The 67,887-nt window shown below is 33.4% G+C and overlaps 4 protein-coding genes and 1 long non-coding RNA gene across 14 annotated transcripts; 3 read left to right on the top strand and 2 right to left on the bottom strand.

The window, feature by feature from the left end:
• Positions 1-7,184: 7,184 nt before the first annotated feature.
• Positions 7,185-8,427, bottom strand: LOC105349204 (ankyrin repeat and SOCS box protein 3). The gene is made up of 3 exons (XM_066083397.1): positions 8,419-8,427; positions 8,022-8,227; positions 7,185-7,695 (listed from the first exon to the last, which is right to left on the bottom strand). Exons 1-3 carry the CDS (start codon positions 8,425-8,427, stop codon positions 7,185-7,187), a joined length of 726 nt encoding a protein of 241 aa, XP_065939469.1.
• An 18-nt stretch (positions 8,428-8,445) lies between these two features.
• Positions 8,446-23,092, top strand: LOC105349203 (isocitrate dehydrogenase [NAD] subunit gamma, mitochondrial). Of its 9 annotated transcripts, XR_010713290.1 has the most exons (16): positions 8,446-8,573; positions 10,852-10,917; positions 12,007-12,095; positions 12,766-12,881; positions 13,112-13,169; positions 13,373-13,505; positions 13,889-14,022; positions 14,420-14,522; positions 14,712-14,858; positions 15,305-15,399; positions 15,904-15,964; positions 16,480-16,568; positions 18,345-18,395; positions 20,368-20,395; positions 21,464-21,484; positions 22,764-23,092. XR_010713290.1 is itself a non-coding variant. In XM_066082597.1 (15 exons), exons 1-13 carry the CDS (start codon positions 8,466-8,468, stop codon positions 18,382-18,384), a joined length of 1,239 nt encoding a protein of 412 aa, XP_065938669.1. In that variant the 5' UTR covers positions 8,446-8,465; the 3' UTR covers positions 18,385-18,395; positions 20,368-20,395; positions 22,764-23,092. The 9 variants fall into 9 exon arrangements, 8 of the variants coding, with proteins under 8 accessions (XP_065938669.1, XP_065938668.1, XP_065938671.1 ...); XM_066082597.1 differs by lacking the exon at positions 21,464-21,484; XM_066082599.1 differs by lacking the exon at positions 18,345-18,395 and having other exon boundaries at positions 8,447-8,573.
• Positions 23,093-24,761: 1,669 nt separating this feature from the next.
• Positions 24,762-27,989, top strand: LOC105349206 (uncharacterized). 2 transcript variants are annotated; one of them, XM_011458907.4, is made up of 2 exons: positions 24,762-25,137; positions 26,482-27,989. In XM_011458907.4, exon 2 carries the CDS (start codon positions 26,495-26,497, stop codon positions 27,842-27,844), a length of 1,350 nt encoding a protein of 449 aa, XP_011457209.3. In that variant the 5' UTR covers positions 24,762-25,137; positions 26,482-26,494; the 3' UTR covers positions 27,845-27,989. The 2 variants fall into 2 exon arrangements, with proteins under 2 accessions (XP_011457209.3, XP_011457210.3); XM_011458908.4 differs by lacking the exon at positions 24,762-25,137 and adding an exon at positions 25,886-26,343.
• Positions 27,990-34,596: 6,607 nt separating this feature from the next.
• LOC105330300 (tripartite motif-containing protein 5-like) lies at positions 34,597-38,754 on the bottom strand. The gene is made up of 2 exons (XM_011431913.4): positions 38,638-38,754; positions 34,597-36,615 (listed from the first exon to the last, which is right to left on the bottom strand). The coding sequence occupies exons 1-2, from the start codon at positions 38,638-38,640 to the stop codon at positions 34,882-34,884; spliced, it is 1,737 nt and encodes a 578-aa protein (XP_011430215.3). The 5' UTR covers positions 38,641-38,754; the 3' UTR covers positions 34,597-34,881.
• A 23,510-nt stretch (positions 38,755-62,264) lies between these two features.
• On the top strand, positions 62,265-65,523 carry LOC117682037 (uncharacterized). The gene is made up of 2 exons (XR_010713289.1): positions 62,265-62,649; positions 63,116-65,523. It is a non-coding gene; the product is annotated as an uncharacterized lncRNA (long non-coding RNA).
• The last annotated feature ends 2,364 nt before the right edge of the window (positions 65,524-67,887 follow it).

Genomic DNA, 67,887 nt, shown 5'->3' with positions numbered 1-67,887 from the left:
TTTAAAAAAAAATTCATTTGTTTGGATTTACTTAAGGAAAATACAATTCTTGCGCAATTTATTCCGGGGATTACTTTTTTGGGGCCAGTTTTCAGAGAGAAATACTTCTCTATCGAGTTTTTTTAGGGGAATATCTATTTACTATCCACTATTATACATTGGCATGTAGTCATGAATACAACAAGTACTAGTAACATACAAAAAAACACCACTCCATTTAGCATATCAGTTTCTAGTATGTTGGAGGTTTTCCTTTTCTAAAATCAAATACACTGAATTGTTAAATCTCATGATGTAAGCTTTTTTTGCATATGACATTTAGCATATGACATGCATCCTAAATGCTAATTTTAATGTCATGAGCTCAGTTTCCAAATACACCAATTTCAGAGGAATTTCTTATCAAACAATATAGACTACATGCATTGCAAAGATTTTATTAAAAAAAAATTGAAATAGACGACTGTTGTCGACACTGTTTTTTGATAGGAAAATAACCCCTAAAACAAGTAATTTTAAGAATATTTTCTGTTTAAAGTTTAGAAATTTATTAAGTTTATTTCCAGACCTTCATAGCTTATGTTTTCCATGATTGGTTACATTCATATGTTTAGTTCATTTAAAGGTATATTCAATTTTTATAAAAAAAAAAATTCTCAGGAAATAATAAAAGTGCCTTCTACTTCAGGATATTACCTACGCATTTTGATACCACCTCCCGATTGTGCATGAAAAATAATAAATCATTGCGAACACATGTCGCACGTTTTTACAGTTCCTAGTAAGATTGATCAAAAGTAAAAACTTTGATTGCTTTGTGGGAGATAAATACAACGTCCTCTCATGGTTAAAACACACACCGTCCTCTCATGGCTCACACACCGTCCTCTCATGGCTAACACACCGTCCTCCCAAGTTAACACAACGTCCTCTCAAGGCTAACACAACGTCCTCTCAAAGCTAACACACCGTCCTCTCAAGTTAACACAACGTCCTCTCAAGGCTAACACAGCGTCCTCTCAAGTTAACACACCGTCCTCTCAAGTTAACACAACGTACTCTCACGAAACCGGAACGTCCTCTAAAGCATAGTGAAAATACCATGCTTTAATTACCTAAATACTGCATACTGCAACCTCCCATCGTGTAACTAGAGCCATATCTTATTAAAGTACCGAATCTTGAAACAATAGCTCAATTAAAAAGTATGGTCCTCGGAGGAAGGTGGGGTGTCATAGTCCTCGAATGGTCGGTAATGCATGTATGTGTGTGTGTGTGTGTGTGTGTGTGTGTGTGTGTGTGTGTGTGTGTGTGTGTGTGTGTGCACTTGTATGTGTCAACATTTTAAAAGCTGGTATTTGTATCAAGTCATATGCTCTGCATTATGTACTCTTACGTATTTTACGTATCTTATCTTTTTAATTCCGTGTATTTTGTCGTCTTGGATTTCTCGTGTTAATATTTAGAAATGAAATCTATGTGACCAAATTTTGGGCGGAGCGTAAATGTATTTATTGCAGATCGAATGGGACTATTATCGCCGTAACGCGTTTGAATTAAAAAATCTGCAATTTTCAGTATAGTTTTATTGTTACATAAGTAAGTTTAAGTTTATTTTTTTTCACCAATTTTTTCATATCCATTGCATATTCTAACTGCTAACAAAAATTGACGTAATCTCGAACACGATATAATAACATCTCACCAAATGTTTCTTTTTTATGCATGACTTTTCTGGCTATCTTTGCATGCGAGCAGAACCCATGCATAATACATATGGCAGTGAGCAGTTGGCAGCAAGCTGTGAACAGTGACAATAAGCAGTTGCAGTGGCGTAGCTTTCATTTAGTTCAATTCAGTTTATTTCACTCAACACCATATAATGGTACAAGAGGTACATAAGAAGAACAAACATATTTACATATATACAATATAGTTGTAAAGTTCAAGAAAGTAAGTGGTGTGAACGAACAGTATGATTAATGTTATGTGATATAATCGACTGAAGCATTGAAGCACGGAAGGATTTGCTTCCACATTGTTTTGTAAAAAAAAAAAAAAAAAGGCAAATAAAAAAATTAAGTATTCAAATTATTATAAATATTGAACCTAAATAAATAGATATAAATAAGAGTACCTTTGAGTACCTTTTAGCCGCATACAACGTTGTCGTATCTTCTCTAGAAGATCTCGAACAACAGGGCGATGGCTAGGTCTTACGCTTGTTCAGTTACAAAGTTTGATTTTATTGTTTCGCTTGTCGCTTTGTTTTATCCTAACATTTTCAAATGTTTGGAAATGTTTGCATGTATGCCCGTAACTTCAGCAACCGCAGAACGCTGTTTCAGCGTCATGCGTCGCTTGCAGGCATACCTCAGGTCAATAATGACGGGACAAAGAATGTCGTCTTTAGCAACTATACACATTTACAGGCATTAACCAGTCAATGTAGCAGCTGTTATCTCAGATTTTGCTGAGAAAAGCAAATTTAAGACGACTTGCCTTTTTTTCAATAAATAAAAAAAAATTATTAGTTGCTCTTCTGATATTTGTATATTATTATTATTTGCATACAATTCCATAACCTGAGTGATAGGTTGACAATGATTATGAATAGATTATCGAGAATTAACTGAATTTTAAAGTTTAAATATATAATTATTTTTTGTATTGTAAGAGTATTTTTGTAGACAAAAATGTTATAAACCAGTAGGAGAGAAAACACAAGACTTATTAGATAAAAATTAAATTAATCACATCATAAATTAGACACAACTTTTTCTTATTTATAGTTAATTTTATGATGGTGATGAAGTAAGCATTTTTAAACAACATAAAAACAGGGGTTATATTGATGAAACTCCTCTTTCTGGATACTCAAATTTAAGTGTCTGAAATGCTAAAAACTCGCCAGCTTCCGGGGGCTTCGCCCCCTGAGCCCCCACACGGGCTTCCCCCCTGGACCCGTTGGGCGGCCCCCAAACCCTTTCCTTAATTTGCTTCCACATTAAACAAATTTAAGCTACGCCCCTGGGTTGGCAGTAAATCATTGCCAACTATTTGCTGCCAGCTGCTTACTGCCGAAATGCACTTCCATATGTGTTAAAGCTATACACGCTATACTTGGCGTCGATTTTGAATGACAGTGAAAACGCATGTGTTTGTCTACTTATAAAATTTCCCTTTATTCTGTCAATTACAATGGTGAATTCCTTCTCGTTACAAAGATATAGATTTTTAAGGTACTTCACTACACCGAGACTTATACTTTTTAAGACACTACGTCACAAGGTGGCGATTTAAATGTTTTGTTAAACTGTTTGTATCAATCGATTCAGATGTATATCGTCATAGCTCAGTGGTTAAAGTATCAGGCTTGTGAACCGCAGGTAATGAGTTCGAATCCACCTGGGGCTTTTGTTTATGTTTACTGAATGACATTTTTGAAAATATCATTTTTTATCTAAAATTGTACATTTTCTCGCCTCTTTGATATATATAATTCTTATCCATCATTCTTTCTATCATAATCAAGTAAATTTCTGCTGATTTGAGGAACTATTTCAAGGTGTAGTGAGGTACCTTAATTGTTAATTTTCCTGCCAGGAAAGTATTACCTTTTCATGAATATTGATGAAGGAAGAGCTAAACCGACCTCATTGCGCATGTCCGCATGAAATCAGGTTGCCGTTATTGTTTGCCTAATTAGATATCCGACTTGATTTTTAATATGCTTAACAGTTGTTAGTTTGAAATACATACATGTACAATAAATAAAATACGTTTGCCACTCACGATACCCTTACTTTTGCACTAACACTTACAGTTTCTAAAAATAGCACATAGGGGAAATACATTGGTCTACGTCATTATTTCTTAAGGAAGTATTCATATATATACTCATAGAATCGTATTTTTTGTACATTGTATTTTGGACAAATTTATGCTTTACTGAAAATGTCCTTTCCTTTGTAAAAATATTACAATTATGAAGATGTTGACCCTACACAAAGTTTTGCCTGATAGACTAAATTTAGCTGTCGATATCACGTGGTATATTGATATTCATTAGGAGGCATTACTTTCCTGGCAGGAAAATAAATATTTTTTATTGTTTAATATTTGATGTTTTTTTTTTTACGTGATCGAATGAACATATTGTAATTAACAGCATAAAGGTAACTTTTTTAAAGTAATCAAACACATACATTTCCCCGTTATTCAAAATTGACGCAAATTATAGCGTGTATAGCTTTAAAATGTTATGTAAGTAACTAACGCGGTAACAGTTTAGCAGTTGGTAGTCCATCTTCGCTAGCCAAGGGTTTACGATCCGCTCTTTAGAGGAGAGGAACGGATCGTAAACCCTTGGATAGCAAAGATATTGACAGTCGTATATGCATGGAATCCCATTAAAAAGATAGACGTATAAAAATTCAATTCATAATTACTTACTGAAATAACCGAACAACTGAAATATCTTATTAAGTTTTCATGACCGTCATTTATCTGTACCCTTTTTGTACTCTTTTGATGATTTCATTTAATTGTTTATGTAAATTGGAATTTCTACAATATAGAAATCATATTTGTTAAGATCGTCTTTGACATTTCACAAAATCAGACGTGAGAAAAGGTTTTTCTATAATCTAACAGCCGTCGCATATCTGATTGTACAATCCATTTGAGAGGTTGAATTTAAGCAATGCAAATAAGGCTTTAACCAATAAAATGCTTTCTTTGGAAATAATTAAGAAAACATATCATTTTTTAAAGCAATATGCTATATATACACCCTGCCTATAAATTCCATTGTGTAAATTTGTAGCGAACTTTTGTTATTAATTAACTTAATTGTTATATAAGGAACCCATTAGAAATAAGCTTTTTAACAAGGCTTTTATGGGCTATCCTTTGGTAAAAATTATCATTTGTATGTCATGTAATCTACATGTATATAATAATAATTGAACAAATTGATTCTTTTGACGTTACATATTGCTGAGATAATGTCTGTTTCTCTATTTGTTATATTTCATATATCTGTAATCATAGCATTCTGCGATATATTTACCTGAATAAAATTTCATAATTTTTAAGTTGGAGGGCATGGTTAATAGCTTAAAGATATTGGATCAAAATTGGCCATTGTTACTTGGGTGAGCAATGGACATGATACATCATAATTGTGACTTACACAACATGTAATACAGCTTTGCTCACTTAACAGATTCTGACCCGAAGCATGCTTAAGATCTAGAAAATTTTCTAGTTGGGGGGGGGGGGGATCCAAGACTAGGAATAATTTTGTTTGCCAGGTATGGGTTGGTGGGATTAAAGTCCTATTTTGAAGGGGATCCAGATGCCCCTGAACCCATCCCCTCTCCCAGATACCCCCTTCCAAAAGCCCTGATAATTCTTGGCCTTGGAATACACAACTAGAAGAAGTTATGTTACATTGACTACAGACTAGTCAGTAGAAGAGTGGGTATGTTACCATGTAAACCAATGAGACAGGGTTTCTCTAGTACCTAAATAAAAACAATTAATATTACAGAATTCTTAACATCATGTTTAATTACCAGTAGAGGAATTTGATATTTCCAAACATTTTAAAGGTAAACAGCCAAACAATTACATGTAATAACAAATAAGGTTAATTAACACATATTGTGTAACAATATGGTTAGAATCTTAAAAACATATGTAATGACTAATGTTCACTGTCAATAACATAAAAATAACAAACAAATCAAAATGTATGTACTGATGGGGCCAAAATAGAAAACAAAATTAGAAATTAGTTTCTCGGGCACTTCCACATATAACGCTCAAAATCCTACATTTACCTCTTTAATCAATGTTACTGACATATTGAAGAAAGAGAATAACACATTTTTTATTTGAAGCTCGTTAAGCCAAATAAAATAACTGATTTGTTTCTCAGGCATTGCCATATTAATGAAATGCTTCACCAAAGATTTAATTCTACCTATTGAAAAGGGGCAAAGAAAATAAATTGCTTTTTTTCAATTTTAATATATATGTATAATACCATATTACCCTTCATAAATTTTGCAATGAAACAAAATACCTGCCTGCGTCTTTATATTTTTGAATTTTTTTCGCCTGACAAAATAAAGAATAATATTTAGGCCAGACAGGTTCCAATTGAAAAGAATAAAGTTTAACCCCTGCCTGTTGCATTTTTGGCTCCGAGAAACTAAAATTCATTACTTCTGGCCAACTTCAGTATCACACTTGAAAGCTCTATGGTAAATCGTACATGTATGATAACGTTATAACAATGGAAATTTTTAGGAAATAAACTAGCATTCAATCCTATTATAGGAAAAAAAATATGAAAACTGAAAAGAATACAATTTATGCTCTCAAAATGAATACCTACGTCAATCAATACATGGTACTGTATTCAAAAGGCACATCTTCAAATTAAAACAAGATTGTAAAAATCATAAAATTTAAAAAATTTTTGCAATGAAATAAAAATTGAAATCAATGTTCATTACAATTAGCATAAACTAATTTAGAACAAGTCTGATGTTTCATTCATCAAAGTATCAATTCCTAAAAAAGACCCAAGCATCTAACTAAATGTATCACAATTGATCTCTTAACAAATACACATTTTAATTAATTTCACACATGATACATTAATTACAATACATCAATTTTTTTTATCTAAATGCTGTAGATTCATTATTTTACCCGAGTACTTAATTCCGCGATTCAACGGTTTTCCATAAAATCGCGATTGCTGAAATTTTATCATAGTTTCATGTAGTTTACATATGTCTGAAAATAAAAAGCGAGATTTTAAAATTCACGAGACGGGCTTCTCGCGATTTTACGCGGATATTAATTCCTCGCGTTTAATTAGGAATTTACAGTAAGTGATTTTTCTAACCAAGTATTGACTTTTTTTTTATGCTTAGTTTCTTGCAAACTAATTTGTAAAAAAGAAAAAAAGCACCCCCCCCCCCAATCCTGTATCCAGCACATCCCCATGATACTTTAACATCATAATTCCCAAAAGCTGGCATATTTCAACCAAAAAATACCTTTCACACTACATGTATATGTAGCTTGCTTGCAAATTAATTTGAAAAAAAAGCCTGCACATTCTCATATGCCTTCACTTGGACAGCAGTATCAAAAAACTGTCAGTATATGAAGTCATTGTTTACCCATTCCATCAACAGTTTTGGTAAGGGAAGACTTGTGGCAGCTTCAGTGAGCCGTTTACCCAGAATCCTCCGCATCTTGAACCGACACGCTTCCTTGAGTGTCGGGGGATTGGCACATTTATAATGAAGCAGTTCCAGCAGTAATGGTGCTGTCTCTTCAAGTCTGACGTTAGAAACCTCTTTAAAGCTTTGGTCCGCGGAGACGTTGTAACCCTCTGAGAGTAAGTATCGTATGATTCGGTGTCTGTTTCCGAGACAGGCTAGAGACAGCGGTGAAATGTAGCAATATTTGTTCATGTCGCAGTTTGCCAAGATCAGGGCTTTCATTGATGCCAGTCTATTGTCCGACACTGCCGTCTGGAATGGAGTCTCACCGTTCGAGTTCATCTGGTTGACGTCTGCTCCGAACTTTAATAGAGTCTCTATCAGAGCCACGTTTCCCATGTGTGATGCTTGGTGCAGGGCAGTATCTCCCATTGTTTTTCGCCTGTATAATAAAATATCTGAGCATGAAAAAAACCCACACAGTTGGGATAGATAGTCAGAAAGACAAGAGGCCCATTGGCCACATATCGCTCACCTGAACAATAGTACCGGTACTCTATTTTGAAAGGATTTATTATGAATTGAACTCTTAAAAAATATTTTAACACTCATATAATTCAAAATTTTGCCATACATTAAATGTAATTGCAAATACAGCATGTACAAGTAGAAGATTGACCATTCATTGATTTATTTAGTGTACTATGAAATACACTTGGCATGCAGATGCCATGCTATGTAAACTCATGAACTAGCTAGCTTTCTTACGAAGGAATTTCAAGTTTGGCCTTTCTGTTCAACAGAAACTCCACCATGTGAACTTGTTCATAACACACAGCCAGTTCCAGTGGGGTGTGTTCAGTGATCGTGTTCAAGGCGTCAATATCCATCCCAGCATGCAACAGTTCCTCCAAAGCCTCGGTGTGACCGCTGGTAGCGGCCAGATGAATTGGCAAGTCACCGTCCGCATTGGCCTGAATAATTTTGAAAAAGACAAATCTTTATACTTCAATCAGGTATAGGTATTTAAGATAAAGGATATACATAATTATATATACATATTATATATTAATTAATATGGCTGTATAAAGCCTTTGCCATTTACTGTACATTTTGTAATTGTGTTTGTTTGAGCTGATGAATGACTTTTGACCCTACCTTATACAGACTGCATCCTGCTTTGACTAGGATTTGGATTATCTCCCTTGGACCATGTTGACAGGCATGGTGGAGAACTGTGTTTTTATCTTTGTCCAGACAGTCGATGTCAGCTCCCAGGCTGATCAGTTTCTCAATCAATGGAATCAATCCTGCAATAAGGTATTCAAAACTTCAAATAAATTTTTAGAATAAAATGTCTACAGATCGATATGTATCAACATCTGCAGTACTAAACAACATTACATGATTTACATGACTGTACGTCACATACAATAGATGACAGTAACTTGATTTATACTCATTGTCTGATAATTTTTGTCAATGGAACTATGCAGTCGTTTCAGTGTCTTGCAACTGATTAAAATCTAGTAATTATATAGTTCAATAGCAATCAGAATGTGCATGATTTTGTACATGCATTATCAAGAGTGTTTACTGGTATGCTACTTTAGTTACATACACCCTTAATGCACATTTGCACTTGACATTATCCAATCAAATGTATTTTTACTAAATTTTATATGTTATATGTTTCAATATTTGGTTAAAAATGCTGATTTGAACAACTAGCCTATCAATATGTCAAATATTTGCAAAGTATCTACCGGTATATACTCGTCATTGTTCGATTTTCAATCTAAAAATTGTGACATAAACTTCATTTATTGCAGGGGTGATCGAGAAGCGGCAAGATCTGGTTTATCTAGTACATGTATATAAATTATATATTTTATGTGCATGACAGTTTTTTATACCCATTTTGGTGGCATAGTTCAGAGGGGTGCCTGCTGATCTCGAGACTGTGTTGACATCATAGCCCGGGGTCAGCAGCAACATGGAGGCTCTCTCCACGTCCTTCCTCTTCATTGCGGATAAGATGTGATTGTTCACTGCCATTTCCTTCTATCTATAAGTTATCCATGTCATACACATATACTAGCTCAATCAGTGGCCAGCTGCATATGTATGGATATATATACCTCATACACCGATGACCATGCCCATACAATGTGATCATGTCATTCTCCTCACAGCTACATTATTGCAGCGTGAAAGTCCTGAGGGTAAAAATTAAATTTGAAATAGTTCAATAGTTCAAGCTTATGTCACTGGTTCAAGGTGTAAATTAAATTGTCTCATTCAGACTCGAAGCCATGAAAAAAAATCTGCAATAACAAAAACTTATGTCACAAAGTGCATTCATCTTTCATAATGTTCATGTTATATGCAACTGAAAATAGACCAAATACTTGTACGCAGAAAAATCTACATACCTTTAATGGATCATCGGATGTCCAAAATATTGACCGATTGCGCCAAACAGCACGAAGCTTGTCTCCCGAGATAACCCGAAAGTAAAATTGAACCTCTCTAGAGTTTACCTCAAAATTAGGCCAAGTTAAGGTCAAGGTGAAAACAATGGCGGCGCCCATGCAGCGTTCGATGTTGAAGTTGCTGAGATCATCTTCTGCTGCTTTAAAAAGATCTTTTAGCGTAAGATTGTCTATTATACCCAGACATTTTGATTCCAAGTTTTTCATTGAAACAAGTTATATGTTAAGATCTCGACGAATTGCGTCGATTTCTTACAATAAAACTCATTAGATTTAGAGGACATTCTGACACGTAAAGTACGTGAATGGAAATTGCCGTCAGGGACGTAATGTGATACAGCAAATTAACATTTGGGTTAGCAAAATATGGTTTGGTTGTAAGCCATCGAAATAGTTTCCCGAAATAAATGTTTTGACTTTCCTGAATATTTATTCCTAATCTCAGCGAGATTCGACGAGACCAGAGACATATTTATGTCTCTAACGAGACTGAAAATGTTTGACGAGACGTCCGTCAAAAATTTTCAGTCTCGACGAATCTTGGAAGAGACGTCTGTCAAAAATTTTCAGTCTCGACGAATGTCGTTGAGGTTAGTTACTCCCATAATCATAATGCACGTACGTTACCATTTATTATCTTCAGAGAAGTTGGCAGGCACATCCTTCATCAACTTCTCTTTGCAAATCCTTAAATTTTTATTCATAAAATCTGTTAATGTCAGAACAGGATTTATGTTGTCTTCAACCAATGTTTTGACCAAAGTTTGGATGAAGGCTATGTCTGTCCACTTCATTCAAGAGGCCTAAAATTTAGTGTAAATTTAAACTAATTGGATATAATGAATAATGTTTTATAAATGGCTCATCCATGGTGTTGGACTTTATGCTTTACTGTACTATCTATGCACATTTTCAACATGTGAACATGGTAATTCACTTTAACTCCTAACACTTCATATTTCACACATACCAGATTATAACAAAAATAAAAATTTGTATGGACTGCTGTCGTAACCTGAACTAAAATATGATATCTTAATCCCTTCCAATGAGATTTTTTGATAAGAATTTGGCATAATTTATGTAAATTTCTTTCTTTCCAGACATCAAGGGTTGCTGCATCTTCTTCCATCATACAGCATAAAAAGTATTCAACAGAACCCCACTTTGTGAGTAGCTGATGCTAGCAAATTAAAGAAATACACACCAAAATTTTTTTTGGTTGAATTCAACATTGAACTCATTTCTAAATCAATCCACACCAGCACAATTTTTTGTTCATTGTAATTTGCAGTTTTTGACTATATAGTTGGCTCTGTAGCTCCCTGATCGTCCTTCCAAATTTTATGGACCAGGAGCTACAGATGTGCAGCTAAGATTTTTTAAAGAATTTTGCTGGGGACTTCATAAAACTTTGTGATACCAGAATTTGCGCTCTGTCAGTATTTGTACAAATTGAGTTTTACTGTATAAAGACAAAACTAAAACGTTTTAAGGTAAGGTTTGCGGTTACAGGGAGATAACTCACACATTTTCATTGTGACGTAACACCAACTACCCTTTATTTCAGTTATGACGTCAAAATTTATATGGCGTCATAATTGATTTCAGTTTTTTTTATTTCGCGTTTTTTTTTTAGTTTCAATGAAAAAATAAGAGGACACAAGCATTTCATCAATTTCCACGAAAACGAAATCCGCATCATATGGTTTTGAATAGTGTTTCAGAAACATCAGATTACGCATATTCTAAGATAAGTTTTTCCTGAAATCGCTGGACTTGGAAAGGTTTGAAATAAGATGTTTTCGTTTACATAATATTAGTCCCAATTTAAGACTTTTGTTGCATTTTATTCTATTTTTAGATAGTTCATCAGAAATTAATAAAAGTGAATCATTATATTAATAGTGATATTATTTTCGAACATTTTAAGCATAAATAACCCCCATAATAGTCACATATAAAATGTACATATTTTCACGAAATTGTTTACATTTCATTAAAATGAAAATTGGAAATAATGAACTTTGACCTTTTGTAGTTATAAAACGGGACGGGCAAAATTCATTTGAATTTCATGAGAAAAAAGACTAGTATAGTGAACAAAATGGTTTGTAACTTTGGTACAACCTCTAAAAAATGCAAGCCGCAAACCTTACCTTAACTTCAAACTTTTTAATTTGATTTGATGTTCATATCATCTTTACAAATTGATCTCCAAGTTAATGAAATATCTTTCTAATTATTTACTGCTACAGAGTAAATATGGAGGAAGAACAACTGTAACAGCTTTATCAGGGGATGGAGTGGGACCAGAGCTCTTATCCTATGTCCAGGAAATATTCAGGTACTCTCATTTTCCAATTCTAGGAAATAAAGGTAATTAGAGTTACATCAAACGTACTTATGATGAATTCATGCCTCTAAAAAAGTTAGTTCCTTTCCAAAATATTGTTATTGTTATTGGATGTCCAAGTAGCGCAGTGGACAATGCACTTACTTATCACCACTGCAACCTGAGTTCGATCCCTGTGATCGACAGTGGTTGTGTGTGAAAGGGCATGATGGTCACCCGCTTGAACAAGTGGGTTTTCTCTGTGCACATCGGCTTCCTCCCATATCAATGACCCCTTTGCGCTAGCCTAACATCAGTGCCAACAAAAAGTACATGTATTAATATAAGTTGTAGAACTTGTTTATCAATTGTTTTAAAATAAATAAAGTTCATTTGAAGTTTCTGGATACAGTAAAGTACAATTATCCAAATTGTTCATCCCTGGTACTTTGTTGTAAAGATGTTTTTTTTTGTATTTGAATGTTATTTTGAAATTCAAAATTGTTTACTCTGCAGTGCAAAAACAATAATGACAATACAAAAGATCAAAACAAAATTTTACAAACCTCAACAGTGTTTGAAGTTGCACTGATGACAATTGGTTCAGAAAGTATAGTTAACTTTTGTACAGATGATCAATATTGAAAGTGATTGAAAGTTGAAGTTGAAATCTACGTTTCAGATATGCTGGAGTGCCTGTTGACTTTGAGGAGTTGGAGATAAATGGTAGTACTACTGATGAAGAAACACTCCGCAGTGCCCTTCTCTCAGTCCAACGCAATGGGATAGCCCTGAAAGGTACCTACATGTATACAGAATTTGGACCAATCAATGTGGTGGTTTTTGTATTGTAGGCACCATCAAATTAAGCTGAATACTCCATTATCTTGATGATTTTAAGGCAATTTTCGGAGGAGTTATTCACTTTTTATTATTACAGTTTACATGTAACATTTTGGTGTATCATCTTTCGTGTTGCATTTGAAGTGACTAAATCATGCTAAATAAGACATTATTTTATATCACAGGAAATATTGAAAGTAAATTCGATGAACCCGGATTCAAATCTATGAATGTTGAATTACGGTAAGGTGCTTGGTTTTGAATTGTTTGTGAAATAAAGAAATGTACTTAGATATTGGTTTTGTGAAGATGTTACGCATGAAACGATACAGAAAAATCTTTTTTTAATTTGTTTTAAAGTTCAACTCTGAATCATGTCATTTTATGGACACTTTATATGGAAAATTTATACAAGTTTGATTTGGAAGTTGTTGGTATTTATACAGCACACAGTTGGAACTGTTTGCCAGTATTGTTTGGTGCAAGTCCATCCCCGGGGTCTACACCAGACACCAGGGTCTGGACATCATCCTGATCCGAGAGAACACAGAGGGAGAATACTCAAACCTGGAATACCAGGTGAGGATGAGAGAGAGAGAGCGAGAGAGAGAGAGAGAGAGAGAGAGAGGAGAGGAATGGATGGATGGCCAGACAGACTGTTATGTTATTTTTATGTTTTTAAATTTAGGAGAAAAGTTTTTATTTTATTCAAAATTTGTTGGCTTGTTTTTTTTAAATAGAATATTATGTACACATTTGTAGAATACAGAGGCAGTTCTATAATAGGATCTGATTCCAATATTCATGAAGTTGAAGTACATGCCATTGTTAAACTTTAGCGTGGGGAGGAATTTTAATATTACCGTATCTGATTCACTTTTGACAGATATAGCAATCATTGTCGAAATCTTCTTATCCACTTTTAATTATATCTTTCTCTAAGAAATGAATGCAATTTTCAGATTGTACCTGGCTGTATAGAAAATCTTAAAATCATAACAGAAGCAAAGTCTACAAAGATTGCCAAATATGCTTTTGAATTTGCCAAGACCCACGGGAGGAAGAAAGTCACTGCCATTCACAAAGCAAACATCATGTGAGAAGTTTTCCTTCGTTCAAGCCTTTTATATGAAGTTTTTTCAAGTTTCAAATTTAGAAGTTAGACATTTACACTGTCAGGATACTAAATTTAACACTAATTATATTTTAGCACCTGTTTCACTAAACTAATTTAAACAGATGTACATACTTAATATATGATTGATTAAAATGTTTGTTAATTATGGCTACACTAATCAGCTTAAGAGGAAGATTGTGCATGCTTTTGAACTTAATAAAGAACATAGTTACACAGTACTAACTTCTTTAAGAATGTGATATGGAAAAAAAACATGTAAATGTATTTACATGACCTACATGTATTACATTACATTACATGTAATTTTAAATGCTTTCTTATCCTTTTTATTGAATATGATTTTTTATTTGTGCAGGAAATTAGGAGACGGCCTGTTTTTGGAATCCTGTAGGAAGGTGGCAAGTCAATACCCAGACATAGAATTCAACGACATGATTGTTGACAACGCTAGTATGCAGGTCAGTTACATGTATATTTCACTATCATGTACTCCTCCTCTCATAAGGCAAAACATGCATGCTGTGAACATGAATATTTTCATGGGTGATTTGTAATGTACTGTATTAATTCTTATGCACTGGGTGTATCATGGGTATATCATGAATTATGTATTTCGTTAACTAGAGAAATGTTTTGTTTTGGTACAGATGGTGTCTAAGCCGCAGCAGTTTGACGTCCTGGTGATGCCCAATCTCTATGGTAACATCCTGAGTAACATCACGGCCGGTTTGGTGGGAGGATACGGGGTGGTGTCGGGGATGAACATCGGAGACGATTACGCCGTGTTTGAAATGGTAGGTAAAACTTGGTTAAAGAGAACATGTTTACAGTGAATCGACGCTAAGAGCAAAGTGATTTTCATTCCCTTTGACTATATTACTTTTTGTAAACTTGACAGATATAACGAAGTACGCTTTTAATGAAGCAAAATTGCCTGTCCCTGGGGCTTTGTTTTAACCATGTTTTACTCTACTTCAGTTGATAACTTATTAATAAAATGGTGGACATTTATAGTGAGAAATCAATGTCACTACACTGTCAATAAAATTAAGACATGTACGGATTTAGATAATTATAAAGATCTCATTACAAGCAGACATGATGCTACTTGACAAAAATTTAAAGTTTTTAATACTTATAGGCAGAAATCAAAAGTAGCCAGTGAAGTTAATAATAAAGAGTAGATTGTATGTTTCGTAGGATTATTAGAATATTTTTAGAATTTGATTAATTCTTTTAGGGAACAAGAAGTTCTGGTCGGAGTTTGAAGGGGAAGAACATAGCTAACCCAACGGGGATGCTACTCGCCAGCTGCGACATGCTGGACTACATCGGGTAATTTCTTTATTGATTTTTGAAACAGTCAGTTAAATCCGATATAAAATAGACAAAGAAAATAAATGGAATAGATTGTAAAATATAGAAAGAAACAATGGTTTGGAAATTCAACTCCTTTTGACATAACCATGGTATTTGAGATACCAGAGTTTGAGATTCCAAAGATCTTATTATCAGTGATTATTGGTACAGTGATAAAAATACATTTATTTAAACAATAAAACAATTTCTTTGGCAATTCAAATCTATGAAGGTATTGAGCATTGTAGAAATAAATACATAACCAGCATAAGCAGTTTGTCATATGTGGAAAAATTGAGTGACACTGGTTCCTCGGCCGTGATTAGATGAATTAGTTTATGGTTACATGTTTATGTCAGTACGTTTATGAATACATTAGGCTTAGGAAAGAAAATATTCAGTATAGATTTAAATTGGTGCAGGTTGTTTTATTGAAAAAAGATTTGTTGATTTTTTTTTTATTCTGTAATACATATTCAGATGCAACAAGCATGCAGAGTTGATCCGTGATTCTGTGATGAAGGTGATGTCTGTGGATAAGGTATGTCTGCCATTTTTAGATTTCAGCTTTCATCATAGTAATTTATTGTTTTCAAATGCCTGACAGTGTATTAGCTAAGTAATTTGTCAATCTTATTCCCATCTTTAAAAATGTATTAATGGGGCATAGACAAACTTGAAGCAAAATATTTTTTAATTCTTATCTTGCTTTTAATGATTACAGTCATGGTGCAAAATTTTTTTTATTTATAATACCGGTACTAAGTTAGCCAAAATTTAGAATGAGCTGTCAAGTATCTATAAGTCAAATACCTGTCTGCCTGCTACAATTTTGTGATGAATTTTTTGCCTTAGAAATTAACGATTGGGTTCATTTTTTGGTCCTTGTAATAGAGCTTTAACCTATGAATCATAGGAGTATCAGAATCCTTTTTTTTTTGCATAATCTTTGTAGAGAAAAGCTAGTAGAATAGATACATTTTCTAGACCATATATATTTGACAGAGAACTGTTTCCTTTAAGTTTAATGCCATTGTGGACTTGTACTTTTGACAGGTTCAGACCCCAGACCTGGGGGGTCAGGCTACCACCCTAGAAGTCATCCAGGCCATCATTGAGGACATTAAGCCAAAGACGACAAGCTGGTAAGTGTCCCGTAATATCAACAAGTTTAACTGTGATATTTTAATTTTTGACATTAGTGTAGTGTACAATTTGTATTCCTTCACAGAGTATGGGTAATTCTGTGGATTTGTTAATTTTGATGCTTTTTTAACAAGAAGGATTTTGGCCCTCTTTTGGTGAAATGATTGCATGTTAGTGGAACTAAATGGACATTCATGATATGAAGTTTTTTTGTTTACAGAATCAGCATGCTCTTCTCATGCTCTGAATGACATTTATCCTACTTGACATGCAGTTTTTTCTGTCTAAACATTCGTGTCTGACATAGATTTCACTTGAAAAAAGCATTTTTGCTTTTACATACTGTAAAACGAGAAAATATGGCGCACTACAAATTTTACCGCATTTGGCGCAACTGCCTCTGAGCGCTAAAATTAATAGTGCGCCAACGATTTTTTTATATGTATTAAATTTCTTCAAGTTGCAAAAAAATAACGTCAGTCCATTTTTAAGGCTATATAGAAGTGTTCATTTAAATATCAGATGCTGTCGGATCTGCTTGTTTAAACAATTACACAGGTAAACGGTATGGGTTATCGGGTAAACGTGCCTAAACATGGATTTATTAATTCAGTTTTAATTGCTTTTTAGTATCTCTCATTAGCACCTTGAAAATTGGGCTTCTCCCCAGGTCACTTCCATTTAGCGCCTCGAGGTGAAAATGTGATTAAGCGTGGCTATTGTTAACGCTGACAATACATGATTGATCATAATTCCTTTGATCTCTGATTAGTTGATATAAAGAAAACAAGACGATACCTATTTTTTGTTTTTTTTTAATGTAAAATTACTGTGAAAAAGTTTTTTTCTTGGTGATCGAAAGTCATGGTAAATGTAGCATTCAATTTCACTTTTAGTTTCGGGACTTTTCTAGTGTTATCCAAGTCGACACGTTAAATTCAAAGTCCGATAACTCAAATTTGTTTACCAACAAAAATTACATATCATCGCCAATAAATGAAGTTTTCATATCTATCTACTGACGATTTACACAAAAGTAAGTGTAATGTTCTCAACGACAGGTTACCGTGCATGCGAGATAGAAATCAAAATCGTTGTGTTCACGTGCTTGAGTAAACACAGAACTAAATTTTGGGCGTGATCGTTTATCAAACAACAACATTTTTTGTTTTCTTTTTTAAAGAAAAGATGCATACGCTAAAATATAATTGCGCTATGGTACTGGCACTTGCGTTTGCGCTAAAATACGTATGCGCCTTTTCTCGTTTTACAGTATATCAACTTGCATTAATTTTAAGTGAACATACTTTTTTGCCTATTATAAAAATAAAATACATTATGTTTTCTTTACATGCCATTTATTCCATGGGAATCACATATGGAATTTTCTCATGTGAGATTCCTTTAAATGCTCTTCCCATGAAATTAATGTAGAAAACAATTTTCACTTGGCATAGTACATAAATGTATTTTGATATTTACCTTGCAAAACTCATTTAATAATAATTTAGAAATCCTGCTTATTTTAAAAGTTGCTTCATTTGTGTAGATATATATTTTTTTAATTTATATAAAATCAAATTTGCCTAAACTTTTCTATATATAATCAATATACATTTTTTTGGGGTAAAATTACATTGGTTTATGATTTAGCTTTCCTTGCATGTATACGTGTAGAAACATTATCAGAAGCTTCATTATGTTCAAATTTTAAAATTTGATTTCACTTGGGCAGTAACTGTCTTTCTTAGATATTAATGCTTCGTTTTCACCAGGAGTACAACAGCGGCTCAAAATGTATACAGCCTACGATGATGATGACAGTGGTATGATGCCATTAGCTGCATTCTCCTCCCATGTTATCACTCCTATAACTATATATGGCTTTGGGTCCTTGCAACTAACCTGCTAGTAACATGTCCTCTTTAGTTGTTCTCTCTTTGCAGCAGTTTTATTCCGAATCAACATTATACAACAAAGCAATATTCACAAAGAAATAAGGGTATTTAGAGCGGTAATTGCTATTTTGAATATAAATGGTAGAAACACAGTGAAATATTGGAGTCTTTGAAGGCTGGATGTTTAATATGATTTAAAGCAAAAGATCATCAAAATGTTACTTGAAAATGTAATCAAAGGTAAAAGTAATGTTTATGAAGATTTTTCAAAGAATTTGATGAAACAGACTTTGTATGCATGACAATAAGGTTTATGCCAGAGAAGTTCTTTTCCAGCCATCTTTATTGAGAAATAGATGTAGACATTTGTGCATTGCAGATACTTTGTAGCAAATAATAAGAACAAAATGATTATTACATTTGCTAATGGGGATCATTTCATGATAAACCGTCTAGGTCACATTCATACCCTAATTGTATTAATGTTTGATTTGATGTGTTGCGGTGAGTTAATAGCTAATCATCAGCTTAGAACTGCCTGCTCTGGTGAGCGATGTGGCCCATGGGCCTCTTGTTTCGTTTCAGCTAGGCCCTACTTATGGTGTTTTGGAACGATACAAAGCATATGTATGATTAACTTAATATATTTATTGAATTAATTGAATATTGATTTTGGTGTAATTTTGCATGTTCAAATATAATTTTGCATATTAATTGATTTTTTGAATATTATTCAGAAGAATGTATCTCCTACATGTACAGGTTGCATGATTATATATGAATTTTAAGAAAGGGAATTGAAATATTTAGTTTAGTATTTTATTTTTATATATAACTTTATTGTATAATTGGTATTGTTCATCAGAAATCAATATTTAATTAAAAATAGTTATTTTGGAACAACAGACCGCTGTAATAAAAAAAAAAGAAAATTACAAAATTAACATTACAAATTTATGTTAAAATATTCCCCTTTTTCCCTTCCTTAAAAAAAATCTGGATACCTCCCCCCCCCCCCCCCTCAAAAAACACAGAAAAAAAGAAGGAAAACCCTCATCATTGAGTAGATTTCAGTGTTTAGGGTCAGTAGGTGATATTGATGAACTTTGACCTGTGATGTTATGCTGATGAATGTTTGTAATTTGATGGCAACAGACAATCAAAAAATTAACAACTAAATAAGGTAAATGCACATGTTAGATGTTATCAAAAGATTCTCATACAATTCTATAGTTTGACATGCAACCCTGGCAGTCTGACCTTGCTTGTTGATTTTAATAAATATTCGCCCTATCTTTTTACAGGGAATGAAACATTTACATAAAGCTAGAAATTATTAGTTTCAATTCTTGAAAATCTATTTTTCTTGTCTTTATTACTGTGGAATCATTAGAATTCGTGGTGGCTCAATTTTCGTGGTATTTGTGGGAAGCCTTTTCCCATGAATTGACATCCTCCACAAAAACAAGTTTAGAAAGATTTATCTTTGTTCCTGAAACTGAAAACCAACACATCCGCGAAATTACATCCCTGCGAATGAGTAAAAAACTTACAATCCGCGAAAATTGGCCCCCATGAATTTAAATGATTCCACAGTAATACTGATAAATTTAATTTCCCCCCTCTAAAAAATAAGGAGATTGGGAGATTGAAAAAATGTTGACTCCTTTCTTTGCCTGTTTTCATTTTGTGCTTTGAGCCTCAATGCAGACTTCAGCATCAGTATATTGCTTCCACCCATACAAATAGCTGAAAAGCCTAAAACATGTTATTCCACAGGCCATGTCATCTGTACAGGATAAAATTGTTATTCTATGGTTACAATTTACCACAATTATTTACTTTAACTTACTGTCATACTTTAAAGGTGTCTAAGGATGCTTTTCTTTTTAACTTCAAGGTCACTATAGTTAATTCAACTCTAGAGAGTAAGTTCGTTTTACTTATGATAACACGATTAATTTCTTCTATAAGATAGTACATAATAATGTACTATCAGATTTGTAGCTGTCCTCTTATCTACTGACATATTCACTGAATTGTGTCAGTGTTTTGTACTTTCAATTCAACATATACTTACATAACTTTAGTTACTCACGTGTACTCTTAATGGGATTGTACTGTTTGAAGTGGTACATAATGAAAAAAAGTACCGGTTAGTTGTTTGATGAATTCATCATACAACTCTGACAATCCCAACTTCTAATTCACTCGGGCAAGTGTTTGAGCCTTGAGAAAAAAATGTTGTTCTGTTTTGTAGGAAAAATAATATACCAGTAGTTTTAATTTGACATTCAGATATTCTTTTTTGGTAATGATCAATGGAAATGAGCATCGGAATTATATACACTCCATGCCTTTTCTATCCATTTATGCTGTAGTTATTTAAGATATGATGATAATTATAAAACTTGTTTTTTCAAGGCACGAGATGTTTTATAATGAATGTATTTTGTACTAACTAATGACCTTTCATAAAAACACAATATTAGCAGTAGATGTAAAATATACATTTATCAATCAAATGACTTTGTATATTAAGAGGGTTGGATGATTGTGGTCATTTTTAGGCTATATTAACCTCCTTAATATAAAGAACTCTGTATGAAGTTATTGGAATATGCTTAAATCTTAAAGCTTAAATATAACAACATTTTTTAACTAAATATTAGTTTATGGCCAAAAATATCATATTTCAAACTTTAAGGTGGTTAATCTGTTGTCCACCCAGCCTCCTTAAATACAGTGTAGTAAATTTATGTAACAATAGGTCAAAGGGTATTGTACCTTAAAGTTCTGATTAAAAATAAAATAAAATATTATTAATTTTTTTCTATTTTTATTATTACAAGATGTATTTTATCTCATAGGGCATTTTCTTGGAATGCATATTTACTCATATTTTTCATGTGCAAATCTTGTTTGTATGGAATGATTTACTAGTATTTTTAAAATGTTAATGACGGTTTTCTTTTACTTTTATCTATTTCTATCAGGCTGCATGCGTAGACCTATAGGTGAGTTTGACCCTTAGAAACTATCACAATGACTGTTAATTAAAATTGTTCATGTTGTGCACGATTTCCGTTTTCATTGTTTTATTGTAACAGTGAAAATTGTGTAACACATTCAAGGAATTCCGTTGGTTCTCTGCAAGCAAAACGGTCCCATTGCAAAGTTTAAATTGTAAATCAGTATTTTTCTTGTGAATTTCTTATTTCTGACTTCATAGGCAATCAAAAACTATTGTCCCAAGTTACTTTTTTGTCAGATAATTATAAAGCGCTGCATAGTTAGTTAAGATAGGAAACCTTTTGATAGCAAGAATGATTTTTTTTTTTAGTTCTTTATTACCAAATTTTTCCCTCCTTACAAAAAGGAAATATGAATGATGTAAAACAAATTATGATGTTTTTTCATAGACAAGATTTCGTTTTTATCCAAGTACCATAAACGTTGTTTTGTATTTTCACATATATGAACATGTATACAAATCTAAATTTAAAATTGAGATGAATTACATTCAAGGTAACAAAGATTTATAACAATTTTTATTTATTAAATAAATGAGACCATGCTTCAATTTGATTGATATTTTTGTCTTAAATTATTTCTTTTATAAAATAACACAGTGAATTGCTTGTGAATATTGGGATGGTTAATATGCAATTTTTCATAATTATTAAGACTCCATAAGTATGACACTGTAAAATGATTACACATTTATCACAAAAGTAGGTTTTTGATATCTTGATATATTTTAATGATGAATTTGACATACATGTACAGTAAAACAACTTTTATTTGCGATGATATTATTTCGTGGTTCACCGGAGATTCATGGTATGCGGGGACTAATTTAATGCAACAAAGATGTAGATTATCTGGAAAATAATATACTAGATACATTTAAATACTGGTCAGCGGCGAGAATTATTGTTCGCAATCAAGATGTACAATGTAGATTATCCAAAAAAAAATATACCGGAGGTGGTGGCGAGAAATATTGTTACAGCGAGGCAATAGTGAACCTCGCGGAAATTTCTCGCACTCAAATAAAAGTTGGTTTGCAGCATTTCTCACATAAATCCATTATCTAAATGAGATTATCTAAAATAAAATGTATTTGAATATAAATTCACAGAACATATTAGCTGATCAAAGAAATTATTTCGAAAATGATCATAGCTGTAGATAAACACCTTTAATTAGCCCGAATTTTCTTTGTAAACAAATAACTGTATTCTAATTTCTAGTGACTGTGTAACATTAGTGTCTCACTCTGTTATGTTGTAGAGATGGCAAAAAGATGGCAGACTTTCAAGGAATGAAGCATCAAGGAGAGAAACAAATATAAAGATGTAGAGAAAATAACAAGAAATCTAGTTGAAAATTTCCCCCTCGAACATTTATTTATTGAGCCCTAATAGTACAATAATATTGTACATGTATGTGTATTGTGTACATATTGTGTACGTGTAACGCGTTCTCGGTTTTGACTTTTTAATGTGTGTACAAACATTTTATATAATAGTTTCATGCCTTTATCTGTTACATGTTAGCATATTACAGAAGTGTTAGATAATTGTGTTGTGTCCGGAGATTAAATCTAATATTGACAGTTATACTGTGTATAGCGTTGATTTTTAAAAAAAAAGTTTACAAACTTCGTCATAACATGAAAAATAGAAGGTTGTTAGTGTAAAAAGGCAAGAGGTTTTTTCTGGGAGAACATGATTAAAATACCGGTACCACATTGCCATCACAGACAGATGATCAAGACACGAAGAAACGTTTTTTAAGGTTGGGGATAGGGAGTCTTCTTTTTGACTCTCGTATAGAAAATATGTTTCTAAGTGCCCCCCCCCCCCCAACTCTTGAGAAATCTCAAACTCTAGGACACAACCACCGGCCGAATGAATTGTTCGTATAAGAAGATGAAAGTCCGTCAGATATATATGGTCTCGTGCTTGTCTCATATGTTTAATTACAGCCACGCGCTCGATAGAAACCGGTATATTGTCAAACTATCGCACGATCCGCAGTTTTCTGAAAATTTCAGTCACTTTTTATCGGGGGGGGGGGGGGGGTGACAGAATCACGCGTGTTTGCAAACCTACTACAAAAGCAGAATATAGCATCCACCGCATGTCTTATTAAAAATAAAGCTTAGGTGAAAGTCTAATGTTATGATTGTCAAATTTTCAAAAAATCACATTTTACTTGAATTTCCACAGAAAAAAAATGAGTTCAAAAAATTGCGAAATAGAGCAAAAATAACTGATATGCTTGTAATTATTCCATGATTAAAATGCTCTACTCAATCGGAAATACCTTTAACGAAAGTTAATCACAAGACGTCTAGGTGTCACAAAGGAAAATAAAATGGATTACAAAAAAATAATAGAATTGTAAACCACAGGGGCACCGTATCCTCTCTACACTCTATATATGTCATAGAATGTACTGGTACTGTACCAGTTATCGGCTAAACTGAGAGTTCGGGTTTATAGCACGCGACTATCCGAGATTTTTCAATTCAGTCGTCTGTTTCGAATAAAGAAAAGTAAGTTTGCTTGAAAACTTTCTTAAATATGATTTAACCATGAGCTTGAACGATCATTGTTTACCGCTGATTTACATCTTTGCACTTTCAGCAGTTGGGGAAGTGGCGTCATAAGTTAAAAATAGATTATGGCATCTTTGTGATACGTTACCATATATCTTCTTTGATTTGACATAATATCAATACATATGACATGTACAAACAAAAGGAATTTATTAAACTCTAAGAGATTCATAACGCAGTTGAACGCCTGATTGCACAATATTGTGTATTGAAAATTCAACGATTTTGTGTATTACCGTATGATAACAAACGAATAATTTCATGAGTTTTGTTAATGTACTATAACCCTTGCTACCTTTAGTCTGACCCAAATAGAGCCATAATTCAAAGTACATTATGCAGAGTATCAAATCAACATGTACAGGGATTTTACTATGTTATTATCGCAAAGCCGATAACTGATACAGTAAATTGTAAAACATGGCAAATTCGGGGCGTGCTAAAAAGCACAAAAACAATATGTTTTGAGTTCTTAACAATTATATAATCTAACAGATGGATAAACAAGGAAATCACCATTTAACGTATGTCAAGTTTTATCCCAAAATATCAAGAAACAAGGAAATACGTAAAGAAAACGTTAAATTTTAGACATTAACTGGTACAGTGCCAGTAGAGCGGATACGGTGCCCCTGTGTGTAAATATTCAGAATTTCAATTTTGGGGGCATATCTTTTATTGAATGCATCAGGAAATGCGAATTAATGAAGTATAGTTGTCATCTAAGATTTGTTAGTGAATGACAACTAATTTACAAACTTTTAACTATACATGTACAAGCGCCTCTTACGAAATTTATGAAGACAACTGCAGATGATGCACGCAAACGTCCGTTCTGTACACTGTTGAAGTAACATTACGAGATCCACACGTTAGAAGTGGGTTGCTGACTGTCTGTAATATCCGCCCGACGGCCATCGACAATTTCCGGATCCCATTGTCTCGGAATGTTGTCATAAATCATTTCTGTTCAGGAAATCTCTCAACCAGACAATCTGCTATGATCGTGGATGGAGGGACTGCCCCAAATTAACAATCCATGTAAGTAGCAGAGTGTTAACTTTTTAATGGTACTTATTGCACTAGTCAAGAGAAAAATGTATGCAGCGTTTGTTAAATCTTGATTTCATGGAATGATGGAAGAATTTTTACGGTTTAGGTTTCAATTGGAGGGGAGGGGGGGGGGGGTATAGGTTACATTTCGTAACTATAGCTTAACTGCATCATTTTGGTTTCATAGGTGAAGATTTTTATCAGGATATGGGTGAAGTAAATTATTTAAATATTAAAATTTACTGACATACTAGAATTTGAAGAATTTTCTGAACTGATACTATGAAAGGATTTTTTTCCGTTTTGATAAAAAATGTCATTTTTCTAATGCTTGTATTATGACAGATTTTTAAGGTCCTCCAAACACCTTGGAAAAGTTCTGCATACAAGCCCAGTCTTCTAAATCACTTAAAGATATGGGTTTCTAGCATGTGTTCGACATGAAAGAAAACAAGAAAAATTCAATTTTGGGGGGAAAATCAACTTTTAAAATTTTTACCGCTATTAATGCAAAGGAAAGTCCCTGTGGTATTCTAACTTGGGACCTGCATGCGGGTCGGTAGTTCAAAGCTACAACCATTGCGCCTCAAAGATAAAAAAAAAAACCAATGACAGGCGATATGAATTGATTTACAGTGTGTTAAAATCACCATGCTGTGACGCACTATCATAAAAAGTAGAAGTCAGAAAGGGGGGGGGGGGTCGGGGATCCTTGCTTAATTTTCTTATAAATCAAATATGTGAAAAAGAATTATCGTATGTCCACCATCAATCAAATCATAGAATTTGGGATAAACTACAACAGTATGGAAATAAATGCTTTGTTGTGGAACGGCACACATCCACCCCATCCTTTCGTTAATGGCCTTCAATTAAGTAGATCTTGCATGTACCTTGGAATTCAAGAGGTCAAGGGTAGGGGTTAGTTTAAGGACGGGCTTTTATTCCAACGTGATGCTGAGGTGGCCTACAGGATGGTATACATGTTCACAGTGGTTAGGTGAAAGTAGACATCACTCAAGGAGACAAAAGTTAAGAGTTGAACGAAGCCTCCCGGTACAGTTTGAGTAATGATCAGTGAAAGCCGGATATGATACGACGCTGGCATGAATATGTTATGATGATAATGTACATACATGAACGTGATCTAGCCAAAATGTGTTTCATAACCATATCAATCCATGAGTTTGATTGGTGCGTTTAAAAATTCACTTTTTCTTTATATAACATTTCGTGCTTGAAGTATTGCATAACGTCTAGATGTTTTTAAACACTAATGCTATATAGTCCATAGTCTTTGTAAATTTTAACGTGTATAATACTTAATTTCAGGATAAAGTAAAGAATGTTCCTATTTCGAAAACTTCGGTTTTTCTCGCACAGCAAATGTAAAGAGAGCCAATCAATCACAGACCTGAGTAGCATTGATAATCTGAACGAAGTTGGAATAAACAACCCGGGATATAATCTAAAAAGATCAAAATCAGCGGAGCAACTCAACATCGATGTCAGGCCGCCGTTGCAGAGGTCTCAAACAGTTTTTTCAGCAGACGACACCTCAGACCAAAATGCAGACGATTATCTTCAGCCAAGTTCAGATATCAACCAAGTTGGTTCTCCAAATTCAGTGAGAAGTAGAACCTTAAAACAACATTCGAACAGTATAGACTCAAACGCAGACGACTATCTTCAACCATGTACAGATATTGTTCAAAATGTGTCCAACTCATCAAGGAAAATTGCTATAGTCAATCCTACCACCCATGTTGTACACAGTGACAAGGGAAAGGACGAAGTGAACGATCCTTTTGAGGAATCGTTGTACCAAAATGTCGAGCCAATCAAAACTCCCCACTCACCCAGTAAAGTTCTGCACTCACCCAGTAAAGTTCTGCACAAACCCAGTAAAGTTGAAAAAGTTGAAAAAGAAAAAGGAGAGGAAGCTGGTTCTATTTACCAAAACGTGGAACCATTGGTCTGCGAAACGAAAACTTCAGAAAATGAGATGAGCGAATATCAAAACTTTGTTGTAAAAAGGGAATCTATCACAAAACCGACGAAACCCGAGGACGAATGTGAGTATGAATTTGTGCAAAGACCTCTTATAAGTGACAACGAACAAAAACTGACAAAAGCACAAGACGTCAACGAGGAAGAATGTCGTGATAGGACGGACTCCGTTAGTAAAGTGAACCTACGGATAAACAGTACCACGAAAACTGGCACACACGAGTCGAAACCGCCAACTTCAGTAATCAAGCCAAAAAAATTTCTGAAAAACTTTCCCAACAAATCATCATCAGCAAAGCCGGCGAAGAAGCCGAAACCAGCACGACCACCCCCGCCAAAATTTTCGGACAACATGAGCCGGTTCCGGAACAGATACACCAGCCCGGATCTTTCGCCCCAACCTCACAACAAAGTACCGGAAAAGAGTCTCTCGGTAGACAGTCATGTCAGTCATAACACGAGCGAACCAGCAAAGACAGTCTCGTCCACGGCAGACATTCGAGGAAGGATGATGTTTAGGAACGCCAGGAGTGCCTCCGAACAAATGCACGTGGTGCGGAGATCGGACAATATCCATGACTACTTTGACATGTCCAACAGTCGCCCTGGGGAAGTGGTGCTTGATGACGGTGATGATTATATGCCCATGAGTTTAGAGGATAAGTGTCCGTTGGATAGACAGTAACGTGAATAAGGTTTCGCGTCATGGGCATTTATTGAAATCTTGATCATGAACGATATACATATATATATGCGACCTTAAGGTATTGATATAAATACCGGTATGGGTTTTTACAGTTGGCAGTTGCAAAGCATTATCTATAAAACATGAGAGAGAGAGAGAGAGAGAGAGAGAGAGAGAGAGAGAGAGAGAGAGAGAGAGGGGAGAGAGAGAGAGAGAGATGTGGACATACATGTAAAAGATGTTGAAATTTAAGTGATAATGATATAAATAGATCCGGATGATTTTATTTCAATATGACATTTTTGTGCTACAACTTTGTTAAGAGGGCTCGATGGTAGTGGCCATATTTAGACTGTATTGATCTCCTATAGAAGAAGAGCTCTATATAAAAGTGTAGAAAAATATCAAAATTTCTAAAAGGTTGAATGTAGTGAATTTTTTTTTACTAAATTATTATAATTATATAGCGTAACAAATCATACATCTTAAACTTTTTAGTTAGATCTGATGGCTAGTTTGTTGACCATCCAGCCTCCTTAAGTTCAGTATTGAATTTCCCACAATGGGCTTTTGATGACAAATTAATTGAAATACTAAGTAAATATGTATTATTTTGTTTTCAAGTGGTGGCCGTATTTTAATGAGTCTAGCTTTAAACGTTACTGAATAATCTTAGATCGCATTTTATCGGACCTTATTGGAGTTGGCAATCTGGCTGCTTAAAATTTAAACAATTGAGTGAATTGCGTGAAGATTGTATAAAGACATAGATTGAACTATGATATACACACGATCATGAATAATAGTTGTAAGATAACAATTAACTTATACAACTATCGACCCACTGATAAGGGAATGATTGCGAAATATTTTGCCCAAACGATGACATCAGCTAGGATGTTTGTCCATGGCTTCTTGTTTGGACACATGCGAATATCCGGTGATTTGTATGTTACATTGTGGTAACTTGCAAAGAAGAAAAAGCGATATCAGTTATTTTAAAAGAGACAATAGCCTAAAAAAAACTTCCCTTGTCCAAAGCAGAGATTAAAAAAAAAAATCATTTTATAACTCTCAACCCTGCTGTTGTCTGTTGTAACTTATATTTCCTGTGAAAAGACTTTTTGACGACGGTTTGCATAACCTATCACCCCTTGAGACATATTGTGCTTCATTATTATTCCTAAACTTATATTTTACATTTATTACATTACTTAGTAATAAAAAACAGGTTTTTTGCATATGTGATACAGATGACATCCGAACAATCGTATCGGCCTCCAGGGCTGATACAGGTTATCATCCCTCTAGGGCGATACGGATCCGTATCCGTATCACACCCCTTGCGGAACTCCTCTTCCTTTTTTCATTTCGGCATTTGTGCATGTTTACAGACAAAAAATGAAACATTTGTTACAGTTGAAATTTTTTGAATGCAGTTGAAAACTTCAAATGCTAGCAAATGTTTTGGAGCAGTTAACTTTTAAAACCTGAGGAAAATCCGGTTCTTCAGCTATAATTGTTTGTTAAAACAATTAGATCTCATATTTTTATTTAATACATTTACAACTGTACATACTTCTTTCAAATAACATTTTAAATCAATTTGTTCAACTTGATGTTTTTAATTTTATTACCAAGTACGTAATAAATATAAAAATAGATACCCTTTTTCCATATCACACCCTGTATTAGTCCTCGACCAATATTATCCCATGGGCCTTCGGCCCTCTGGCTGATATTGGAGTCTCGGGCTGATACAAGCTGTTATATGGAAAAGGGTATGTATAATCATTCTCTATTTATTTCCGACTCGAAAATATTAAAACACTCCGAATAATTCGTCTGTATTATTGATGATGAAGTATCAGGTAAAAGTATAACTTAGAACGATAGGATAGAAGAGTCCCGGTATTATATTGCATCAGATCAAAATTGACGTAGGGGCTAAGAGGACAACTATTTCTAGTTTGCAAATTCATGCACTTTGAGCGTTAATGTTCCCTCTCCCAATTTTGATTTATATGATATCTATGATAAAAGAAATTTGATGCCTACACACACTTTTGTCTTACTATCTTGCATATATAATTTGTTGTAAATTGTAACCCGTGCGACTCAATAAGGTATTGTTAGAAATCAACATATTAATGCTAGAGGACATATTCTTTTCATTTACTGACCAGCAGATAAAAACAATTTGCATCTCTCTCTCTCTCTCTCTCTCTCTCTCTCTCTCTCTCTCTCCGTATGAGTAGAAAAACTCATTTAAAAATGACCGATACGTACAATATTACTTATATATTACTAATTTCGAAACTGGACATAAATGTGTATTGGTCCCACCTTGAGGTTAAAGGGGCATGGTCACGATTTTAGTCAAAAATTATTTTTTCGATTTTAATGTTAACAATATGATTGTCATTTGTTGAGTTATATGCAAGTTATAGAGCTTACAATTCTTCGCTATGTAAACAAAACTTTTGTTTACATTTTGAATGTTGAAGTGAAGATTCCAGTTTTAGACCTCAAATGAATGTATTAATCGTTAGGAACTGTTTATTTATGCTTAAAATGAATAAAAAGATAGACAAATCAGCTTGAAACAGTTTTTTACTGGTATATTGAACCTATGTAAACAAAAACAGGGCACGAGCCGTGTTTACATGTCGAGGAATTGTGAGCCCTGTATCTTGCTTAAAACTCATCGACTGGCACCTAAATTTCATTTGGTCATTAGAAATGCATTCATAAAGCACGGTAAATAATAAAAAAAATAAAAATAAAATTTAACCAAAATCGTGACCATGCCCATCAAAACCCATGTACCTTGTAAACTAGTTCATGTTCTAGTACTAGTTCATATAGTACAATCTCTTACAACATCTTTAATTCTGTCCATGCCAGACAAAGCTTATGCATCTTCTTCCACAGGGACTGGTCTGCGACCGCACGGCATGCCGCGTTCCAAGTGCTCCAGCCCGCATTGTTCCGCTTCATCTCCACAATCGGCCGCTTCAATCCGTCAGGCGTCCACCTGAGGACCACAGCACATTCATCTGTTGAGTCTTTCTAAAGTACATGGCTTATTCAGTTCCATCTCCTCCTCTTCGCCACTGATGTTTTCTGCCCGTGCCATCTGCATTGCTATGTTGTTTGGGATAATCTGCTGCCATATATCCTTGGGAATTCGTCCAAGGCATTTGATCTGAAAGATGTAAATCCTTTTTTGGGAGTTGATTTTAATCAACTCTCCTATGCAGTCACTCTGGCAAACCGAAAGTGAAACAGTGTTTGGACCTAAGCACAAATCATCATCGCTGACAAGTCTTAGTTCTTGAATATAATAGAAAAATTCGACGTAATGTATGCTGAAGCATTGTTTTTCAAGGAAACTTATCTATAAACACTTTGTTAATAGTAAGATTGTATATACTGTAATACGAACAATTTAGATACTAGTATATAATTAGTCTCATGTATTCCTACGCCAGAGTTTAATATAGTCTCGTTCAACCAAAAGCTCGGCTGTCTCTGTAAATCTCCGACAAACAGAGAGGCTCTCTTGCTTGTCGGAGATTAACGGAGACAGCTGAGCTACTGGTTGGAGTTCAATATCAATAGTGCTTGAATCCATACAAATGTTTCGATTACTAATACATAGTTTGAAATCTATCTTTAAAGGGTACCTGCAGTGCCGGTCAATTTTTGATATAATGGAGATCTATGTGTAAAAACATCATCCTGAAAATTTTACAGCGATCGCATAAGTAGTTTTCGAGATATTTGGGGAAAACCCGATTTCACACCTGAACCGATTTGGCGCGAGATGAACTGTGACGTCACGGGGTTAACGCCGCTGTAGGAGAAACAGGAATATCGTATGAAAACTGTTCGTTTTCTTGCATTGTTTTATCGATATATGAACATTTTTTTCTGTTGTTTTATTTCCTTATCAACCCTGGATGACTAATTATACTGTCGTTTGAGTTTAACCCGTATTTTATCGAACAAAAATGCCCCGAATTCGGACAATTGTTTGCTTCATAAATTTCGTCAAATGTGTAACACATTTTACATATAAATGCACACCATATGTAGCAAAATGACAATTAATCAAAGCAATATTGTTATAAGAAACATATTTTGTTAATATTGTCATTCTCTCGAATGATTTCTCAGTGACATTATTAACTGATTAATAATATTGATAATACATAATGATATTTCGTAAAAGGTAACCCGGGGTCTATTCCTCGTATAAGGCATAAAATTACAAATGATGTCGCCCGATTATTCAATAATGTTGATATCGGACCAATAACAATCAAAATAGTATGCATTCTTTAACAAACAAACACGTGAATATAAACGGATCAAGGCGAAAGTCCAAGATGGCTGCATGATTAAGTCTGTCTCGTATTATTTTAAAAATACGATAATGGAATTTAATTTTACATTTATTTACATCCTTTGTCAAAATGTTCCAGTTTATTTAGATTTCACTATGATTCGTTGTCAGTATTACAATTTAAGCTATACGGAGTTATAAAGCGTTTAATTGCTGACCATAGCGCTCGAAAGAAAGTTGCACTTTATTAAATAAGAAATTATAAAGACCAACGTAATTACTTCCGAAATAATTACTTGATCACATAAAAAAGGTTTCAATTGCTGAATTGTAAATTTGGTCATTATTTAAGTGATTAGATAAGTAACAATAAAGGCATTTACTTCGAACACTAGTTTTACTATTTAATAGTATCATGCATGATTCTTTAATCACTGATTGACGGACTATACACATGTTTTAGCTGACGAATGCTTGATTTTACACAGTCTAGTTTATTTTTCTGTTTTATCTTTTAACAACTGAGTAGCTAATTATACACAAATCAATATACCAGTCTAGAGGTGTGAAACCCTTTCTTTGTTCACCAGAATCGTGTACCTTGTGTATACATACCCCAGATACACGTGTGTCTGGAGCAGTGGCTTCGTTAGTTTACCTGTGTCATTATCTCGGATCACTCGTGTGTGAAAGGATATTATGTAATCAAAAAATGAATAATGAACATAAGTTTGCCCATGTAAGCGTTTAAGACATCGTATTCATCGGTAAAAAGGCGATGAGAATAACAAATTTTAAAATCCTTTAAAAAGAAATCTGATTGTAATAAAATAATAACGGATCTACAATACTTAAAAAAACAAGATACGTCAAAACATCAGACTTATATCAATCATTTTGGCTGAAAAATCGAATTTAATTTGTATAGCTTTGTAAGGAAATTTCCCTCCTGTTGACCTCGTGACGTCACTTCCGCTGAAGCCTCGTTATCGCCTAATTCTGTTTTCTCTTAATTAGATCTCCCAAAGCAGGTAAAAATAGCCACTTTGAAGTGGCGTAACTCCGTTATTTTTGCACCGATTTCGATGCGGTTTTTTGCATTAAATTTTGGTAAATAAACTCTTTAACATATGTTTCACATCGGCTGGGCTGCAGCTACCCTTTAAATATTACACAACATGATTCACATGGGGTTTCTCTAAATTCTTGTCTGAAAAGTCTAATTAAAATTCATATTATAAAAAAGCGTAATTTAAATACAGACTAGAAATTTAACTAATTGCCACGCGAGGTAAGTTGATTTTAAAATAAATGATAATCGATAAATTCAACTCCCGTCAGTACTTCAGTACTTTGATTTTGTATTGGAGACATTCAAGTCTCTTATCCGTGTAACAATAATAACAATAACAGGCTCTTGAAGAAGGATACTTTGAAAATTCTGCTAATATCGAAGGCCTTCCATATGTTTGCTAGTCCCCTGCCACCCCCACCCCACCCCTCAAAGGATTTGCCAGTCACCACTATTATTTTCCTGATGTATGTCAGCTGTGCCTTGGACGCCCACCTCTTCAACCCCCTGTTTCCTGATCAGGATCACGAAGCAATCTTATAATGAAGTCAAAAAATATACATGCACTAGTACTGTCTTAATGTCTCTTGCTTGGAAACACTAACAAAATTGAAATGCTATTAGAAATGTCTTGAAATAACACTATCAATTACAAATTTCAGCCATCATATTACCATTAATATTTATTTTATGACTGACTGAAATTTTGACTTAAGTCTGAAATTGTTTCATGCATCCTGAGGCATGTAGTTGTAATTCACAACGTTGAAGTTTTTTACTGTAATGACTTAGTATCGTGGTTCGTTATTCAATGTCTGAACAAAACCTTTGTACTATCAATGCTTGGTTATAGAAGGACCTGCATGTGCAATACACAACAGACTTGTTTGTTGACTTGGAAGTCAAGGTTTCAGGTATATACGTACTTGGGAAAGGTCAAATTCTAATAAATAAAAAAAAAACGCCTGTAATTCTACCCTTTAGATAAAAAGATCATAATGCTCTACAACATAAGCAAAATGGTCGACTCTAATAAAAAGTGATAAAAACAGGAAGCACATTTAAGGGACTTATATGCCTTTTCCTATTCGGACATACACATTCTCCCTTCAAATACCTACCTCCCTACCTCCCTACCCTACCCTACCCTACCCTACCCTACTTCTCGGCCCAAATAGCATAGTGTTGAATAGAACAATGCTCAGAGATGTTGATTGCTGTTTAATAACAGTTCGATCATAACAACGGTTTAATGAGGGGTGATATGTTAATTAGCAAAATGCACATTTTTGTAATAATTCTCTTAGAAAATCTTATATCTATTGCTTGTTGAATTTATTAATATCTATTGAAGAATGCAGTTTCTAATCACTAAAAATATTCTTAATACATCAGTCTAAATAATTATTTATTTGTCAAATCTTCGGCAAGAAACAATAATCCATGAATCATTATGAGAGGATAGCATACAGGGTTATACACACGGATCGTGTGATGTAATATAATAAATGCTGTACATGTAGATATCAGTTATTGTGCTCTGGCAAAATCTTGTTAGTTACGTATTGTCTCACGGCATAAACGTAGTACACTTGATGTATGGATATATAATGATCACTGAAGATACTTGAACACTGTCACTGTGTTTGTGTAATGTTGTCCCACCCAGAGATTGTTCTCATCATCCACACACAAACTACGGGGACACGTTACCCCTTGTTGTGGTGTAAGTAGTAAAGACAAGAACTGACCGTCCTGATCCAGAAGATCAACTGTTTCACTGTTTTCATCACACACCAGGATGTGACCGAGTACATCAGTACATATTCCATGGGGTCGAATCCCTGACCCCGGACCTGTGTAGGAGAACCTGTGTTGTCCTGATTTATCCACCACCACTACAGCACGTCGGTCCCAGTCTGATACACAGACGTCACCATTGATGTTTTCTGTGATGTAGTGTGGTCCACCATACAGTGCCTGTCCTTTGTTGTCTCTCAGTATGTTCTGTATTTCTGTCATTGTCTTGTTGTACCTGGTGACTTTACCCTTTCTATTCTTCCTCATCCCCACCAGTATGTCCCCGTTGATGTGGTAGGAGTGTATACTGAGTGGTTCCCAGTCTCCTGTTTTAATGAATTCAGTGATTGCATTATCCGGTGTAATCCTATTAATGCCATTGTTGTGTTTGTCTGTATAGATCAGATCCCCGTCCTGTGTGACTGTGTGGAAGCCTTCATCTCTAACACCATAGGTCTTTATCTTCTGTAGCTGATTCCCCTGTAGATCTGTTTGGACAAGGATACCACGTTTATCACTGGCCCAGAGTCTGCCTGATTTACCCAGTGATATGTGATCTCCACTGCGAACACCTGGTATTGTATACTCCCTGGCCTTGGTGACAGAGGAAGACAGAGACAGTGTTTGTTTCACGTCAGATTTCTCTCTGTCTTGTTCTCTCTGTTTCCCTGAAGGTTTTAAGTCTGTAGAAGCAGTCTCCATGGGTTTTATTTTTCTGTTCTCTGGTTTAGTGTTGGGGACAGTTATTCTACCCAGTAATTTGGCGACATCTTCCTTGCTGTATTGACCAGCAGTAAATACGGGTGGGACTGGTTTAAACGTCTCTGGTATTGGTCGTATAATCAAGTTTTCTGATTTGAGGGCAAATGTTAATTCTTCTATGTTTGATGGAGATAAGTTACCATAATATGTTTCTATTAAATCATTGAGAGAGTTGATGTAATCATCTATTTCTTGATTTTGACCGTTTAACGTTTGTAATAATGACTGTTCTTTTTTGTCAACTTGTTCCATTTTATCTAATGTGACTGCATCTACCAGTTTTTTCACAGACTCAGCTTCAGCCTTTATGGATGTTCTTATACCTGCCATGATCTTCTTAATTTCTGTGACATCTTCAGCAATTTCCTTTTTTAGATTTTGAGAAGTAGGCTCAAAATAGCTTCTAATGTTGGCAATCTCCTCGTTATATATCGCAACCTTTTCATCAAAGAGTATTTCTAGGTTGGTTAACCAATGGCCGCGATGTTCTTTGGAGCCTGTGCATTTAGAACAAAGGGGAATCTGGCATTCCCTACAGAGAAGATCTATTTCTTTTGTGGGGTGGATCTTGCATTTCTCTACAGGAAGTTGACGTTTGCGTAGCTTATAAGAGACCACTTCATGGTTCTTGGTTTTCTTATTCTTCTGATGTTCATCTCTGCATTGTTCACACATTCGAAGATGACAGTCATTGCAGTAAAACTGGCAGTTTTTCTTACAGTCTTCAGTGCCACACACCAAATAATGCTGGGCGTCGGGTGGTATTTTGGATTCAGATAAAGCCATCTGAAAAGAGAAAAATTATCATTCTTTTCGAACGGTGTTGGTGTTAAAATGTCCTTTTAGAGTGTGCGCACGGTATTAGATCAAGAAATTGGGACACGTAATTTTTCTGTCAATCTTCGAATGTGCGTGGACTTCAATAAAGCATGTAATAAACTTGAATTTTTTCTAAAAAATGCCATGTAGAAACATGTAGGTACCAAAATTAATATTGTGATTCAGGAACTTTCAATGATCTATTGAAGTTTTTTTTAAAATAATATTTTTTAAAAAGATGGGTGAACAAGGCATGTAAAATGCACATATGAGGAATAATTAGATACTGCAAAATTAAAATATCATTAAATCTGATACCTTGTTTAAAAAATAAATATAAAAAAAATGTATATATAACGTAATATCGGTTTGTAACTCTTAAATATTTTAAATACTTGCAATAGGTTGATTCAAACTGGCATATGCGTGTCAAAATCTCCAAATAGTGTCAATTTTAAAACTCAATGCATTTGCTTTTGTAGAGTGTGTCTGAGCTCCATATTTTTGTCATAGTCTAAATGCAGTTTAATGGAATTTAAACCGATTTTAATCAACAAAAACGTGGAGAGATCACCAACTATACTTAAAAAATGACATTTTGCAGCCCAACAATTGATCGTTTTAGAAAAATAATACAAGTCCGTAAAATTCGAGGCCAACGTCTCATATAGCATTTAAACACTGCACTATGTTGTGAATAAATTGGCTCAGTGGTTATATTAGAGCAACAGACATTTGTTTACTTTATAAAACTTGGGTTTTTAGGTTGTGGGTTCGATACCATCAAAAGTTAAGGTTTTTTTTTTTTTTTTTTTTTAATTCTTATCTTTTTTGAAATATTTCAAACTGAATATTGTTAGAAATTACCCTTTTGTAAACTTGTATAATAACATATCAAATATATTTTATTCAAAAATGTTAAATTGACACGTGTCACAAGAGAGATATTTCACATAATTCACATATTATTTGAAAAAGGTATCAGAAAATAAAAATTAAAAAAAATAAATATAATGAGAAATAGGTATAAAAATGAAAAAAAAAATAATAAATTTGATGCCAAATACATTGAATCCAAACCTGTTGTAATAGCAAAGATTGCATTGAGAGCAATTCTGAGCGATGCAATCTCAGTAACAGGTTAGGCAAAACAGGAATGCATGATTTCCTTCACAAAAATTATACAGAAACCGGCAATTGTACCTTCCCAATCAGTTTAAAATTTGTATATCATTTGTAAATCGGGTGCTATTCTTGACAATTACGAATTCGGTAATTTCAGATCATTTAACAACGTTAACATTGCAAGCTGTGAGCGAATCGTATGCTTTTGAACATCGATATTGCTGCACTACCCCCCCCCCCCCCCAAAAAAAAATAAGAATACAAGTATATACACATATACACACAAAAAACAATATGCAAACATAATCAACTGAAATCATAGAACATTCACGGGTAATTTGACGTATTTCTAGTGTTTAACAAAAATTGAATGTTTTGGATTTACATTTATCATACACGGGTCCAGCCTTTTACCGGGGGGGGGGGTGTTAGATAGATGATTGGGTGTTTAATGATTGGATAGTTCTAATAAATCTTGAATTTTCAAGGAGTGGGGCGGGGGGTGGACATTCCAATCCAATCCTCCCCCACCTACATCCGCGCATGGTAGCTTCCCTTTACAAATCAAATATGGACTACAATAAAACAGCGTGTACCTCATTTCATTGTGACCCAGGTCATTTTGGTTTAAAAAATATAATATTTCAAGAATGCAATTTATCTTTAAATAAAAAAAACTAGTGAATGTATGTTATGGCCACAACTTTCGGTTTAGCATTAAGAGCTTACTTATCAAATCGTCCATTGTTGATCGACTTTATAATCTGGTAATCTTAATTGTACAAAATCACGAACTCACTATTCACTAGGGAATATGTCACGTATTTGCCATCATCAGATATAGATATAATTAGTCTAACTCACCATCAATGTGACCTTAAAATGAGTTCATGCAGCCATTATCGCTGGGAGGACACCTGAGAAAATTGTGAAATTTTCTTCCTGGTTGTTAATATAGGTAGATCGGGATCTGAGAGTGTTCATCAGAGCGAGTCCTCGCGACCAATCGCCAAGACTAGGGGGAATTTTGGCGAGCGCATGCGAGCACCTGCTGCATTGAACACGTCTAAGATTTAAATAACAAGAGATGAATCTTCTGACCTCTACTTTTAATAAATAGAATAAAGTTTATTTGCATCAGGCACGTAGCAACGGGGATGAAGGGGTGGGGGTTCCAGGGCCTGTCCCATATACTTTTTTTCCCAAACAAACATTATTTATATAGAAAATTTAGTTTTAAAGGATCTCCACCCCCGCGCGTCTTTTAACCAAAATGAAGCACAATGAACGGCAATGAATCACGATGAAATCACAATTAACGACAATGCATTAAATGGTATTATTTATTAAGTATAACATTTTGGTATAATGATAAAAAATTTCCATTTGATGGTTTTCACGTAATTGCAGTTTATTTTCATTGACTGTGCTCGTATAGTTTTTAGCTAACCTGAGCTGAAAGCTCAAGTAAGCTTTTCTGATCACATTTTGTCTGTCAACCAAACTTGGCACAAAGCAATCTTAGGCTAAGGGGATGTAAAGTTGTGAAAAAAGGACCACGTCCTTTTTTTACAGGAGATAATTAGGAATTATTGAACAATTTTAAAGAATTTTTAAATCTTTTTCTAAAGAATCATTTGGCTGGCTGAAACTTATTTGGAAGCATTCTTAGCTACTGTAGATTCAAAGTTAAAAAAATCATGACCCCTTGGGGTAGGATTGGGCCACAATGGAAGATTTTTGACATAGGAATATTGAGTAAATCTTTAAAATTTTTCTTCTTAGAATTAACTAATTAGTCAGGAAAGTTGAAGTCTTTGTGCAAGTATCCTCCGGTAGAGTAAAAGTTGACCCCCGGGATGGTTGGGGCCACAATGGAGAATCAAATTTCTACATTGAAATAAAAAGAGTAAATCTTAAAAAATCGTCTTCTCAGAAACCAATCAGCTAGGAAAGCTGAAACTTGTGTGGAAGCATCTTCAGGTAAGGTATTTTCAAGTTTGTGTTAATTATGATCCCCAGAGGTAAGGTTGGGCCACAGTGGGGGTTAAATGGTAAGTTAAACATAGGAATATAAAGAGTTAATCTTTAAAGTTCTTCTCAGAAACCATTCAGCCAGAAAAGCTGAAACTTCTGTGGAAGCATCCACAGGAACAGTTTATTCAAGTTTGTTCAATCCATGATCCCCTGGGGTAGGGTGGGGCCACAATGTGTGTGTGTGTGTGGGGGGGGGGGGTAATTTTTTGCATAGGAACATGTAGAGTAAACAAATGGTAAATCCTTTAAAATCTTCTTCTCAAAAACTAGTTGGTCGGGAAAGCTGAAGCATGTTTGGTAGTATCCTCAGGTAGTGTTTATTCAAAGTTGTGAAAACATGATCCTTGAGGGCAGGGTGGTGCCCATTTGGAGTTGAATTTTTACATAGTAAATTATAAAGAGAAATCGTCTTCTCAAAAACCTATTGGCAAGAAAAGCTGAAACTTGTGTGGAAGCTCCTCAGGTAGGAACCAGGTAGATTCAAGTTTGTTCAAATCCTGATCCCCTGGGGTAGGATACGGTCACAACGGGGATGGGGGTATTTTAATACATAAGAATATATAAAGAAAAATATCTAAAAATTAAAAAACATAATGTATAGAAAAGCTGTAACTTCCAATCTTAGGTAATGTAGATTCAAATTTGTTAAAATCAAAATCCTGCGTAAGTTGGGAACACGTTTGTACCACAATTTTACAAAGGAAAACATTCTAAATTACAAAAACTGAAATGTTATAATACATGGTCTTACTTATATGCAAGCATTTTGACAAATGTTGATTTTTAAAATTGTTTGGCTTTGGCAACTGGGCGATTCTTGGGCCTCACATGGTATATTCCTTTGATAAATAATATTAATTGTTTAGGATCTTGTTGAGAACTGCAGTGCCCAACATCTGATATGACTATAAAATCATCCCGAAAAGGGACTTGATAAAATCATAAGAATATCCAATGGTAAATGGATAAAATTTTTCATTTATACAGGGTCTACATATATGATACAACATTGTTCATTTATTCTGTATTATGACTCAATTACGCTAATTTTTTCATACCTATTTTTGCTTAGGCGAACGATGTGGCCCGTTGTGCTCTTGATAATTATGAGTCGCTACAATTTATTAAAAAAATATGATATGTATTATATAGAATTTTATTTTGCTGCAAAACGTGCTTTTATATGATGATTCTGTTTATAAAAAAAATTTCATAATAACAAATTAGATTAAGGACATGTGAACCTGACATGAAACTAATTGAATAATTGAAAAAATTGTTTAAACAGACTCTAATCGATTCGTTTTTGTCAAAAAAGACATTTTAAGCATATGTTCGTGAGTTCGTTTCCATGGCAACGACCTTCAAACTTACCCATGTTCAAAAAATTAGAACGAGAAAAAAAAACTTAAATGCAAATTAAAAATGTCATAAAAGACATATTTACAATTAACTAGAAAAATTTTCTCACCAAAATATTAAAAAGGTTAATAAAATACTCTATTTATCTGAAAATGGATTATAAGAATTCCTTTTATTTAATCCGCTATTTTAGTTTGAATTTCCTCTGACCACTTTTTTTGACGTAACCAGGGCTAGAAAAATTGCAAAAAATACTATTTCCTATAATTACACTATTATATTTTTAATGTAATTTTGAAGAAATGATAAATAGCAAAAAATTAGTAATCAATAATTGGCATGTTGGTGAATTAGAAAAAAAGATAATAACGTCTGAATTTCCTCTGACCTCTATTGAAATAGATGCTACAAACCCTACATGCTGTTAAAAAAAGACGTATAATTCAGTTTTAAATGGCAATTTCTTTCAACTAGTTATACTGTGAACCTGCATAAGTTCTTGTAGAACAAAATTAATGGAGTTGTGTTGTAAATACTACAACTAATTGAATTAAAAAGGCTGAAAATCCGAATTTCCTCTGATCTGACTTTTACAAAAAATCACTCTGCGCGCTTCATGAAAGTCAACACTGCCATAAATGGTTGTATTTCTAAAAACCAATCATATAAAGAGAAAATGATTCTTTAATTTAACAATTTTTTCACTTCCTAAAGAGTTTATTTTAATGGTAATTAACAGAGTGTCATAGTTGTGCATCTGATATAATCAAGAAACTCTAGTCTCTGTACACAAAAAAGAAAAACATGCATGAAAACTTTAATACACACAATCTTTATTAAGCCTTTGTTGAAAGATTTAAAATACAATCAAACCATTGAATAAATCACAGGTTTCATAAAAATCATATACTGATTGTAATTAATTTGAATTTCCTCTATCAATCTTTAAAAGTTTTGTCTGATTTGCAAGGTATTGCATTAAAATGGGTGTCGGAAAATAGGAGAATCTTTCAAATGATTACAGGTATAAAATGAAATTTGATACTTAATCATGATAATTCTTTAAATCATATTATCTGATTGGACTAAACAACACTGCAGATTCTGAAATGATTTATGATTTGTCCTTATGTATATACATGATTGTATGCAATCCTATAATTCCTTTGAACTTTGAACCCTTCCTTGGTCCCCATATTGGTCTTGATGCTATTTATAATGTATGATTGAGACTTTATCAGAATGATTATGCAGGGTAATATATTACAATGGTTCAGCCTCAATTTGAACTAAAATATAGAAAATGTGGAAGGCCACACCAATTAAATTTCTTTTTCATCGGATCCTGCATGCTCGTGTTTAAATAAAACTTTACAAATCATATCATTATGGACCGCCTAAAAATTTCCGCTACAAAAAATAATAATCTTATTATTTTATCGCTAGCCCGTTTGTACCCTTTTCCACTTAATGTCCGACAAGCAAGAAATTATATTGGTGTGGCCTAACTAGGATATGTATATTTTTTTTCATGCAAAAAATGATAAAAATATAGATAAGGATAAGTTATAACATAAATATTCTTATTCACAAAAATCATTTCAAAAAATATTTAAAATAAAAATTTTACTCAACCATACATTCATAACTCATTCAAAAACTCTGTAATTTAAGATGACTGATATTTTCTGTGAGGCTTGTTGTATATAAGTGTCATAATGATGATCTCAACTTGATCTACATCAGTAACCTCATCAGGGTTATAAAATAAAACAGACTTGAGACAGATAAATGGATGGACAGACAGACACTTATAGACAGAAATGATGATTTGATATACTATGCAATCATCAAATTAAACATAATTATAAACATAAGACATATATTTTAAAAACCAGTTTCTCCACATGAACAGTATATAGCCATTACAAACTTCATTACTGCACTTGGTCAGTATAAACACCTTTTGATATCTATCAATTGTATTTCTTATAGCATATGCATTATCATAATATATATTCTTTTACAACACTAATTCTTAATTGTATGCATTATATGTCCAAATTATTCATGACTTTTGGAGTTTCAGAAATGGTTTTCAAATCCAAGTAAATGTAATAAATCATAAATGGTAGATTATCACTGGTTTGGTCCAGTTTCATATTTCAGGATATGTTGTGCTGCTTATTAATTGTCTTAATATTATATCATAAATGTTGAAATAAATATTGTCATCCTTAAATTACCAAATAAATGATCCAGGGCATCAATCGGGAAAGGCTTTATCAGGATGAACATAACAGAGACAATAATCTGATTATCAGCTCTTCTCTTCATCACTCATGGTTTTAGTTCTTTACATTAGTCTTATATTTTTCCGCATTGTGCCTAGTATTGGGAATGACCTCGTTAACACATACCAGTGATGTTCTCATCTCTTGGAGGTTTGAAAAGTCTGTATTAAAAAAAAAAAACCTGATATTACTGGTACTATTACTTATAACATATAAGAAGGACTTATATGAAAGGATGATTTTAAGAAGCTACATGTAGAAAAATAAAATTCATATAGGCATATTATGAAAGTGTATGCAACATAGACAGACAGAACCTTATATAAATGGATTATTCTATATAAAAATTTGATATCAGGTGAAACTTGTCAACATTTTATTCTAATCTTGAAAATTTAAATTAATGTTACTTAACTTGACAATTTCATATCTTATATAACTGTGTGTATTTAGAAATCTTGCGTTTTAATGATTTAAGGAATGAATGTAATATTTTTTAGTTTTATACGATATAAAATGGTTTGGGGCAGTTTACGCTTTTTTAAACTGCCCCAAACCATTTTATATCGTATAAAACTAATAAATATTGCATTCATTGCTTATAATTTAATTTTTTTTCTATTAATTGTAGATAAAAACAGTCATTTGACCTTTAAAATGATATCAGATTGTACAAAATTCAAACGTAACGTCAGGCGGATTAATACATTTTTGATGTTAGTCTTACTATGACGTATGACGTAGGCAACATTCTTTATACAATATAAAATAATTTTTTTAGCCAATCAGAAAACGCGTTACAACCAGAATTAAATTATCTGAAAATAATGGGAAAAAAATAAGAATTTGTAACAATAATGAACCCAGCACATGAAATCTAAATATGTGAGCAATTCTATCAACCGATAAACCATGATATACATATAGAATATCACACTTTTGTTTTGATCTCGGCCCTGGTATCAGCCCGAGCGGTTGGTATCGGCCCAAGCCCGAAGGGCGCGGGCCGATACCATCCAAGGGCTGATACCAGGGACGAGATCAAAACAAAAGTGTGATGTTGTTTATATCATATATTTAAAATCAAAGACTTTATTTCAAATTTAAATTCCAAATTAGGAATATGATTTATCATGAAGAAGCTATAAAAAAAATTTCGGATTTACAAAACTTGTTCGTTTTTATTTCTTTTTATATGTGTTATCAGAGTTGTCGGACTTTGTTGACAAACCATCGTGATTTGAAATACAGTAGAAGGGAGTCTGTCGTCTGAAATGAAGCACTATCTTCTAGAATTCAAAATTATCGAGAGAGAAACTTCCCTCCTACGCAGCTTCGTTATGAGTCAAATTCTTTCACTGGGATTTCGTAAGTTTCTCGTCAGATTCCATTCATAAAGATCCATACTGTTAGATTCTATAGCAACTAGAAAGTTGTTTGAGAACGTTCATAAGAGTGTCCATTACTTAAACACCTTAATTTTTACAGTCTAATCTCTGGTTTTCTAAGATTAAGTCTCGTTCCATCCTTCTCTATATCCTCCATAATTTAAACGTTGATTGATATTGAATAAAGCGTGCAATTGCTCTAAATACACAAGCGTTGTGTAGGTTACCTCCCCTTACTTGGATACACATCACTCTTTGGCGCTATTTTTGAATTATTATTTTTCAATTTTCGGTAAAAATATTCAGACGTGTAAGGTGATAATTTGTATTATATCTTCGTAATTCTATCGTTATTTCACAAACTAGTTTTAATTTAAAGCGGAGACATATGGAAATTATCGATTTCAAATTTGAGGGCAATACACCCCCTTGACGACGGGCTGAGACAGAGAAATATCAGCCCCGAGGGCGATACAGCCCTAGCTTCCGGCTGCTGTCTCACCTAGTCCAAAACACGTGTATCAGGGCTGATACACTACTAGGTATATGATATTAATTTTTCTCTCAACTGTACTTTGATTTTTACAGTTCAATAAAGGTGAATATCAGTCAGCTGTTCAAATGTTTTCACAATACAGAGAATCAACATTATCAGTTATTGATAGTGAATAAAAGATTAATTCTTCATGTTATGAACTATATATGCTAATAAAAATCATCAATACAAACATATAACCTATTCCTTACAAATATACTGTTCAAGCTAATGTGCATGAAAGTGTTAGACTAAAAATATTTTGTGAGTAAATGTTGGTAAATAAGCTTGTCATATTAATGCTAGAGTAAACTCGGGGCCCTCTATGCGGTCAACCTTACCATTTATCATCAGATGGTTAATTTCATTTAAGAAAATTAAAATTGTGATTATTTTAATTACAAACACTGACTGAATTAACAATGAATAATTTTTATGTTTGAACAAATTAGGATTATTGTGTAGCTATTCTGCATATAGGCTAGGCGATATTGTTTTCACGTGGATAATATACGAGCATAATAATCTGTAACGTTAACATTAATACAATATCTGAATATAGCACATGTCATGATAAGACACCTACCATGCTTACTGCTTGCAAATGGCAGGTTTAGATCACAGGGAACTGGTGTATGGTCTCGTCCTTTTTTCCATTCCCTTTTTATGACACCCGACATCAGTTTGTGTTCGCAATATTCGTCATACACTAATAATATCCATCAGTTTTTGTCATTCCGACTTGTTGTTTACCTAGAGCGGTCATACTAAAACACGCCTGCCGACGCCTGCCGGGGAAAACACGCCTGCCGAGAGAAAACCAAACGCCTGCCGTTTACCTGATGGATTATTTTAATATTTTTTTTGATATTTTATTTAACTTAACTAAATTAAGTATCATAATAACAAAAAGTTGACTTTATATTGATTATTTAGCACAAAATTAACAAAAATGTTCAATGTTGGTAAAGATAGATAACTCTTACGTAGAATTCACAAATGCTGGAGAAAACGTACCCAGGAGAAAACGTACCCAATTTATAGGGTACGTTTTCTCCAGGAGAAAACGTACCCTATGAAAATAATAAATAATGGTTTTCATGGATATTCTTAAATGAAACAAAATAAAATATACAATGAACATTTGTAGCATTTGTTGCTGTTGTTTTTTTTAAAAATGCATAGTCACGTACTTAAATTATTAAGACAATAATTTGTAACATATGTGTATACACGAAGATGGCCTGAGCAGTTTTTAAATTGGTCGACAATTAATACACCATAAACGAGACCGTTAAATAATTAGTTTTTATTGCAATCTCATTTGGAGAACTAAATGATGAGTATCTCAAGAAGTCGATATCGCGTTATTTTTTTTTTTTGCATTTTTTAAAATTTATCTGTAAAACAAAGTTGCTTAATAAAACCAAGTTCACATGGAAACTACCGGTACTACGAAATGTAACATTGAACAGTCAATTTGCTTCTGACGCCACTGACATGCTGCTCAGGTATTTAATTGATTATCACTATTATTAAAATCCGGGGATCTCACATGGAGAAACTCAAAATGGATAATTAGAAGAAGTAGTCAGATAACACTTTATGACAGGTCATTATTAAATTCGTACTAAAATAAAAGTTGCTACAATTATTATAAAGATATTATTCATAAAATGAATATATTTCTATACATCTATGCATTGAAATATGCATTAAAGTAGCATTTGAAAATTATTTAATATGTCCAACCCCTTTAAAATTATAAAGTATTAAATTCATAAATCTATAAAACTCTTACATTTCTGTATATTTATTATGCAAAATAGTATTTAAAACTATTAAGTAGTATAATTATGATTTTCATAGGGTACGTTTTCTCTTGGAGAAAACGTACCCGGGTACGTTTTCTCCTGGAGAAAACGTACCCTAGAGATTGGGTACGTTTTCTCCTGGGTACGTTTTCTCTTGGGTACGTTTTCTCCTGAATGCTGGAGAAAACGTACCCAGGAGAAAACGTACCCAGGAGAAAACGTACCCAATTTATAGGGTACGTTTTCTCCAGGAGAAAACGTACCCTATGGAAATAATAATTAATGGTTTTCATAGATATTCTTAAATGAAATAAAATAAAATATACAACAATGAACATTTGTATCATTTGTTGCTGTAGTTTTTAAATGCATAGTCACCATGGTCACGTACTTAAATTATTGAGACAATAATTTGTAACATACACATACACGAACGTGGCCTAAGCAGTTTAATTAGTCGACAATTAATACACCATAAACGAGACCGTTATATAATAAGTTTTTATTGCAATCTCATTTGGAGAACTAAATGATGAGTATCTCAAGAAGTCGATATTGCGATTTTTTAAAACATTTTTTGGAAAATTATCTATAAAACAAAGTTGCTTAATAAAACCAAGTCCAAGTCTTTTAAATATTTGTTTGATTCATATATATGGAAACTACAACGAGATATAACATTGAACAGTCATTTTGCTTCCGACGCCACTGTCTGACATGTATAATATTTGTGTGGAGAGTGAATATTTCTACCTCCTGCGCGAGGAGGCAATACATAATATTACATAATAATAACTCCTCGGGTATTTAATTGATTATCACTATAATTAAAATCAGGGGATCTCGCATAGAGAAACTCAAATCGGTAAGGCTACCGATAAATGGATAATTAGAAGAAGTAGACTGATAACAACTTATGACAGGTCATTATTTTGTACTAAAATAAAAGTTGCTATATAATTATTATAAAGATGTAATTCATAAAATGAATATATTTCTATGCATTGAAATATGCATTAAAGTAGCATTTGAAAATTATTTAAAATGTCCAAATTATAAAGTAATATAGGTAGAGAACTGAGGCGTGTTCAGCAGAGCGAGTCCACGCGACCAATCGCGAACGCGAGCACCTTAGATAGGTAAAGTTAGCTACTAGTAACTGGCTACTAGTAACTGGCTACGAGAAGTAAAAAAAGCTAGCTACTAGTAACTGGCTACGAGATAAAATAAAAGTTAGCTACTAGTAACTGGCTACTAGTAACTGGCTACGAGAAGTAAGAAAAGCTAGCTACTAGTAACTGGCTACGAGATTAAAGAAACTTGGCTTCTAGATACTTCTTACCGTCCATGGGAGAACACATACCAAGGATTTCTATTTTTGTTCTTAAGATGTACATTGCACTATATCACTGTCAATTGTCAATATATCTCAAGTAGCTGTATATATAGACTGAAGATATATGCCTGACTTGCTAATATCAACATTCTGCCGAGTCATCCACATAATATTACCACACAATTACTCAGATATCTCTCTTTATGTAGTCAGCTACTTGTGCGTTTCGTTACAAATATCTTTATTTTTTGGCTGTTTTGTTAATATATCTCAAGTAGCTGTATATATAGATTGAAGACATATGCCAGACATGCTAATATCAACATCTGTCAAGTCATCCACATAATATTACGACACAATTACTCAGATATCTCTCTTTATGTAGTCAGCTACTTGTGCATTTCGTTACAAATATCTTTCTTTTTGGCAGTTTTGTCAATATATCTCAAGTAGCTGAATATATAGATTGTAGATATATGCCAGTCTTGCTAAAATCAACATTCTGTCAAGTCATCCACATAATATTACGACACAATTACTCAGATATCTCTCTTTATATAGTCAGCTACTTGTGCATTTCGTTACAAATATCTTTATCTTTTTGCTGTTTTGCTACATAAAGAGAGATATCTGAGTAATTGTGTCATAATTTTATGTGGATGACTTGACAGAATGTTGATATTAGCATGTCTGGCATATATTTTTAATCTATATAGTCAGCTACTTGGGATATATTGACAAAACCGCCAAAAAAGAATGATATTTGTAACGAAATGCACAAGTAGCTGACTACATATAGAGAGATATCTGAGTAATTGTGTCGTAATATTATGTGGATGACTTGACAGAATGTTGATATTAGCAAGTCTTACATATATCTTCAATCTATATATTCAGCTACTTGAGATATATTGATAAAACCGCAAAAAATGAAGATATTTGTAACGAAATGCACAAGTAGCTGACTACATAAAGAGAGATATCTGAGTAATTGTGTCGTAATATTATGTGGATGACTTGACAGAATGTTGATATTAGCATGTCTGGCATAAAAATTATATCTTACATCTATATATTTAGCTGCTTGAGATATATTGACAAAACTGCCAAAAATGAAGATATTTAAAACGAAATGCACAAGTAGCTGACTACATAAAGAGAGATATCTGAGAAATTGTGTCGTAATATTATGTGGATGACTTGACAGAATGTTGATATTAGCATGTCTGGCATATATCTTACATCTATATATTCAGCTACTTGAGATATATTGATAAAACCGCAAAAAAATGAAGATTTTTGTAACGAAATGCACAAGTAGCTGACTACATCAAGAGAGATATCTGGGTAATTGTGTCGGAATATTATGTGAATGACTTGACAGAATGTTGATATTAGCATGTCTGACATATATCTTCAATCTATATATTCAGCTACTTGAGATATATTCACAAAACCGCCAAGAAATGAAGATATTTGTAATGAAATGCACGAGTAGCTGACTACATAAAGAGAGATATCTGGGTAATTGTGTGATCATATTATGTGGATGACTTGAAAGAATGTTGATATTAGCAAGACTAGCATATATCTTCAATCTATATATACAGCTACTTTAGATATATAGACAAAACAGCAAAAAGATAAAGATATTTGTAACAAAATGCACAAGTAGCTGACTACATAAAGAGAGATATCTGAGTAATTGTGTGGTAATATTATGTGTATGACTTGACAGAATGTTAATATTAGCATGTCTGGCATATATCTTACATCTATATATTTAGCTACTTGAGATATATTGACAAAACTGCCAAAAAATGAAGATATTTATAACGAAATGCACAAGTAGCTGACTACATAAAGAGAGATATCTGAGTAATTGTGTGATCATATTATGTGGATGACTTGACAGAATGTTGATATTAGCAAGACTAGCATATATCTTCAATATATATATATACAGCTACTTTAGATATATAGACAAAACAGCAAAAAGATAAAGATATTTGTAACAAAATGCACAAGTAGCTGACTACATAAAGAGAGATATCTGAGTAATTGTGTCGTAATATTATGTGTATGACTTGACAAAATGTTAATATTAGCATGTCTGGCATATATCTTACATCTATATATTTAGCTACTTGAGATATATTGACAAAACTGCCAAAAAATGAAGATATTTATAACGAAATGCACAAGTAGCTGACTACATAAAGAGAGATATCTGAGTAATTGTGTGATCATATTATGTGGATTACTTGACAGAATGTTGATATTAGCAAGACTAGCATATATCTTCAATATATATATATACAGCTACTTTAGATATATAGACAAAACAGCAAAAAGATAAAGATATTTGTAACAAAATGCACAAGTAGCTGACTACATAAAGAGAGATATCTCAGTAATTGTGTCGTAATATTATGTGGATGACTTTACAGAATGTTGATATTAGCATGTCTGGAATATATCTTCAATATATATATACAGCTACATGAGATCTATTGAAAAAGCAGCCAAAAAATAAAGATATTTGTAACGAAACGCACAAGTAGCTGACTACATAAAGAGAGATATCTGAGTAATTGTGTGGTAATATTATGTGGATGACTCGGCAGAATGTTGATATTAGCAAGTTAGGCATATATCTTCTGTCTATATATACAGCTACTTGAGATATATTGACAATTGACAGTGATATAGTGCAATGTACATCTTAAGAACAAAAATAGAAATCCTTGGTATGTGTTCTCCCATGGACGGTAAGAAGTATCTAGAAGCCAAGTTTCTTTAATCTCGTAGCCAGTTACTAGTAGCTAGCTTTTCTTACTTCTCGTAGCCAATTACTAGCAGCCAGTTACTAGTAGCTAACTTTTATTTTATCTCGTAGCCAGTTACTAGTAGCTAGCTTTTCTTACTTCTCGTAGCCAGTTACTAGTAGCCAGTTACTAGTAGCTAACTTTACCTATCTGAGCACCTTCTGCATTGAATACGTCTATAAAGATTTAAATAACAAGTTATGTATCGTCTGACCTCTTCTTTGAATAAATAGAATAAAGTTTATTTGCATCAGGCACGTAGCAACGGGGGTGAAGAGGGGGGGGGGGGGGGGGGGGTAGTTCAAGGGCCTGTCCTTTTTTTCCAAACAATATTATTCATATAGAAAATTCAGTTTTAAAGGATCCCCACCCCGGCGCGTCTTTTAACCAAAATGAAGCGCAATGAACGGCAATGAACCACGATGAAATCACAATTAACGACAATGCATTTAATGGTATTATGGTAACGGTCATAACATTTTGGTATAATGCTTTTCTGATGAAATTTTGTCTGTCAACACAACTTGGCACAAAGCAACTTAGGCAAAGGGGATGCAAAGTTGTGAAAAAAGGACCACACCCTTTATAATAGGAGATAATCAGGAATTATTGAAACATTTTGAAGAATTTTTAAAAGTCTTTATCTCAAGTATTATTTGGCCGGTGTAATGAAGAATAATGACCCCCATAGAATAATTACCTGGGGTCATTTTTCGACGTAGAATAATGACCACCTTGCCGTAGAATATATGGATTTTTCTTCATGTTAAACGTGAAGAAAAAAAAATGATCCCGTAAAAAATGACCCCCGCTGTAAACAAGAATAAAAATTGGTTACAGTACCCAGTATCCCGACAAGGTATCTGACTTTGAAATTACTGTAATTTTCACTCTGTGCAGTTGATGTTGAAGTTATAAACACCGAACTTTTAAAGAAATCGCTGTATATATTTTTGTATCCGTAGCAAACACACACAAACACACTTACATTGCCACTAATTGATTGTTTAAAACAGTTACGTCTCTTCTCTCGTCGACATTTGGCGGGAAATAACGCTGCACTTGTGTAGACATCTGCTAAACTATACTTGATTCTTTTCCATGAATAATTCTTAACAACATATTATATAGTTTTATTATTTAAAGACGATATTTCATTTACAAAATGTATGCACAGCTTGCCTGATTTTATATATCGCGATTTTACAATGGGTATTTGGAAATCTGTGCAGGTGGTGCTACTGTTGCAAAGCCATTCCGTAATTAAATAAGAAAACAAATGAAAAACAAATTTCTACACATTAAGGAATTAAATTGTTTAATAATTAATAATCAACAATCATGAAAGAATAATTGTTATAATATATTAAGCAATATTCATCGGTGAATGAATTTTCAACAAAGAATGATAAATTTAGTTTTAAAGGATCCCCACCCCGGCGCGTCTTTTAACTAAATTGAAGCGCAATGAACGGCAATGAACCACGATGAAATCACAATTAACGACAATGCATTTAATGGTATTATTTATTAAGTATACGGTCATAACATTTTGGTATAATGATTAAAAAAAATTACATTTGATGGTTTTCACGTAATTGCAATTTATTTTCATTGACTATGCTCGTATAGATTTTAGCTAACCTGAGCTGAAAGCTTAAGTAAGCTTTTCTTGGCACAAAGCAATCTTAGGCAAAGGGGATGCAAAGTTGTGAAAAAAGGACCACGCCCTTTATAATAGGAGATAATCAGGAATTATTGAAAAATTTTGAAGAATTTTTAAAAGTCTTTATCTCAAGAATTATTTGGCCGGTGTAATGAAGAATAATGACCCCCATAGAATAATTACCTGGGGTCATTTTTCGACGTAGAATAATGACCCCCTTGCCGTAGAATATATGGATTTTTCTTCATGTTAAACGTGAAGAAAAAAAAATGACCCCGTAAAAAAATGACCCCCGCTGTAAACAAGAATAAAAATTGGTTACAGTACCCAGTATCCCGACAAGGTATCTGACCTTGAAATTACTGTAATTTTCACTCTGTGCAGTTGATGTTGAAGTTATAAACACCGAACTTTTAAAGAAATCGCTGTATATATTTTTGTATCCGTAGCAAACACACACAAACACACTTACATTGCCACTAATTGATTGTTTAAAACAGTTACGTCTCTTCTCTCGTCGACATTTGGCGGGAAATAACGCTGCACTTGTGTATACATCTGCTAAACTATACTTGATTCTTTTCCATGAATAATTCTTAACAACATATTATATAGTTTTATTATTTAAAGACGATATTTCATTTACAAAATGTATGCACAGCTTGCCTGATTTTATGTATCGCGATTTTACAATGGGTATTTGGAAATCTGTGCAGGTGGTGCTACTGTTGCAAAGCCATTCCGTAATTAAATAAGAAAACAAATGAAAAACAAATTTCTACACATTAAGGAATTAAATTGTTTAATAATTAATAATCAACAATCATGAAAGAATAATTGTTATAATATATTAAGCAATATTCATCGGTGAATGAATTTTCAACAAAGAATGATAAATTTAGTTTTAAAGGATCCCCACCCCGGCGCGTCTTTTAACTAAATTGAAGCGCAATGAACGGCAATGAACCACGATGAAATCACAATTAACGACAATGCATTTAATGGTATTATTTATTAAGTATACGGTCATAACATTTTGGTATAATGATTAAAAAAAATTACATTTGATGGTTTTCACGTAATTGCAATTTATTTTCATTGACTATGCTCGTATAGATTTTAGCTAACCTGAGCTGAAAGCTTAAGTAAGCTTTTCTTGGCACAAAGCAATCTTAGGCAAAGGGGATGCAAAGTTGTGAAAAAGGACCACGCCCTTTTTTAACGGGAGATATTTAGGAATTATTGAAAAATTTTGAGAAATTTTTAAAAGTCTTTTTCTTAAGAATCATATGGCCGGCTGAAACTTATTTGGAAGCATTCTTAGCTACTGAAGATTCAGAGTCAAGAAATCATGACCCCTGGGGGTAGGATGGGGCCATAATGGGAGATTTATTTTTGACAAAGGAATATATAGAATAAATCATTATAATTTTTCTTCTTAGAACCTTATTAGCCAGGAAAGCTAAAAACTTTTTGTAAGCATCCTCCGGTAGAGTAAATTCAAAGTTGACCCCCGGGAGAAGGGTGGGACCACTATGGAGAATCGAATTTCTACATAGGAATATAAAAAGTAAATCTTAAAAAATCATCTTTTCAGAAATTACGGTAATCAGAAAGGAAAGCTGAAACTTGTGTGGAAGCATCCTCAGGTAAAGTATTTTCAAGTTTGTGTTAATCATGATCCCCAGCGGTAAGGTTGGACCACTGTGGGGGTTAAATATTTACATAGGAATTTATAGAGTTAATTTTTAAAATTCTTCTTCTCAGAAACCATTCATCCGCGTCCAAAAAAAGCTGAAACTTCTGTGGAAGCATCCTTAGGAAGAGTTTATTCAAGTTTGTTCAATTCATGATCCCCTGGGGTAGGGTGGGGCCACAAAGTGTGTGTGTGTGGGGAGGGGGGTTAAATTTTTACATAGGAAAATGTAGTGTAAACAAAAGGTAAATCCTTAAAAATCTTTCTCAAAAACTAGTTGGTCTGTAAAGCTGAAGCTTGTGTGGAAGCATTCTCAACTAGTGTTAATTCAAAGTTGTGAAAATCATTATTCCTGAGGGTAGGGTGGCGCTACATTAAGAGTTGAATTTTTACATAGTAAAATATAAAGATAAAATCGCCTTCTCAAAAACCTATTGGCAAGAAAAGCTGAAACTTGTGTGGAAGCTTCCTCAAGTAGGAACTAGATAGATTCAAGTTTGTTCAAATCTTGATCCCCAGGGGTAGGATAGGGTCACAACCGGGATGGGGGAAATTTAATACATAGGAATATTTAAAATCAATATTTAAAAAAAAATATCTAGAAAAGCTGTAACTTTGGTGAAAGCAACCTTATGTAATGTAGATTCAAATTTGTTAAAATCAAACACAATTTTACAAAGGAAAACGTTTTAAATCACAAAAACTGAAATTGTGTACTATATGGTTTTACTTATATGTAAGCATTTTGACAAATGTTGATTTTTACAATTGTTTGGCTTTGGCCACTGGGCGATTCTTGGGCCTCACATGGGGGTTCAGAGTTTGATGTAGGTTTATGTTCCTTAGATAAATAATTGTTTGGGATCTTGTTGAGAATTGCAGTGCTCAACATCTGATGTGATTATAAAATCATCTTAAAAAGGGACTTGATAAAAAACATAAGAATATCCAAGGGGAAAATGGATTTTTATTTATACAGGGTGTACATGTATCATACAACATTGTCCAGATATATTGAATTATGACTCAATTAAGCTAATTTTTGAATACCTATATTTGCTCATGTGTGGCCCATTGACCTCTTGATAATTAAGAGTCGCTACAATATGATAAAAGAATATGATATTTATCATATAGAATTTTATTTTGCTGCAAAACTTGCTTTGATGATGATTCTGTTTATAAATAAACCTTCATAATATACCAAATTAGATTAAAACATTTTTTAAAAATAAAAATGAATATAAAATTGAATTTCTACCGAACCATTTTTGTACATGCATAAGACAACAGAAAGACAATACTTTTGTATTTTGCTTCAGTTATACATGTACTCTCTCATTTATTTATTGCACAGTTCATAACTAACGGAAGTATATACATTGTATATAATATTATGTAGAAAAAGTTTGGAATTTATGCTTTTAATATAGAAACAGCTAAACAGAAACCTACACCCCCCCCCCCCCCCCTTTATCGATTGGTCGAAACCTACAGAGACCAGGCTTGGGGCGAATTACATTGTAAAGTAATGCATTACATTACCATTACTTCATGAATTTGGGCATTAAATTACCATTACCATTACTTGATTTTCTTGAAGTAATGCATTACATTATCATTACATGAGTAAAGTAATGCATTACCATTACCATTGCTTTGTTTTAAAAAGTAAAGCTAATAAAGAGTTTTTGCAAATGTTTCAAATATAAAACACTCTTTAAAATATCTACAGGTTCAAGTTCAATCAGTATCAGGTTCAAATTCAATGACTATACAAGAGTTATTCTTTATTTGCTCAATATATAATCATCTTGTGGCATTATGAACAACATATTACATATTAAGTAAAATGATATTTATAGACATTTGGCATGATACAATGTAGGATACGAAATAGAGACACAGAATTACATGCATAACAAAAAACAATTTATGGAATAATGTTGCGGTATCAAAAGCTAAATAGAGATATTTTCCCAGATTAAACAAATCTTTATAATTTTGGACACTTAATTGTATAAATTCATAAACAGATGGTTTTTCCCAGTTATATATCTTAAAATACGGTATTTTAATCATATTTCTTTCTTCTGAGGACACTTTAAGACAAAAGATTGCTGTTGCACTTTATGATCGAAGTTTTAAAGGGTTCATCTTTTAACTGCATCCTGTTAGTTTGAAAATCTTCCCAGCTATACTAAATAAATGTTTTACAGGAGCAGTCGAAGCTTGGACTGAAAAGTACTGTTTGACGATCTCTTTCTTAGGATATATTAAGTGCAATAATAGAAAAAATACATGAATCTTGTATTTTCTATCAGTCCAAACTAATGTACAATGTACTTAATATACGAGAGAGAGAGAGAGAGAGAGAGAGAGAGAGAGAATAAGTAAGTAAAAATATTTTCAAATGGGTTATAATACTGGAAGTGATATTGATTTTCATCATGGATGGACAGTGCATTCATTTTGCTTTTAAAGGTGCATGTCTGTCTCCTATTCTATTGGGACATAGTGAAGGGAAGGGGATTTGGGTGTTTAGCACTTCTTATAACAATAGATTGTTTTGATACTTAGATTATCCTGGGGGGCATAGTGTGTTGTTGACACATTTCTTATTGAAGTGCAGACTAATTAGAGTAGATTGTTTAAACGATAAAAACACTCTTGAAAATGTTATGAAATTGTGCTGATATATTTAGTAATATTATAACAATTCAAAAATAAATCTTTAAAAATATTTTTAATAATACAATTAAAACATTTTTATCTCAATAATTATTTCTTTCTTCTTTAAAAATAAATTTAATCAAATTCTATTTCAACTATTCATTTATTCATCACATTTTTTAAAGTGAACATGCACAAATAAGCATAATAATGCATAGTAATGGCATGTAATGCCTGCATTACACTAGATTTTGGAAAGTAATGAATTACATTACCATTACTTGTAATGCTAATTTTGTGGAATTACACATTACTAGCATTACTTTGAAAACATGTAATGCATTGCAATGCATTACCATTACATTTAGCATTACCCCAAGCCTGTCAGAGACCTAAGAAAATTCCCGGACTGCACGTAATAATCACCATGACGTCGAACTCAAATTCCCATAGGAGATGATGTGGCTGATCAGCTTGAGGAATTCATTGAATATATTGCAAATTTTTAATGAAAATTTACACGTATTTGTATTATCTTTTTTGAGTTTATTCGTGCAAATGTGATATTATGGAAACTGACATAAACTAAAGAGCATCCCGTGATTTAGCGTGAATGTAATGCGCATGCGCAAGATTGTAAAATCGGAAAAAATTCAGACGATTTCCGGATTTTTTAAAGGAATTTAAGTAGATTATTAATTAGCGAAGCCTGATTGAGAAAAAATAAAAACAAATTGGTAATCACCAAGTACCAATGAAGTTAAAAATATATAAAATAAAAGACAGTACTCTTTCGATTTCTCGGTATCAAAGCCCAAAAATTTGAGTCTATTATTTAGTATAGTAGTTTAGATGGCGTTGATCAATACATGTTAGCAAAATACATGTAGAAACGCAATATTATGAACAAGAGTATACATAAATATTACTTTCACTTTCTAAATAAATGATCTCTCTTTGCCATCATAATGTGTCATTATCTTTAGCGTAAAAGCTGATTTGTGTTTGGAGTGTCTGTGATCTTCCCTTCCTTTTGGCCAATGGCGGTACTTAAGGTGGAATAACACACCTGGAAAAAGTCTCTTAAATTAACAGGACATAATTTGGTAATAAAATGATAAATAAACTGTACATATGTCAAATAAGCGAAAAAAACCAGTTTGGGGAAAAAAATGAATATCCAAAATAATTATTTCAGTAAGTAACAACAAAAGCCCATGTTTCAATATGGAAAACTGACAGACACAGGGACGCGTACCCTGTTTAGCGAAAATACGAATTTGTAAGAACTGACCAATGAAATTCTTTAATTTTTAGGGGTGTTTAAAGTCACCAGCACACATGGGTTCGTGCGAAGCGCGTAATACAATGGTTAATAGATAACATTACAATTTGACAATGTATGAGAGGTAAAACTTATACTATACGTTATCCTTCTGTATTTTTCAGCAACCCCCTCTAGCTCTTTACTGCTGCTGTTTTTCCATTAATCCCGTTTTAATTTCTCTGTTGAATCCACAGAGGCCATCTTCTGCTGCTCCCACAATTTCTCTTCTCTATTTTCAAATTTTCATTTTGTTTTCTACCCTTTTAATTTTGAGGCGCTCCGCATCCATGCGGTCTCGGATTTAACTTGTTCTTTTTTGTACTGAGGCGTAGCCTTAATAGTGTTTTCACCACGTAGTGGTCGCTGTTGTTTTCTGGTCTTCGCTGGAATTTAGTGTCAAGAACATATTTTCACTGCCAACTTATAAGAGTTAAATTGATTTTCACTCTTCAAGTAGCAGGTACCCAAATCAATTTGTATGTGAATGGAGAACAATGTTCTAGTGATCACAATTCCGTTGTTCACGTAGTCTGTCTTCATTCTAGATCTCATTTTATACCAAATTCACGGAAACCCGTTGCTTTTGTAACCCTTATAATTGTTACCCGCCATTGCGTTAAGGATGATACTTATTTCGATCTTGTTGCATCCATTCACAGTTTACTGTTGCTCCTAATAAACTGGTTTCTTTTTCCTATTCGTTTTAATTATGTGACGCATACACATGGATAACGGGCGCAGTCTTGTATAGAATCGTGCTGTTATATGATTTTTTTTACTGATATTTGTCCATGCCATGAGTGATTTTACAGCCTGCTGACAAATGACTTAGCAACTTCTCCTTCATGCAGTTCTTTGCTGTAGATGGCGGTCTGACCTTCAATCAGCACTCACTGATTCCAAGCTAGTATTCCTTTATCTCTCTCGCAATCTGTACCGATGGCACCCCTCTATACATAGTCTTTCACACTCCACTGTCCAACATTGAATTTTTCTTAGGTTGTCGTAAGAGATCTAATCAGACGCTGGCGTTATTTAAGACTCCCCTCCCCCGTCTTTCTACTGCCACTGATGGAGATTCCCAGCTCCAAATTGGTTCTTGTTTGCACTTTGATGTCTATAACTGTCATATTTGTTTTCCCGTAAGGTGGTAGTCGGCCTCTTCCAAAGTTTTAGGACCAGTGGTTTTCGGTCAATGTGTCCTTTGCTTATGCTGCGCTGGTTCACTGTTCCTACTTCAGTGTCTCTTGCACCTTTCAATAAATGAGGGATCCTTTATCCGCTACCCGGGAGACGAGCTTCATAGGCATACAGCCCCAGCCCCAGACAAAAGTAGTAAAACAATCCATCAGGGCAAAATACATAATTCAAGTGATAACTCCCCCTGAGGGGTACAATATTGAACCCTGCCAAATAAAAATGTTTTATAATTTGTATAACTTTAAATGTCGAACAATGAGCTTATCTAAACTTGTAACTATAAACGTTTACAATATAAAGAGTAAGCTCTCTTGGTTAACTTGTAATAAGTGTTATAATACTTTCTTCATGAATGTAGCAATAATTTTTATCTATTATGTATATAATGAGCCCAACATACATAAATTATTTTTCTACATCGTTATTTCAAATATCATCCACGTTATTTTCATTGTAACAAAACCAGATTATTTTTAATCGAATATTTTTATTTTAAAAAAAGGAAAATTTGTTTTTGAAATGAAGTAATTTTCAATTTATAAAATTTATTAAGAGCTATTACTTATGGAGCGTCATGTTCTCTATGAAGGTATTCAGCATCGCAGATAAATATATATACAAGAGCTAGTGCTAAGGGAATGGAGAGTGGGATGAGGGTTAATTAGTATAAAATTCATTTACACGTAAGAATTGTTTTCAAGCCTCTCTATATATTTTCAATCAGTGCGTGAAAATTGACCTACCTTATAGGCAATGTATATAAAACTGTTTTATGCGAAAGAAATATATATTACTTTAACTATCTTGCATTTACATTCGAATATAATGTAATAACAAAGAACAAAAAGATCCTAAATTTTATTAATATAAAAAAACATATTGGTAGGAATAAATTGTGTTTTTAGAATGTACTAATAGTATGTGGTCTGAAATATGAAAAGAGAATTAAGACTATACATTGACAAAAGACATGGAGCTCCCGATGGATTAGCACAAAACAACCCCCAACTATCAAACATATAAACAAACACCAAAAGAAACACTAACAACACATACAAAAAGACTCCATTACTTTCAAATACAGTTGGCTTCGCACGGTCTTTCAAGATCACTAGTTACTCAACCCAAATCTGTTTTATATTTCTTTAGTGTTCTTGAGATTAAAGTAAACGTTCGACGATTATTAATTACCAACACAGTATGTTACTATTTGCTACCATAATTATGTTTCATAGGCGTCAGAAGGGGGGGGGGGGCTAGGGGGGGCAAGCCCCCCCCCCCCCCACACTTTTTTTGCAAAGTTAGACCTAACCATTAGAAACATAGCATGATAGAGGGTTCACCCCCCCCCCCCACTTTTTCTCGCAGGAAAGATTATCGTTCCTAAATTTACCTTGGATTCAGAAGGATACTAGCCCCCCCCCCCCCCCCCCCCACGGATTAGGATTTCCATGATTTTGGGAATTACTTTTTTCTCAATATTTCTGAGGATTAGTTTAGCCCCCCCCCCCCCCCACACTTTCAATTTGCTTCCGACGCCAGTGTGTTTGGAATGGGCCCAATGTTGGCTGTGAAGTGTTATGAATGACACATTTCCTTTAGTGGTGATGCTTTAGATATAAAGATTGTCATGTGGTATTTAAACACCTACTCAATGTTTTAATATACTGCATGTTGTTATAAGCAAATCCAGAAATATATTCAAGATAGGGTCCGAGAAACGATTTCGTTGCCTAATTTTTGAAATTTTACTTTAAATGTCAAAGGTTTTGATAAAATTTCCAGATCTGGGTATCTTTATCACCAGTACTCGAACCACACCGTTATTTTCATCTGTATTAATTAATCAGGTACAGTACCAACAATCATGGCGAATATCCACCAATTAATCAATATTGCTGCTCCTCTCAAAATAATGAATCACCTGAATGATTGACACTTTCTACAAACATATAAATTAATTTCTTTTTTATCTTAAAGTAATCAGAATCGAAGGTGATTTTTAGAACAAAAATCAAATGACCCTGTTAGTAATTAAAGATGTCATCCTTTTGAACTGAAGTTCTCATTCGCATTGGTCTTGTTGGTGACTATGTCTGATCCAAAGTTTATCAAATGTTTCCAAAACAAAACCACACCCGAATTCATTAACAACAACACCCCCCCCCCCCCCCCCCCCAAACAACCCCCCCTCTCCAAAGAACCCATATAAAACAACCCCCAATAAAAAAACCTAGTAGTTATATACAAGTCATATTATAAAATCTTATCATTTATATAATGAACAATCTAGTAAATGACGCAAAAACGTATTTATATATTTATCATCAATTTTAAAACTATAAAAATATGTCTTGCTCGTGAACAGAAACACTTGAATCTAGTAGATGACTCAATTACGCATACATTTATCATCAAATTTAAAAGTATGAAATTGTGAAACTCTTTTGTTCTTCTACACATTGAAAAAATATCAACGAAGCAGCCTAGACAGCATTCATTTCCTCTAAAATGATTAAGTTTCCGAGAAGGAAAGTACTTGACTTTAAAACTGCACGCCTTATCTTGTCATTTGATGCATGTTGGACGCACACACAAGCAGTATCAAACTGTTATATATTATGTAAAGTCAATGCGCTTAAAATACTGAGAGAGAGAAATAGGAAGCTATATGAGGTATCTAAAGGCATACATGTGGGATTGAAGCAGGGTTGAATAAGGTGAGATACAATCTCATGTGTTATTGCTTTTTTCGATAAAAATACGTTATTATTCTGTTTATTAAAGTAAATTTAAGACATTGTGTTTATATACTTATCAAATATCACATATTTGTATTCTTAAAAAAAAACCACGAATCCAGGAATATTTACACATCATGGTATCAGAAGAAATTCTAATTTAAAAATCTTTATAAAGGATCCTCTACTTGGATGAAATTGATGGCTGTTTAGTATTACAATGTTATCACGCGGGTACTTGATAAGTCGCCCTTCTATGATATACTGATACTCCTTAATGGTTTTTTCAAGTTGCTACTTTACAATTCTCATCATAATTAGTTTGAAAGAGTTAATGTAATTGAAAAAAGAATTAAAAGATTCAAGATGATTTATCTTTTGCAATACCATCATAATGTTTTGTTTGTGTAGTTCGTTTTCTTTGAATTTGTTTTGAATTCTGTAGATTTGAATTCCATTGATCCTATAAAAGGTATTGTTTCTCTACCATAGAGGAAATGTACCAATCAGTATCCAGAATGATTCACAAGATGCCAAAACCTTCAAAGAAATCAAGTAAGGTTTCAAATTCGGAAACAAAAATTGGAAAGGTATTCTCTTCTCCAAACTTACTGCAATTACCTTCAGGACAATTACAGCAAAGTGCAGCAACGCAAAAACGGTCAAAATCCACATCATATATTGCGGAAAAAGAACACGGACGTCTGGAAAAAGTTAGTTCTTCCAAATGCATTGAAAACATTGAATCTAAAATGCAGAACACCAATATCAAAAACCACAAATTTGATATGAAGGGAGATGCCATATATCAAAACGAAGTGTTCTCAGATGATAAGCACCCTAAAATAATTACTGGACAGCAGAAGAAGTCTCCGCCAAAGCGCCCTCCTCCGCCTAAAGTGTTGCCCGAAAAGTACCAAAACAACGTGTATGCAAATTTACAGCGAAGAAAAAGTGATTCGGAGATAGGTGGTACAAGACATGTGTATGCAAATTTAGATGATGGAAAAATAGATACATGTGAAAGTAAAACAGCGGAAGATTTGAATCTTTATATTAATCAAGCAATCCAAACAACAGACCTTGAAAATGTAATCGATTGTAATCAGTATGAAGAAATAATGACAGTATCTCTTGGAGAAACTTACATCTCGATGTCAGGAAACGATGAGGACGTAGATGAAAATGGCTATGTGACGATGTCTCGAGAAAGAAGCATGACGTCATGATACACTTTCAGCTCTATTTTTTTAATTGAGTGTTGTATAAGTTTTAAAATGCTGCAAACCTCCTACAGTCATTTCAATAAAATCAGACCGTAGGTTCAATAAACATATGTTAAATCCATTGTGAATTCATCTCGGCGTGACATTAAAATTCGTCACATGATATGATATCAATGAGCATAAATGCAAACATTTGAGATTATATATATATATATATATATATATATATATATATATATATATATATATATATATATATATATATATAAAGTAATGATACACATTTTGTCAAAACCTTAAATCGAATATATCTACTTGAGGCGGATATTACACACCAAGTTCCGCTGTTTGAAACTTAGACGTGATAACTAAAGCCTTTGTTTTCTGTATAAGAGATGAACTATTATGTACATCTTCTAATATATTTTTTATAAAGTTATCGTCTTTTTGCACTGAGAACAGAACATGTTATTATGTAGTCGTTTATTGCTCACATGAGTCGAAGAATCAAACGAGCCTTTCTTATTAAAATTTGTCGGTTGTCTGCCGTCGTTAGTGTTGTCCTTGTTGTTTCGTTACCTGTCACGTTTTATTTCCTTCTCAAGAACCACAAGAAAATTTCAACTAAACGTGGCACAAAGCATTATTGTGTGAAGGGGATCAAAGTTTGTTAAAATGAAGGGTCAGACTCTCTTAAGAGGGAAGACAATTTTGAATTATTGAAAATATGTTGGTATTTTTCAAATTTCTTCTTGTCTTAAACGATTCGGTAAGAAAAGCGGGGGTAGCATGGGCCAATAATGTGGGATCAAATATTTTACATAGGAAAAACTTAGAATCTTTTTTTTCAAAAACTATTTTGCCAGAAAAGCTGTAACATGTGAAAACATCTTCAGGTGGTGTAGATTTGAGTTTGTTCAAATCATCACCCTTGGGAATAGGAAAGGGTCACAGCAAATGTTAACAAAGGAATATATAGCGAAAATCTTCTCAAAAACCAACAGGACATAGAGCGGAACTTTATTTGGAAGCATCATCAGGTAGTGTTAATGTAAGTTTATTTAAATCATTATCTCCAGGGAAAGGGCCTCAATGGTGACAAATTAATAGAATTTTTTTTTTCTAAACTTTTATTCTCCAAATTTGAAACAACAAAAGGAGCTCAATGTTTTTATTTGATACTCTGAAGACGGTCTAAAGCGTTTGTTGTCAATTGTTGCTTAGATGAGTGGTGTGATCCCTGGACCTTTTTTGTTGTTGTCATAAGAGAGCCCGGTTTTTATTTGCAGATTTATACTATTATCATGCATTGTATATACATGTACATATTAGCGAAATACATTTATAGTTATACTCTACAAACTGATTTCTTAGGAAAGACAGAGTATGATTTGACGTGATGTTTATAAATATTTTTTTTCCTGCTATTTTTTTTTTGTTCAAGAGTTATTGAACGTGGTTACTGTTTGACAGTAGTGTACATATATTTTTAATGACAATTTACAACAATCATTAAAAAATATGCAAAGAGAAAATATACTATCAAAACCTCACACATGTAATAAAAAAACCCCACATATATCTTACATGTACAAGAATGTAAAAGCTTTAAATATGATTTAGACCTCATTTCTCATATTGGTCAAATTGGCCGTTTGTTTACCTCTTGTTAAATTGTTAACTACGATTGATGTCAATACGTGTAAATTAATAACACGGTATACATTTCCGTATAAATGTTTTTAAACAAATGAATCTTGTCTTGTTTTAAATTTCGGTTGTTCATAAAATCTAATGCGGAGAATTCAAACACACGAAAACAGGACACTTGAGAAAAATGATTTACAAGAATATGCGTTTACAAAATCACTTGCTTTAAATTATCATAATTGGAGGTTTTACTTGCTTTTCAGTGTGGTTATTTCAAATAATAGCAAAATTAAAAGAAAAACAAAAAAGAAAATTTATTTAGAGGATGACTGCACTAAACTCCTTATTTTGGGTCTGTCCTTTTTCGGTATCTTTTGTTACGTTTATTTCTAGCTCTATTTTACTTCAAGTCATATCATTGTTATAGAGTTTGGTAAATTTCAAATAGAAATTAAATGCCACAATGGTTTTAAACTGCGATGTTATAAAGTAAGTCGCCATTTTCTTACCCTTACTGCTCTTCAAATATCTTAAATTTAGATTTGCCGATCATTAATTGAAAATAAGGTTAATAAAAATGCACGGATGATGCAAGTACCAATTCAATTCTTTATTCACTCAAGATCCGTTCAGTGGTCAAAATCAGTATATACAAATGAACACAAAAACAGAATATCAGGTATAAATTGACATCGATTTTAGCAAGGAAAGTGACCGTTTTAATTAGCCTGTCAAATAAACAACAAGGCATAGACATACGTGTATCTGTTATTTGGGTCTTGTCCTCCGATCCCTCAATTTCTACCTCTAACTAAACAAACTGAAAACAGTGCACACAGTACAGTTAAGGCGGCCAATGAAAATAACGGCAAATTTTTGTGTTGAAAACACGTATACTTTATTTCACTGACATGTCCTTTTTAAAATCAATAACAGTCACTCAAATGCAATATATTTCTAAAATATATAAATAACAGTACAATATTTTATGTTGATATTGGTCACGTGATATGGCAGTCGCATGGTAAAAGCAGATGCATTTGCGGTTTTGAGGTCATTTAAAAAAACCAATATTGCAAGGGCATAATCATGTCAAAATTCACAACTTAATCATAAAATAACTTGATGTTATATCGTGGATTTTGAAAAACGTTGCGAACTTTGTAAGATAAGATTATTTGTTAGTAGAAACCGTAATTTATAATGCATATGTTGAATAATTTTGAAGGTCACAGGGTTAATTTCATTAAAAAAAATAATTCATTTTTAAGATTTTACAAGGATCGTAGAAGTTTTTAAGTTACATAGCATATTTCAAATTTACATGTAAAAGTTTGCCAGGATCAGTTAAGTGTTTTCCCTTGCAATGAAGTGATTTATTTAGGTACTCAGCTTTAAGATATACGATATTTTACACAAAACCGAGGTTGCCTCTTTAAACTATGCACACTTATAACAAAATGAAAAAAAAACTGTATATGGGTAGCATTCTACTACTAATAATAATAAATAACAAAATATGTATTTATGATTTCTTGTTAATCTACGATATTATTTTTCTTCGGTAAAAAACTGCATGATAGCCTTCAGTGACTTAACTCAGTACGTCATTTTGAAGCATATAACGTCATATTTTGTAGTACAGCGAGAACGACATCTCGCCAATTTTTCAGTGTGTACGATATAACGGACTTCTGAACAGAATTTATTGACAGCCTTAACTTTGCTGCGCATCGTACTTTTACTTACAAGTTTACTTTATACATCTTCGCTAGCCAAGGGTTTTCGGTCCATTTTGCTCCCCATAAACCCTTGGCAGATTTCATTACGAAAACTCGGTGATGTGGTGGCGCTATCTAGCGAGCAACTCGAGTTGCGCCCCTTGCATACAACGGGTTATATACACATCATAACATTAATGCAACTTGAAAACATGTTGACTACCGACTATCGGAATATGATTAACGATGCTATTAAATACGAATTATGTTATAACCTAGGAAAAGCTCGGAATGTTTTTTTCATAGTGTTTTGTAAGGACCTGTACCAGGAGTGAAAAAGTCGTCGATTTATATGAAAGCTTTAATGCCATAAAACCAGGTATCGTTGTCATGAATATTGCAGACCAAAGAAATTAAATAAAACACAGCTCGTTGAACCCTTAAAAGCAATAACCATAAGCAGTAACGTATATACACACGAGATCGGCAACTTATACATTCGCCATGTTTACTTCCCATGCTATCACGCGAGCCTTGACAAGTTTGTAGAACTATGTTCAATCCCAGTAAAATATATAGGTTTTTAAAGCGATCTGGTTAGACCATCGTTGGGGAGGCAC

This window comes from Magallana gigas, chromosome 4, assembly GCF_963853765.1.
Source record: "Magallana gigas chromosome 4, xbMagGiga1.1, whole genome shotgun sequence".
NCBI classification, from domain to species: Eukaryota; Metazoa; Mollusca; class Bivalvia; order Ostreida; family Ostreidae; genus Magallana; species Magallana gigas.
This window is presented reverse-complemented; position numbering and strand designations above follow the sequence as displayed.

Coding starts and splice junctions, on each gene's coding strand:
- LOC105349204 (XM_066083397.1), bottom strand. Junction 7,696..8,021: donor GCCAAACTTGAAATTCCTTC/GTAAGAAAGCTA, acceptor TTTATTATACAG/GCGAAAAACAATGGGAGATA.
- LOC105349203 (XM_066082596.1), top strand. CDS start 8,466: ATGTTGACAGGCATGGTGGAGAACTGTGTTTTTATCTTTGTCCAGACA. Junction 13,506..13,888: donor ACTCAAACCTGGAATACCAG/GTGAGGATGAGA, acceptor TGCAATTTTCAG/ATTGTACCTGGCTGTATAGA. Junction 14,023..14,419: donor ATTCACAAAGCAAACATCAT/GTGAGAAGTTTT, acceptor TTATTTGTGCAG/GAAATTAGGAGACGGCCTGT.
- LOC105349206 (XM_011458907.4), top strand. CDS start 26,495: ATGTTCCTATTTCGAAAACTTCGGTTTTTCTCGCACAGCAAATGTAAA.